Source organism: Mytilus edulis, chromosome 11, assembly GCF_963676685.1.
Source record: "Mytilus edulis chromosome 11, xbMytEdul2.2, whole genome shotgun sequence".
In the NCBI taxonomy this organism is placed as follows: domain Eukaryota; kingdom Metazoa; phylum Mollusca; class Bivalvia; order Mytilida; family Mytilidae; genus Mytilus; species Mytilus edulis.
In genome coordinates, this window is record NC_092354.1 from 3,818,238 (window position 1) to 3,880,392 (window position 62,155).

A 62,155-nucleotide genomic window follows, 5' to 3' on the forward strand; every position below is an offset into this window, starting at 1 on the left:
ACTTGGGTATTGGTGTTGAATACAGGAGCTGTATATTTTGGTGCTGTGTAATGATGTTTCACACTGTTTTTGTTGAATACAAGAGTTCTATATACATTCAGGTTGCGTAATGATGTTTCTTTATATTTTGAGACAAGGGTATTTGCAATAACTAAAAATTAACATTCAACCACTGAAAATAAACAGGAGTAACATTTGACTGATTCAAATTGTGTGTACTATATAATAAATAACTTTATATGTGTCAAACATTTTACTTCACTTACCTTTCTACATTCCAAACTAGCTCCGTTCTTTATACATAATTCTACCTCTTTTATATTCCCCTCATATGCAGCTGTAAGAAGTTTCTGTAAGCAAAACAAAGCTTTTACATTTTCTTCTAGAACATACAAATGTATTATAAATGTAATAATTGAATTTAACAAGCTACATTTTTACAGTTTCAACAGTTTATACCAAATACAGTGATTACCAAGAAGGAGTGAAATTGTTGTCTATAATTTCAGAGATTTTTTTTAGAAAAGTCTGTAGACAATTGTCATGATTGTATTATGCATCAGTTTTGAGATCAGCCTAAGTTTTTGTTGAGGTTTGTGTTGCTCGGTCTTTAGTTTTCTATGTAATGTTTTGAATATAAAAAGAAGATGTGGTATGATTGCCAATGAGACATAAAATAGACCAAATGACACAGAAAATAACAACTATAGATCACCGTACAGCCTTCAACAATGATCAAAGCCCATATGGCATAGTCAGCTATAAAAGGCCCTGAAATGACTAATGTAGACTGTTGAATTTTGATTGTTTTTCATTTTTTTCCATGGCGATGTCAGATTCTCTTCGACTTAAAGAGTTGTGAATGTCCTACAATATCTTACGTTTCTTTTTTTTTTTTTTGTCTCCTGGAATTTTGTATATTGAAATTTTGTTCACTGTAGTCATTTTGATTTCTCCTGTTCTCCCCCTGAGAATACTGCACGCCTGTATCTTTATGTACAGTTTATAGACAACATAGGTCACATAACATAGGTCACATGACACTGACTTTTAAGAAGAAAAACTTACCTTATCCCAACTTGCCATTGTATCCTGTAAAAGATAATGAAATCATTGTATATTTATTAAAATAAGGAGATATGATTACCAATTAGACAACTTTCCACTTAAGTTCAAATGAAGTGGATGTAAGCAATTATAGGCAACAGTACGGCCTTCAACAATAAGAACAAGAGGCTGTCAAGTTACAGCAAATCTGAACCACAAACAGGATCATGTAAAAAAATAAACATTAACACACATTGCAAAAATAAATTACCACATACATGTAACAACTGTGACATCTACCTTCATAACACACATGACTTTAAAAAAAAGTCAAAAAGAAATTTTGATGTTATCATTACTCAGGTCAGGAACACTACCTTATATGGAAATGCATGAATTAGCATACTTATGTTCTCGCACGTGTAATTGTTTATTTACGTGTGACGCAATTTATTGTTACCTGGTTTTTTGACAAATCCACTAAATGAGCAACAATGCATTATCGACTACTACGTGTTTACAATCAACCAAGAAAACGTGCTACTTACTTAAATACAACACATTTTGTCGTGCAATGCGGGATTAACAATTTCGCTTAGTTTTTCATTTTTTGTATCCACATTTATAGTTCGTGACATAAAGTATTCGTTCCATGCTCAGATTAATGAAGAGTTCTTTCTATGCGAAGAAAAAATGTTTATTTACCAGATATATAGCTATTCACGTGTTTGATGATGACATGCAGAAACCAGACAGCAACGAAACACAGTGAAAAACACAATTACACATCAGACAAACATACAAGTGTAAACATGGTAAAGTTAGCCGTCGATTACAGCCGATGCTAATATTCATGAGTGCAGCAACTTTCGTATAGATAGTAAAAGAGAAATGTGTGATCCATGAATTTTGTGTTCATACAAAAGACGAAGACTAAGAGTTTGTCAAGTATCTGATGGGGTCACTAAACTTTTTGAGTTTAAAAATATATATTGCACATACTTTTATGTTTAAAAAGTAATTTAAATCGAGGACAAAATGTGTTTATATATTTGTCTTTAAGAGACAATAGCGTATAATCAATTCATCAATCGTGGCCATTAATAGCCGACTACTGTGGATTCATTTATTTTCGTGGGTATCAATTTTCGTGGATAGAGAAAAAAAGACGTTTCGTGGTATACGTAAATTCGTGGATAGCTGATTACAAAAAAAATAGATACGTAATTCGTGGATTTCTTTTTGATTTAGGAGATCATATAACCTCCTTGGTTTGATCAATAATAAAACAAAACAAAAAAGAAGGAATTCATTGAAAAAGTTTTGAAATGTCAAAATCCTCACTTGGTCATTCTAGGTTAAAGTGTTCATTGATAACTTCGATTACAACAATCGACAGAGACAACTAATTATTTGTTTGTTGTACAATTAATAAATTTTAGTCTAAATTATATAAGGCATTCAAAACTTTATGATTGACAGCTCATTTCCCTAATCACGATATAATAAACAGTGATATAAGTATAAGGTGTGAACATAAATGTTCCTGTCATAAACAATATTACCTACGGCAATATCCCCGTACTTAATCCTATTGATTTTTAATTATTGGTAAACCAACCTATGACACGGTAATTAACAACTTGCAGTTATTTCCCATGAACAGTTTTAATCAATTTTAAAAAGTAAATTATCGCTGACATTCGATATATTTATTATAGATTTAATCAAAATACTTGTATCTTCTCTCAATAAAAAAACACGTGTTATGTTACAATGTTTACCGCTAGTCAACACTATACTAGAACTGCATAACATAACCGGAAATAAACATCCGACTTCATATACATTTCTCGGGATTATTCTTCGTTGAATTCTTAAATTCGTGGTTCGCTGTGACCCACGAAACCCACGAAAATTGGTATACCACAAATGAATCCACAGTATACGGTATGGGGTTTTCTCATTGTTGAAGGCATTACAGTTGCCTATCATTACTTACATCCACTTTATTTGTGCTTAAGTGAATAGTTGTCCCATTTGGCAATCATACCCCATCTCCTTATTTTTGTATATAAACATCCCTCAGAAGTTTTGGTTTCCATTATAAAGTATTTACATACATGACAGTGTTTACAAAAAAGTATTGATTTTTTACATATTTCAGTATTTGGCACTTTCAAACTGTTCCCTTTGCTCTGACGGTAGTGGAAAACAACTGTTGTTTCATATGGTTTTCGTCTTTGCTAAGATTTTTTTCAAATGGAGATATTAGATTTACTTTTTATTTTTAACGGACTCGTACTCGAACATTTGTCAATCTTAATAAAATCATTAATGATGTTATCCATGTTTATGTTCGACAACGTGGGAAATTTGATATGTTTTGTGAAAATTGCACCTTTACACCTAAACCTACTATATTTCTTTTATGCATTGGATATAAAAATTTCTATTTTTGTATATAAAATAAGGCCGTTTTTTTTATGTTATTTTACACAAATAATTTTTGGTCACTTTATAGCTTACTTTTCTGCAACGAACCTATGATTGCTTACTTTACTAGATTGTGTATTGAATGGAAAGATATCTCAATTGGCACTCATACATCATCGTCGTGTTTCTAACTTAATCATGTTAATAGGTAATATTGCACCCACTATGATCCAGAGGATTTATATAATCGGAGATATTGCACAGGACAGCAGCCGAACGATAAAAATACCTATGACGGACTCTGCTGTTGTCTGTTCTATAGTCGGGTTGTTGTCTCTTTGACACATTTCCAATTTCCATTCTCAATTTTATGCATCGAGTGATGAAACTATACATAATATGTTAAGCTATTTACCGTCCGAGCTTTAATAACACTTATTTTTAGCATACTGAATATTATGATGTTCAGATCCTGATAAAAAGTTTACACATCCAGACTCCAGTACATATAGAAGTGTTTCTGTGCCAGTTTTTGTGTTTTTCGAGGCAGAAATGTTTTTGGAATGACATTATAACGTGACGGTACCGAAATTGCACCTATTTTGACAGTTTAAGCATCCATGCTTAAATTCACATCGTCAAAAGTCTAATAACCGAGCTTTTGTTTAATTTCTTCAAATATTTTGAACAATTGGATATTAGTCCATGCTTACTCTTCATATTTTACGAAATGGATACTTACAATATATTGTATTTGCTAATTTTAAAAAGATGACGTTTTGATGACGTCGCATGGTGACGTTTTTGTACATTTTGCTTTTACAGTAAACAGTCCATCTGTTGATAAATACTGTGAACGTTTTGAGTATATCTAAATATGTTTACCTATGTTGAAAGACGTGCATAGTATCAAATCATAAAAATACAAATTGTTTAGTCTCTAGAAAATCTTGTAAGATATCCGTTGCTATTTTTTCTAAATAGGTGCAATTTGGGTACTCGGTGCAATTTGGGTACCCTTACGTTATATGTTTTAAAGAGATTACAAAATTTTCATTCTTGACAGTAATCACTTCATACGAAATTTCATAGTTTCGCGTCGTGAAATTATTGCACAGGTACAATGCATAACAATGGAAAAAAACCTGTTGAACTACTTTTACAAGGCGAGAAAGAAAGTCGAACAGTGAAGCTCGTAAGCAATACTTTTTTCAATCTGAGCATGCAAACTGAAGATTATGTGATTTTAAAGAAACGTAAAGTCCCTTACTTATTACAGTACAATTAAATACCCAAAGTGAAATATGTTGGTACGAGTTCTACAACCGTCAATATGGGATTACATGTGGGTCTTCGTCAAACTGTTATTGCAACTTCAGCATGTTATTGTTAAGTCTGTCTGCAAAGCCTTAATGCCACTTTATATTCATACCCCTTCTGCCACCATGCAGTCAATCAGAATCTGAAAAAAAGTTTTAAAATTTAAAACATGTTAACAGATTAAACAGAATAGAGAATGGAAACAAGGAATGTGTCAAAGAGACAACAACCCAACCAGAGAGCAGAGACAGCCAAAGACCAACAATGGGTCATCAACACAGCGAGAAAATTCCGCACCCAGAGGCACACTTGATCTGGCCCCTAAAGGCTAAACAATAATGATTACTATAGTTCAGCAAAGTAAAGGCAAATATGTTTGTTATTTGTAAAATAAATCATAAATATTTTAATTTTTAGTGGCCTCTAGGGAACTCTTGAAACTGTGCACAGAAACTAAATGCATAGCCATGATAACTAATTTTTGAATTAAATTAATACATTTTCCATTAACCATGGTAAATCAATGAGACGAGGCTTTTAAGGGATAAACTTAGCTGTTATAACAAGGCTTAGTTATCAAAGGCATGTAACTTACTATATGAGACACTTGAGAATTACCTGGAAGCTTGCGCACTCACTCAACCTCATTACATGCTCTGATCATTATTTCTTACAATACATTGTAATTAAGCATGTATATGTCTGAGCAAATGATTTGGAGTGATGAAGAGAAGCTGTAATAACACCATTTAGTTATTACAGACATACATGAACTTTTTTCTGTAATAACATAGGTGTACTATGCATGATTGGAAAACTATGAACTGTTATATCTTTCTATTGTTGATCATGAGTATACCTAAAGACAATAGTAATATCAATAGAACTTGTATACATTTTAACAAAACTAATGATGTATATTGTTCCTTTGAAACATGTAACATACATATGTTATCACAGTTCTTTGATTTTTTAGTCCACAATAACAAATGTATGTTATTTTTCTGTAATAACTCTATAGAGTTATATCCTTGACTGACTGAACCATGAAAATGAGGTCAACGTCGGGTGACAGCTGCCAGTTGGACATGTACATCTTATAATGATTCCATATACAAATAAATTGGGAATGTTTCCATGGGACACAGAAGTTGCCCCCGTTTGCATATCATATAAAGTTATAAAGGGACATAACTGAAGAACGGTAAAAATAACTATCAAAATTTGGTTTTAAGTCAGAGAACGGAAACTAAAAATTCTGCACCTTTACCATTTGTAAATGGGGCATAACTCTAGAACGGTTTAAGTGAAGCACCAAAATTCAAACTTGATCCGTCCTTTGTGGAAATAAGCATTGTGTTTAAGTTTCATAACATTTGGTTGAGGCAAACTAAAGTTAGAGAACTGATACCAACTTTGGGACGCACGGACATATGTAGGGACAGACGGATGCACAGACAAACAAGGGCATAAATATAGTAGACCTATTAATTACAGTATTTGAGATATGATAGATAGTTTAATCTCATAAAACCATGAAGTACATAGGTTACAGAGAAGTTAAAAACATGCATATAAACTCGACCCATACAAATTTAACCTTGCATGTTCACTGATCCATAAATAGAAAACTATCTGACGGGCGCTAGGACCCTGCAAGGTACGCACATACCAAATATAGTTATCCAACTACTCATAATAAGAGAGAAATTAAGAATACTAATAATCTTAATTTTTTTTTTCAAGTAGTCACATGAAAATGAGGTCAAGGACAATGGACATATGACAGACAGAAACTTCATAACATAAGGCATCTATATCCAAAGTACGAAGTATGAAGGATCCAGGTCTTCTATATACAAATGTAGATAAATAAAATTCACTTGTATAAGTATCCTACAAATTTACTTATATAAGTATATTTTTTTTTACTTCTTCAAGTAAATAAAAAGTACTTGTACAAGTAGTACCCCTGACTGTACGTTATACAGGGAATTATTTGTACAGATTCTCATCGAACTATTTTCAACAAATTCGGCGGGGTCATCATATGATTTGCTTTATACAATACAGACATGACAGAGTTTATTCTGTGTATTGGATATTGTCAAAATGGCCAAATCCAACCCGCCACTGTAAGGATTAGGTGGGCAACCCTGCCTTAACCAATGAATGGTAGACAAACCAAGAGAGAGTCCAGGAGAAGGTAAATCATTTGACAAAGACACACGCGGGACAAGAATGTCACACCATGTCTTAGATATATGATTTTTTATTAGTTGTTATAGGTTTTGAGCTAGCTGTCAATACCTGAGAATTCTCTCGAATCTGTACAATGTGTTTTTGTTGTTGTGAGGGATTTGTAAATACGCTGTCAAGTCCGGTATGTATATATATAAGTGTTAAAAGTTTGTGTGCTTTGTATTGATCTGATGAGTTAAGCCCTTTTCAACTTATTTCTAACCCTGCTGGCCACATTTGTAATTTGCCTGTCCCAAGTCAGTAGCTGGTAGTTTAGTGGTTGTCGTTGGTTCATGTCTGTCATATTTGTTTTTCGTAAATAGTTTTGTTGTAATCAGGTAATTCATCAGTCCTGCCTCTCCCCCAACCATTATAAAAGAGGCATGTTTTTCTAGATTTTAAAATAAGCTCGGGATATAAAATCGACGGCACCCCTACAAATATATTTAGTGTCATCTCTCAGACTATGTCTGATCGATTGTTATTGGAAGCGCTGTGTACTGTTGCTGTATTTCGTAGATTCACATTCCCTAACATGATATTCATAAAATCGCACGGGTTGGCATGGTTGGTGTCTTGGTAGAATCTGGAATTGCTCATCTTTTTGGAGCACATATTTCGTCCTGTTTGTCATCTTATTTTTAAGGACCTGGGTTTGTATTTGTCTCTTTATTTTTCTCATTTTGACTGACGCTACATTAGTCGCTAATTTCCGCGACAAAATTAATTGAAACAAGAAGTGATTGTAACAGGATGCTGTTACGAACGTCTCCCAAACAAAGTTCACATAATTTGCCATTCCCATGGTCACATATTCATTTGATTTGTTTTATTGTCCCTAAAAGAATATATATGGTTTAGGGGTTGGGATCCTTTGATCGTTTACAATTTATCAAACATGAGGGGGTGGGGGTGACCCCCACGGACTTCACCTATATTTCATTTAATTTGTTTAATTGTCCCTTACAAGAATATATATGGTTTAGGGGTGGGGATATTGACCGTTTACAATTTATCAAACATGAGGGGGTGGGGGTGACCCCCATGGACTTCCCAGGGGTTAAAAATGTTGTTACAGCTAACTAGCCTAGGACTTATTGGCAGCAGGATTTTACTAGCCCTGTTGGAAGAACTGCTAGTCCATCAAAACTGACCTGCTAGCCCTAGCTATATATAGTATGCCTTAAAAATCAAGAGTTTGCTGCATAATACAAAGTGGGTGTCCTTTGTTTTGAAGGAGACAGTATACACTGTATTTAATAATTTTTGTTGATCTGTAATTTATTCTTTTGGTGCTTAACCTAACTTACTCAGGAGCCTGTAATTCAGTGGTTGTCGTTTGTTTATGTGTTACATATTTGTTTTTCGTTCATTTTTTTACATAAATGAGGCCGTCAGTTTTCTCGTTTGAATTGTTTTACATTGTCTTATCGGGGCCTTTTATAGCTGACTGTGCGGTATGGGCTTTGCTCATTGTTGAAGGCCGTACGGTGACCTATAGTTGTTAATGTTTGTGTCATTTTGGTCGTTTGTGGATAGTTGTCTCATTGGCAATCATACCACATCTTCTTTTTTATATTAGTTGTTCCCACATTCAAAGCAGACTTTTTATTTGCGTGCTTGAGGCAACTAACGGCAATATTCACAGAGCATTGTCTGTTTTTTTCCTCAGCAACAGCCAACCTTGCCATGGGAATCATTGTGTCCCAGTTCTGCCACCTTTTCAGGAAGTGAATGTGTGATTTTTTGGCCTTAATTGTAAAGATCAAAGAGAAAAAACAATAGATCAAAGGAAAATGCCGCCAAATAAGCATGAACATGTGTGAGTCACGCGCTAAAGACTTGGCAGCCCTTCTGTCCTGGACACTATTAATTTTTTTCCGCGACTTTTCCCTGTCGTATTTAGCATTTTTGGGGGATGAATTATCAGCCTCGTTACTCCTTTCATCTACCGTTTTTCGTTTTGAAAACTGACGAAGTTCCTGGGGTTCCTGTACTAAAATATCAAAAAATATTTTGTTGCATGGTTTCGTGCTCAAGAGCTGTGCAACAAGACAGGTCAATACCAATCAATAGCAATGTACAATACCCCAAGCCATGGTATGAGAAATCGATATTTAAAGTACGAGAATTGCAATCAACACATGATACCAGGCCACCAGACATGCCAGAGTTATTTGTTCTATTTTTAAAATATGTACAACAGGACCTGTACAAACCAGTTCAAATTCTTGGAATCCCAGATGATTTAATTGAATCGAATTGGCTAACATAGAATAGTGATGAAGGGATTTTTCACTTTCTATTTTGGAAACGTCAAGAATTTTTTGTTACTAGTCCGTCGGGCATATCGGATTACACATTTTAATTGCCCGAGGCGTAAATGATCTAGTCCCGGGTGTCGGGCTAGTGGATTTTTTAACCCCTGCTTCCCCTATATTTCATTTGATGTGTTTTATTGTCCCATACAAGAATATATATGGTTTAGGGGTGGGGATCTTGACCGTTTACAAGTTAATATCACATTCTTAAATTGAAGGGGGTGGGGATGACCCCCAGGGACTTCCCTTTTATTTCATTTGATGTGTTTTACTGTCCAATACAAGAAAATATATGTTTTAGGGGTGGGGATCTCAACCGTTTACAAGATAATAGCACATTCTCAAATTGAAGGGGGTGGGGGTGACCCCCAGGGACTCACCCTTTATTTCATTCGATTTATTTTATTGTCCTGTGATCATTTCTGAAGACTATGTGTGTCTATCACTTACAGTTTTCAAGTTATAGTCATTTAAAAATAAAAAAAAATTAAATCCCATAGGGTTCTATAGTAAACCCTTCCCTTCTTTATGCCCCCCCCCCCCAAAATGCCCCTTAATAAACCCCAATGCACAAACGAAAGATTGATGGCTCCCCTAGACAAGTTAGTCTAACATTTTATGAAACCCTAAGTAAATCTGACAAGCCGTTTTGGAGAACCGCTGCTGCTACGGCATTGGCTGGTAATTAAAATTGCTTTCAGACTTTTAAAATTTTTCTCTATAAGCATTGATAAGACAACAGAATCCAACTAAAAAAAATTTTAAATTGAGCTTCAGGCTTGTGGACTCTAAAGTTAGTCGTGAAGGCTGCATTGGTTTCCTTAAGTCTGCATCAGTTCTAACTTTAAAATTTGTTAGTCGAAATGGACAGGAAGAGACTACAGAACAAAAATAAGATTTAATAGATGAAAACTCAGAATTTATCAGTAGGAAAAGGAGGGTTACATTAGTTTTTAGGTTTCTCTAACAAATTGCAGCACGAAGTGTCAGAATCAATTACATGTCACTGGGACTATTATACTAACGGGACTGGAAACTGATCGATCTGTTGAGATTTCAATGCCCCGATAGTCGGATTATAGATTTTTTGTTTTGATTGACAGCTTATCGTGTCACGTAGTAAATTAGCATTCGGTACATGTAAACAATAGAACTGTTAATATTGGTGGATTTGAAATAAAGAATAATAATTAAATCAATTAATTTATATGCGAAAAATAGATATTGTTTACGAAAAATTATCAATAGATCTATAGTCAATATTTAACTTATAACATTATAAGTGTTGAAAATAAACCAGATATAGTCAAAAAGCCGACACTTTACTTGACCGCTAAGAAAACAACGTGTCAAAGGTTAAAAGATCACAAATAATCATGATAAAAACAATAAGTGTGCAATAAAAACAATGTTGACAATTTCAGTTCCTAATTAATTCATATAACAAACGCTACCCGGGTCTCATGAAAACATAGCCACATTGTTTTGAACTTTTGTGAACTTCGTGTTTACACCAAAATTTCAATATGGCGGTGCACGGTCGGGCCTACTTTTGTAGATCTAATTGTGGAACCTAGTGTACATATTTTTTACGAAGTCATATGCTAATGCCACCTGAAGACCATTACTAAGCTAATTTAAACCTGATTATTATAAAATATTGCACACATGAAAAGGAGTAGGCAATTTTAGAGGAATAGTATAAATTATTTCAGAAAGAGATTTTTTTTCCACTTTTCACTCTAAAAAGTCAAATGAAAGTAAAAACTAAAAAATAAGCAAATCCAAACTAAAACCTATAAATACGACTTTACAACAAACCGAACTTGCATATCTTTTTTCAATCAAAAGTTATAAGACATTTACTGAATCATATACCTTTTTCCACATCGTCCCCACGCTATTTTCATCCTGAAAATTTCAATCTTTATAAGTTATTTTTACACTTAAAGGGGTTAAAAAATCCACTAGCCTGACGCCCGGGACTACAGCATTTAGGCCTCGGGCAACCAAAACTTGTAACCCAATATGCCCGACGGACTAGTAACAAAAAATTCTTGGAGTTTCCAAAATAGAAAGTGGAATATCCCCTCATCACTATTCTATCTTAGCCAATCAGATTCGACTACGTCATCCGGGATTCCCAGAATTTGAACTGATTTTGTACAAGTTTTAAAATAGAACAAATAACTCGAGTGGATCCCGTACTTTCAATATCGATTTGTCAGCACAGGGGGTTGTACATTGCTTATGCAACCAGAGAAATATAATGTAACCTGATTGTACCTCCTTCTGAATAATTTATTGCAATATAAATGTGAATCCCTTTTGACAGCAGAAACCTGACTTTTGTCAGATCTATAAATTTGTAACATGTGCACATGTTATGGACACTATTTTGTTTTTGTTTTCATACTGTGAAGAAGCCTCCAGAACCATGACCTAAACATTAACAGTCTTCAGAAAACTTAAACTTGATGCAATAATATTTCACCAATCATGATTATTTTCACCATGTTCACTGATAATCAAATGAATTCGATTTTTAAAGAAATAACATTTATAACAAATACAATTTCAGTTTAGAGACTGTGCTCAGTTTGTAATCTATTTATCAGTCAGGGGACTTACTTAGGCCAAAATATAGGTCTGTTTCCTGTTCCCCGACCGATCCTGACTCAAACCCCCCCCCGACCCTAGATCTTTTTATTCAATTCCGGAAAAAATTCATTTCCGGTCCGGAAAAGGTCTGTATTATACCATGTCCAAACAATCAAAATGGCTGCTCCCAGCACAAATGTGCTACAACTATAAGGTTTTAAAAATGTCAGTTCTGCAGGGATTATTCAATTAAAGCTTCTGTAAAGAGATTAAATCATTTTGGGTACAGAACTTTCACCAAACATGACATTTAACCGACTGCAAACCTGACAGGGAGTGCAAAAAAAACAAAAAATCCCGACCTACCGACCCTGATTTATTTGCCTTGGAAGCAGGAAACAGACATATATTTTTTTTTGGCCTTAAACAAGTGATTTTCTAAATCACTGATTCAAGTAACATTATTTCCATAAAGGTTGGAAGTTAGAGTTGTCTTTCTTTAATAATCACCTATTTAAGTAGTACAAATTAATCACTAGAAGAAGTGATTTAATTTTATTGTAGCTTTAAATATAGAATACTAATGATCCAGGGACTAATTATGTTTCTAAACTTATCAGAACCAACATCTGTGTTGTCTAGGATGACCAGGTCATTTCAGGTGATGACCTTGTACTGAATCTAGGATAATGACATAAAAATCTCTTGTTTAAGTATCAGACCTCAATTTCCTTCCCAAAAATCACTTCTTTTAGTACATGTATCATTCATTTAATAACCCGAACTAACTTCAACACCCCCGAACAGAGAAATTTTTATCACGAACAGTAGAATTTTATTACATAATCTGAAAGATGAAACATTGAACTTCCCAGGAAAAATACTCCCACTGCTGTCATGGCTGTGAAAAATCTTTTAAGAAAGTATCAGTTCATTATGTAAAGCCATTATTATAGCATTTTTTCAACAAAAATATAATTTTCAGCTAAATTATACCATCAAAGGCATAAACCTTGCTACTTAAAAGAAGCAAAAAGTTCACATTTTTTAATTTTACTTTAAAAGCTATTATTTAAACCTATGTATTTAAAATTTTGAAAAAAAATACAAAATCCCAATTTGTGACAAAACCTCAAATTTGCAACTTTTTTCAGCAAGTCCCCTGACTGTTTATAGCCCACAATCATTGACAATTAGCTTACCTATGATAAATGTAAATATGGATATTACTGCACTTCGTTTATAAAACAATTATAAAAGACACAAACTATAGATGGTGATATTTACATGTATCTATACTATTAAATGAGAAGACCTCATTTTGGGTGTCGCTTCTCTTCTTTCCACAATAAATTAATCATCATGCCTCTGTGTCCTATGGGTACAGTGCATAATCGCATTTGTCATCCATTCATATGATTATTCAGATTGAGTTATTTTGGGCGAAAAAACGAGAAAAAAGAAGTCCGGATATGTTTCCATCATTGGGCGAAATTTTAAGTCAGATTAGACTTCCGGTTTGCGTTTTTCTGTATATATACTTTATAGCCTGGGATCCGGCCCAATCTAGCTGCGCGTTGTCAGGGCCAGGTGGGGAACAAATACCATGTGATCGATTCAGTGCCAGTTGACTCTCAATCTAAAGAGAGGCTGAATAAATATTTGCATAAATTTTGATGTTTGATGTAAACCAGCACAATTGGATTCCAATTGACACCTTGGAAATTTCAGGATTGACCATTTCGGGATCCTGGATTTCTTTTTTCGAATTTCGGGATGACGAGATATTTTATCTTTAATCAAAATAACCTATGACTTGATACCTTTTCTGAAATTCTCAAGTCACTAAATGTTTTACAAAAAAAAGATGTGGTATGAATGACAGCTCTCCATGAGAGACCAAAATAACACCAAAATTAACATTTAAAAGTCACCTTACGGCCTTCAACAATAAGCAAAAGCCGATACTGCATAGTCTGATATAAAAGGCCCCGAAATGACAATGTAAAACAATTCAAATGAGAAAACTAACAGCCTTATTTATGTACAAAAAAATGAACGAAAAACAAATATCACCGAACTACTGAATTACAGGCTCCTGACTGGAATGTTCATAAGACATGTACATAATGAAATTTATAGAAAACAAACTAGAGGCTCTAAAGAGCCTGTGTCGCTCACCTTGGTCTATGTGAATATTAAACAAAGGAAGCAGATGGATTCATGACGAAATAATGTTTTGGTGATGGTGATGTGTTTGTACATCTTACTTTACTGAACATGCTTGCTGCTTACAATTATCACTATCTATAATGAACTTGGCCCAATAGTTTCTATTGAAAATGTTACCGGTAGTAAAAAGGAGTAAGTTCGGTAAGGGCCATATTTGGCCCCAATTATAAAGTTCATAGTAACAAGACAATAAATGCTTTAAGTTGCCTCAAAGACATGTGAGAAAGTTAAACAGAACTGTTTTTGTCAAAGTTTAATTCTAACACGTTGATTTTTACATCCCAAAAAGGTCAAAATAAAGGTTTTGGTGAAATTTGACAAAATCAGCTGGATTTCAATCACATTGAGGACCAGAAAACATAAAGCGCAGTCGTCGACAAACCTAATATTCAAATTAGACATGTGAAATGCCTTCACAAACATTATTTTAAAAGATCTTTGTTGTCGACGTATGCGCTCTATGTTTCCTGTCCAATAATCTAAGGAAAGCTACCCATTTTCATTGATTTTTTCATGAAAAATCAATATTAGTACAACTTGTGACGTCATAATGAAACACAGACACGTAAAATTTTCAACAAAATGGGGTATTTCCTATCTAGTCACTTAATTAGCTATAATTTATTGTGATATTGGTCAATAAATCCGAATTTGAAATTTACGCTTAAAAAGGGGGCCATTTTAGGACCTTACCGAACATACTCCTTTACAAATTTTATGAAAATAGTTAAAAATTGACTATAAAGGACAATTACTCCTTATTGGGTCAATTGACCATTTTGGTCATGTTGACTTATTTGTTAATCTTACTTTGCTGAACATTATTGCTGTTTACAGTTTATCTCTATCTATAATAATATTCAAGATAATAACCGAAAACAGCAAAATTTCCTTAAAATTACCAATTCAGGGGCAGCAACCCAACAACGGGTTGTCCGATTCATCTGAAAATTTCAGGGCAGATAGATCTTGACCTAGCTGATAAACAATTTTACCCCATGTCAGATTTGCTCTAAATGCTTTGGTTTTTGAGTTATAAGCCAAAAACTGCATTTTACCCCTATGTTCTATTTTTAGCCATGGCGGCCATCTTGGTTGGTTTGGCGGGTCACGCCACACATTTTTTAAACTAAATACCCCAATGATGATTGTGGCCAAGTTTGGTTTAATTTGGCCCAGTAGTTTCAGAGGAGAAGATTTTTGTAAAAGTTAACGACGACGGATGACGACGACGGACGACGACGGACAACGGACGCCAAGTGATGAGAAAAGCTCACTTGGCCCTTCGGGCCAGGTGAGCTAAAAATGGTCAAAAAACTGACTTTAAAGGGCAATAACTCCTAAAGGGGTCGACTGACAATTTTGGCCATGTAAACTTATTTGTAAATCTTACTTTGCTGAACATTATTGCTGTTTACAGTTTATCTCTACCTATAATAATATTCAAGATAATAATCAAAACCAGCAAAATTTCCATAAAATTACCAATTCAGGGGCAGCAACCCAACAACGGGTTCTCTGATTGATCTGAAAATTTCATGGCCGATAGATCTTGACCTGATAAACAATTTTACCCCATGTCAGATTTGCTCTAAATGCTTTGGTTTTTGAGTTATAAGCCAAAAACTGCATTTTACCCCTATGTTCTATTTTTAGCCATCGCGGCCATCTTGGTTGGTTTGGCGGGTCACCCCACACATTTTTTAAACTAGATACCCCAGAGATGATTGTGGCTAAGTTTGGTGTAATTTGGCCCAGTAGTTTCAGAGGAGAAGATTTTTGTAAAAGGTAACGACGACAGACGACGATGACGACGCCGGACGCCGGACGCCAAGTGATGAGAAAAGCTCACTTGGCCCTTCGGGCCAGGTGAGCTAAAAATGGTTAAAAAACTGACTTTAAAGGGCAATAACTCCTAAAGGGGTCGACTGACAATTTTGGCCATGTAAACTTATTTGTAAATCTTACTTTGCTGAACATTATTGCTGTTTACAGTTTATCTCTACCTATAATAATATTCAAGATAATAATCAAAACCAGCAAAATTTCCATAAAATTACAAATTCAGGGGCAGCAACCCAACAACGGGTTCTCTGATTGATCTGAAAATTTCATGGCCGATAGATCTTGACCTGATAAACAATTTTACCCCATGTCAGATTTGCTCTAAATGCTTTGGTTTTTGAGTTATAAGCCAAAAACTGCATTTTACCCCTATGTTCTATTTTTAGCCATGGCGGCCATCTTGGTTGGTTTGGCGGGTCACCCCACACATTTTTTAAACTAGATACCCAAGAGATGATTGTGGCTAAGTTTGGTGTAATTTGGCCCAGTAGTTTCAGAGGAGAAGATTTTTGTAAAAGGTAACGAAGACAGACGACGATGACGACGCCGGACGCCGGACGCCGGACGCCAGGTGATGAGAAAAGCTCACTTGGCCCTTCGGGCCAGGTGAGCTAAAAATGGGAATTTTGGAAATAAAGGAGGAGGGTTAAAAAAACATTTTCTGTCCCCAAGTACTTATGACTTTTGACACTTTCCCTGAAATTCTCAAGTCATTAAATCTTTAAAAAAATTCTTACTACAACACTTTACATCCTTTCAAATACGCTCTATATGCCCGCGATTTTGCTGGTGTGTTCTAGTTCAGATAAATATTTGAGGTCATCTGAATTATTTTAATAAATAACTAAGAAAACTAATATGAGCATTACATGTAACCAGCTGATAATTCTTTTACACAAACGTGATGATGTATCTGATAAAAATCACTCCAATCATTTTATATAACCATGTATAGCAGTGGTCAAGACTTGTACCATCTCAAGATTTGTTCAACTCATTATTACAGAATATTAAATAAATATTCAATTATCGATTAATTGAATATATCTGATAATGGGATAGTTTTTTGCTGACAAAAGTTTTGGGCATCCAATTTGCAAAAATCTACTGTACAATGGATAAAAATTGTTAAGTTTATAGAATTAATTTAATTGTAGCAAACTCTGAATTTGTAAGGCATACTCGGGCTAGCAGGTCAGTTTCGTTGGGCTAGTAGTTCTTCCATCAGGGCTAGTAAAATCCTGATACCAATTAGCCCTGGGCTAGTGAGCTACAATGTATAACAATATTTCTTGACCCCTGCACTTACAATGACTTTAGGCCGACTTTAGTGATTAATAACAACTGTCAAAGATCGAGATATCTTTCATGTCTTTTATCATTATAGTAATCATGTTTTTATAAAGGATTATCATTTCTAACAACTATAAAATAAAAAAACAAATTACGGAAATTATGAGATCAAGGCACGTTGTCACTGTCAAAACAATATGGCGTATCGATAAATAGCGCAGGTTAAGTCTTGTTCTAATGGCTGTGATGTAAATTATTACACTGATTGGTGTAACGGTTTCCAGTCCCGTGAGTATAATCAGGGATGATTCCACTCTATAGTTTAATAAGCCCTAAAATCGGCCAGCGGCCCAAAAAAAAACCACTTGTGAATGTAAATCCCAATTCATGAAAATAAAATAAAAATCGGTATTTCCGTAAAAGTTTAGGACTTTATTCGTTATAGGTTGAAAAATATAGGCAAAATATAGATGTTTATGAAGTGTCCTATATTTTGACTTTAGTGGACGATTTGATTATGTCAATTTGTGGTAAACAATTTTAGCAGCCGGATTCAATTGATTAAAATGTTATGGGATTATTTGATTTATTTATTTATGAAATTTACAATTTTCCAAATAATTTTAAAGTTCTCTGGTCAATTGCTTTGAATATCTTATCTATTAAGTATATAAACTTTTGTAATTGTCTTTCTGAATACGACAATGGACCAGTTCAATTTGAAATCCATTTTAATCAAGGTAAACTTATAAAGATGACCTGTTGAAAATATACCAAATGAATGATTTTTTTTCATTGGTTTATATGGCAAGCCATTTTGCTATTTAATTCAATTTCAAGATATCTTAAACACTTTATAAGATATCTTGTATAGTTTATAAGATATTATATGAAATATATTATAGATTATTTTACAAAATCCTCAATAACTCAAAAATAAAATTTTGAATCATCACCAAAAAGTATACAGATCTTTAGATTAATGTAACAAAGAAGTGTGTTAAGTTTTAAGCAATAGTTATCAAAAGTACCAGGATTATAATTTTATACGCCAGACGCGCGTTTCGTCTACATAAGACTCATCAGTGACGCTCAGATCAAAATAGTTAAAAAGCCAAATCAATACAAAGTTGAAGAGCATTGAGGATCCAAAATTCCAAAAAGTTGTGCCAAATACGGCTAAGGTAATCATAAATCGTTTTTTTGACATTTGTATAACATAATACGTCCCGTCAAAATTTTGACGGGCGTATAAAAAAGGAAGAGAAACCTTTTTTTTTTCATCAGGGGCCTCGTTTGCCAAGAAGTCCCAAGTAGTTCTTCTACAGTAAGCACTAGACAGTCAACACTGAGGGTTTGAGGGCAAACTCCGCCCGTCCTGGGGTTTTCGACTCCAATATTAATTGATAAGGACTGTCAGTTTTCCTATCAAATGTGTGTGGTTTTCTCTGGGCACTCCAGCTCCCTCTACCAATATTAACTGGGCGCTATGAAATAGCCGAAATGTGGCGCTTAAAGGTGAAGTTAAAACATCAACAATCAATCCATCATTTTTTCTTATTTTGAAACTATGATGATTGTACAAAGTGTTTTATTTATCAACTTTTATGTAACTTCAGGTCAGATGGCGGATTCTGTTTTTTTTGTTTTTTTGGGGGGAAAAAGGGGAGGGGTCAAATTGGCTGTTCATCCTTCAATTGGAGAACGTTTTTAGTCTCGCTACACTCGTTGATATTTTTTAATTTTATAGAATACATGTCACATCCCTTTCAGAATTCAGGAAACACCCCTAAAGGTAAGGATAGATTTGAACTGTGCAGTATATCTAAGGTAGTTAATGCACACCTTAGCTGTGTATTATTCAGATTATAGCACAGTAAGAACAAAGAGATTTTACCCATGTCATGTGTTAAGATATCTTATATAATTTTCTTTATAAGATATCTTATATAATTTTCTTTATAAGATATCCAATAAACTATATAAGATATCTTAGAAACTATATAAGATATCTTGTAAATTCATGAAATTATAAAAGATATTTATTAGATATCTCATATACTTTATGAGATCTCTAATAAACTTATGAGATATTTTATATAATATACATGTATAAGATATCACATATAATATATAAGACATCTTATGTAAATGAAATTATAGAAGATATCTTATATAAATATATATAAAATGAGATATCTTATATATTACATGAGATATCTTGACATTTGATTAATAGTAAAACGGCTTGCCATAGATTTATGTTAGCTGGTATATATATGTTTATGTACTATATGGACCATAATTTGCTATTGGGCTCCGTTTCCTATAACTATAGAAAAGTGATAAAATGTGAATTACTGTATGAAAAGTTGTAACTACATCTAAAGATGCCATTATTTTTATCAACATACAAGTGTATGCTACTCTTCCCTAGAAAAAAAATTAAAATATACGAATTTCAAAGATTCTACAACCGTATTTTTGTGTCGTTTCTCGCGTTATTTTTTGCTACTGAAGAGCATAACGCTGACTGATTTATAGATAATCGTCACCGGCAAATTCGTAACTTTTGCTTTCAAATAACAAAGAACATCGACCAATAAGAATAGTGAGAAGAAAATGCCGAGAACTATAAGTATTTATGTAGCAGATGTGATTTTTGTGTCCGATTTCGTAACGCAATTTTTAGATGATGTAATCTGCTTTGTTGTAATAGAATTCTTAAAAACAATATGCAAATATGAACTCTTGTGAGATGTTCAAACAGGTAAATCAGAGATGATTTACATCCTTGTTTTGATCTTCGTAATAATTAAGTAAGAAAATTACGTTATCGTTATGCGTTACATTTCACACGAAACAGAAGTCCAGTTATTTATGAAAATTGTTTTTGTCCTTAAGTTCTAATCATTTCCGGTCATACTTGAAACATGTGACTAACATGTGACTAACATGTGATAACGCCATTACGGCCGGATGTACGAAATACTAGGTCTAAACATTGTTTTTGTTTCCAACGGGATGTTAGCAAACATAATCTGTAGACTTGTTTCGTCTTGTTTAAAAGAGGAAAATACAATTGTCAAAAGGATTGCGCCGATGGTCTGTTATTTTTCCTATGTGCATAATGTTACATACGATCCTGTGTGAAAATAAATGCCCAATGACTTGACAAAATCGATTTCATATTTGACAGACGTTAGAACACACTTCGTTAAATCAGTGATATTTTTAGCCTTAAATTAGTGGAGAATACAGGCTTTTTCCCCTGGAGAAGAATCCCAATTTGGAAAAAAAATGGCTCAAAATTATTCCCAATAAGACAACTTTTTTCCCAAACAGTGCAGTCTCAGTAGAAATTGTGCATGAATACAAACTGAAAAACAATTATTTATACATTGTTCATGCCTAACATTACTATATTCGCAGATTTTATGGTCTATTTATGTATTATTACTGACAAAAATGGGTCTTATTTCAAAGCAGGGTTTGACTCTTGAAAGGGGGTCAGTAAATTGAAGTTTCAGTCAAATTCATGATTTACTCTTAATTTCCCAATTTGATAAAAATAACGCATATTTTCCCAATAAAAAAGGGTAGAGGTAGTTTTGAAAAAAGTCAACAATATCACTGCGTTTCCCGATAATGACGTGAAGAGTCCTTGGAAAAATCAATCGAAATTACGTCTCTTATCATTGTACCAATGCTCTTTGGATTGATTTAACTTCAGCAGTAAATATTACTGGATATTTTAGGTGAATAAATATAATTTAATAAAAAATACATGTTAATATACCGTTACACTTGGAATGTACAAAGTTGGAATCTTTTTCACAGTTTTTAATTAATATTTTTTATTCATGTTCTGCAAACACTTATCAGAAACGCAATAAACTTGTCAAAGGAGAAGTAAACTTTTACCATGCATGACTTGAAAGGAAGTACTTTATTGATTTTAGCCCACTAAAGTAGGTTAAAATGTGGAAACCATGTAGATGGTGTACAGGTCACAAGTATCACATTGTGCCTATTTTAAAGATTTTAATTCCAAGTTAAAAGTTTTTTTCTTTACTGGATTTAAAGAATGTTACATTGCCAATGATTTGGAATAAATTGTATATAACTGGAATATCAAAACCAAATATAAAACATTTTTTTGGCTTAAACATCATGAACATCAAGATACAACGATTATGGTATCCTGTATCAATGAAGAAAATATGGAAAATTCTGAATAAATTTTACTAATTGTTTTCAAAACAAGCACATATTTAGGAGTTTTATAATACTGTTACATTTAAGATGGATTTAAAGAAAAAGTATACTGTTCAGATTATTTTAAGCAGATTTTGCAATAAAATAAAACTAAAAAAATGCTTTCGGTTTCTTATGGTTTCCTGTCAGGTTTAAAAAAAACTTTAATATAACATTGAAAATAGATTTTAAATATTAACATGAAGCAAGTAACACTAGTAATGGTGTTTATTTATGCCTTTTGAATTATATTGTGCAAATTAAGGGGGTAGACCTAGGTTAAGGGAAATAACTCTTTAAATCAGTTATGTGTTTGTAAAGGTCCAGTTTCATCAACGTATTTCAAGCATTTACCTGAAACAGATTGAAAATAATCTATGTAACATAGAAGCTTAGAATATATTTTTGAAAAAGGTTGACACAAACGTACTGATGATTTTAAGAGTTATTTCCCTTAACCTAGGTCTACCTCCTTAAAGAAAATAAAGATTGGTTTCCTGTTTGGTTTCATGTCAGGTAAACGGTGAATCAAAATTTATTATTTTTTTCTCGAAAAACTCAATTGTTCCATTCATACATTGTCATACTATTCTAACACCAACACAACCCACAAAATAAAAGTTAAAATTTTAGAACTTATAAAAAAGGATACAAAAAGAAACCAAAGACCGAATATCAAATTATGGTCCATATGTAATATGCCTAGGTTACTTCGAAGTAAGGCACCAAAGAAAAAAAAATATAATAGCCTTTCATGATCAAGATGTCATAATTATTTGGACTAGTGCATCATGTGCAATGATATTCATGTAATACAACTTCCCTGGTCTCAATCCAATAACTTTCAAGTAATCTGGTGATCATATCTATGAGCTCAGAATCATATACATGTATATCATAATCAGTAGCCCATCCATAATTATTCAAAATGTTACAAATTCTTAAATCAGTGTAGAGGTTAAACTTAATATACATTTTCTGTTTTTATAGGAAAAAGATATGATTTCGTCTTAGATTTTATGCATAAAAAAATTCCCAATTGGGATAAAAATTCCCAATTTGATGTTCAAGGGACCCATTTGAAAACACCTGGAATCATCCCTGAATAATAGTCCCAGCATGTCATCACTAAGTGGTCACTATCATGATTATATGTCAAATGGTAGATTATACCTGAATTGAGTTATAAAATTGAGAATGGAAATGGGGAATGTGTCAAAGAGACAACAACCCGACCATAGAGCAGACAACAGCAGAAGGTCACAACAGGTCTTCAATGAAGCGAGAAATTCCCGCACCCGGAGGCGTCCTGCAGCTGGCCCCTAAACAAATATATATACTAGTTCAGTGATAATGAACGCCATACTAAACTCCAAATTGTACACAAGAAACTAAAAGTTAAAATAATACAAGACTAACAAAGGCCAGAGGCTCCTGACTTGGGACAGGCGCAAAAATGCGGCGGGATTAAACATGTTAGATGTTTGTGAGATCTCAACCCTCCCCCTATACCTCTAGCCAATGCAGAAAAGTAAACGCATACATTTAAAATTCAGTTCAAGAGAAGTCCGAGTCCAGGGATGATTCCACTATACAGTTTAGGGCCACTTAGCGGCCCTTAAATCGGCCAGCGGCCCCCAAAATGTTTGTGAATATAAATTCCCAATTCAGGAAAATAAAATAAAAGTCGGTATTTTCGGAAAAGTTTCCGACACCGATGTGGCAACTATAATTTTTCATAGTTTGTCGTCAAAATGTGGTAAAATCAGGATACGAATGCTGACTACGATCGCATTTTAATAACAACGATTTAATTATGTCAACATGAGTTAAACAATTTTAGCAGCCGGTTTCAATTGATTGCAATGTTATTGGAGTATTTGATCTCGTAAAAGTAGATCGCTCAGCAGGTTGATCAAAAATATGCTTTTTGTCAAAATGGGTGTCCGAAGCTGACCTCCGCAAAGAGCAAATTCAAATTTTTGTATAACATTGATGAATAAATTTTAATGGGCGCTGATCTCGTAAAAGCAGATCGCCCAGCAGAGCTGGTTATGTAATTTGATGAAAGCTTGTTTTGTAAAAGAAATTATTTTATATTTTGCTCTATTTCATCAAAAGACAAAAGTTTGAGCATTTTTGAAAATAATGTTGATAATAGACCATTCATGAAATGAGCCCCTCCCCCCCCCCCTAAGGTATAAGATGTCATCATTATGGAACTGTTTCAAAAGATATGAAAATTATCCAAATAATTTTAAAGTTCACTGGTACAATGACAATTGCTTTAAATATCTTATCAATTAAGTATATAAACTTTTGTAATTGATTTTCGGAATTCAACAATTGGCCAGCTCAATTTGAAATCCATTTGAATCAAGGTAAGTTAAATATAAAGAAGATCTGTTGAAAAAATACCCAAATGGATGACTTTTTCAGTAGTTAATATGGCAAGCCAGTTTTGCTATTTAATCTAACTTCAAGATATCTCATAAACTTTCTAAGATATGATCTTATAATAATAGTTCATTAGATGCTTATATATCGTGTGTAAGATATCCTACATGTCCTACATAGTTTTTAAGATATCTTATTAAGTTCATGAGATATCTTATATATAGTTTATAAGATATCTCATATAATTTTTCTTTGTACTTAAAGTCGCCACGTTGAGCAAGCGCTTATATGAATATTTTTGTTTCCTAACCAGTTCATTTTGGGTTCATCTTCGCGATCCGTGTTTCAACTATTTCGATTTCTTTGAGAAATTACAGACAATGATTTCGATTTAATTACTAAAGTGTTGGGAGTAATTTCAGGATAAAAACAATATATATACATTGTATATTTATCAGATATTTTATAAATGATATTAGATATCTTATAAATTATATAAGATAGCTTATACACTATAGCAATATATATATAAGATATCTTATAAACTATATACGATATCTTATAAACTATATAAGATATCTTATAAACTATATATAAGATATGTTATAAACTATATGATATATCTTATAAACTATATAAGATATCGTGACATTGTTCTTCAACATGTTTACTTGCAATCCATAATTTTTAACTGTTTTTTTTGTCAGGCACTTTTTAACAGGTAAAAGGTTTTAATAATATAAAAGGTGACCTTTAGTTGTTAATTTCTGTGTCATTTGGTCTCTTGCAGAGAGTTGTCTCATTGGCAATAGGACCTTATATATATCTTCTTCTTTTTATTGATTGCATTTGATTACACTTTTTTCAACTTAAAAACAACAGGATACAAATCCAATGAGTGTAAAAGCCTATCAGATGGTGCCTCATGAGTCTGATGAGACTGGCATTGATGAAAACTAGAACCTAAGTCCTGTGACATGACAAGTTTTTTCTTGACTCATATTTTTGAAAAGTATTTCAAAAGAAATGCATCCAATTCTGTTCTATTGTTTAAATTCGTTTTGTTCTACTTTAATGAATTTAAAATGTAAAAAGGGTATTTTTAATAAATAAAAAATGGACAAGTATCAATTTCATTCGGACAAGTAAGTTTTGGTATGTACTCATCCTACTGGACAAGTTGAAAAAAAGTTATTGTAGAGGCCTGTTTAAGATATCTTATAATCGATATTAGATATCTTCTATATTATATAAGATAGCCAGTGACAACTCTTCAACAGATTTATCCATCGGATCACCAGCAGTGATGGTGATACATGGCTGTGTACATTATGTATATACAACTCGTCTAAACATCAACCCAACAATGTTCAGTGATCGGGAAGGACGTGCGCCTTGCGCCTATAGCGCATATTCACCAGGAATGGCGCATAGAGTGACAAATGTAAGCGCCCATGTGGCGCACGATATTTTTCACATAGTTTCGAAACGTTTAGATATCGTCAAGTATATTTCCGATCGTGTTCCGTGCCGCCATGTGTGTGTACACAACTGTATAATGTTCCTCCAATCATAGGAGCACCTATATATTTTTAGGACGTCTCGAGTGTTTTCCTATGGTAATAGAACCATGCGGTTTAACGTCTCGGGTGTTTTCCTATGGTAATAATAGAACCATGCGGTTTAACTGATAACCCAAAAAACGTAATTAACCATGATCATTCATGATATAATTTTTTATAAACAACTTTACATTTGTGAAATATGGCTTTTCAGACGAGATTTAACTCTAACTATAATCTTTTAATTTAGTTTAGCTTGCTATTATTTCGATTGAAAACCCCTGAAGCCTTTTTATGAATATAGTGTTTGTCTCCATAAAAAGCGCTTAACTGTCCTTGTCATTTTTTGGTCTTTGGCTCGTTTTGACATTTTGTAAACATGACTTCAGCGAATTATTGTTTTGTTCTTTCAATTAATGGTACTCTATACTGTTATTCTTGTCATCGTGATGAAGTCATGGAAGTAATAATAATAATACAAGAAGTGCAGAGGACGTTCCTGAAATGTCCTCTAATACGGAACGTCTGGAATGAGTATGGTATCGACGAAGACCCAAATTTAAGGTTAAACAAACATGAACATGAACAAGCCAAGACAACAGTAACAGTTTAAACATTGTAAATAAAGGTTATCTTTAATATTGTCCATTTTGGAAAAAGTTATTGTATATTCATTGAAATTACAGAATCACAGGAACAATATCCATGATCTTATTTAAAATCTTAAAGGTAAGTACCAACACTTCTTTTCCAAAACATGAAAAAATCATGATACTTTTTATTTTTTTACAGTCAAATTACAGAAGTCAATTCAAATTGCCCACTCATTTGACAACATGGCCCATTATTTTTCAAAATGGCCCAATGAATTTATTTTTGAGGGGCCCTGGGCCCATAGTGAAAAAAACCTTCCAGATCACTGCAATGTTAGATCTGAAATTTGCTTGAAATCGCAAATATTTTGTTCTACCCTTGCCGTGATTCCAACCCATGCTTCTGAGATATCATGACACCAAATCGCCTGCACTGTAGCTGACCCGCTAGACCACACGATTATATATATATATATATATATAATTTATAAAGTATATAAGATATCGCATAAAGTATATAAGATATCTTATAAAGTATATAAGATATCGCATAAAGTATATAAGATATCTTATAAAGTTTTAAAACTTTATGAGATATCTTATTAGATATATAATATATATCATATTATAATATAAGATATATCATATAATATATAAGATAGCTTTTAAAAAAGACATTATATAAGATATCTCATATATTAAATGAGATATCATATATATTACATATGATATCTTATAAAATCTTATATATTATATAAAATATCTTATAAAAATCTTATATATTATATAAGATATATTATATAAGATATCTTATATATTATGAGATAATTTGAAATTTGAATAAGTAGCTTAACGGCTTGCCATATGTTTATGTTAGCTGACCAGTATATATGTTTTTGTAATAGGCCTCGTTTACCAAAGTTAAATAAAGATGATAGTGCATCACGTGCAATAATATTCATGTATTACAACATTTTCCGTTTTTGCAGCAAATGATATTGGCACTGGCTACGGTTACATGGAAATGTAACAATAATAAAAATATTATTGTTACATTGGAGACTAATTGTCGGAATGTATTGTTGGGTACGGAACCGATTAATTACGAATGTAACAATAATTGTTGAGATCTATTGAGGCTACGGTTACATGGCGTTATTGTTACATGAAAAACAGCAATGTACGATGGGGCTAGTAATATGTACAAATGATAATAAAAGTTAAAGATATTTATTTTATATACAATATATAGAATAATAACATACAATTTCTTGATTTTTTTTATTTACAATCATTATGACAGTTTCTACATATCCAGTCATGGAAGTGTTTTTTGGAGCATGTTCAAGTCCGACAAATTTTTGATGAAACAACTCCAAGCAATATTCGTATATTGGTTTAAAAAGGAAAAAAAATACCTTTGGATTTGGTGTGCTCCATCTGATTTTGAAACGAAATTACGTCCTCCATGGACGAGATCATGTGAGGATGGATACATCATCGTAACATGTATACAGAAGTTCATAGTATTTTAGTTCACAGTTAGCAAACTTTGCTTTTGATGTGTATATGAAGTTGTAGGTTTGTGTCTTGATATTGTTTCAGTTCCGTTTCAAATGCATCCCAAGCCCAATACAAAATTGGTAATAGGAATCTCTTTGTCCATTGTTCAAAGTATAAAGACAGTTATAAAAGTAGCTCTGCAGTTAAATACTAAGAAGGGCACAATTTTCTCAGCCCGAGGTTCTCAACAACAAACCATCATATTATACATATATTTTTCGCCTTTGGCACTACTTATCTGAAGTAGTACATGCATATCTTTAAGAACATAAAAACCATTAATACGTAAAACTATTTATAAACATCATTTGTTTAACAATGATATTTATTATTTATCATTATAACAAGTATTATTTTGTACATATGAAAGAATTAACCAACAAAACTGTAGAAGATTTAAGTTTATTAAATCTAGCGTACATTGCTGTTTTTCATGTAACAATAACGCAATGTAACCGTAGCCTCAATAATTATTGTTACATTCGTAATTAGTCAGTTCCTTGCCCAACTTTGCATTCCGGCAATTAGTCTCCAATGTAACAATAATATTTTTATTATTGTTACATTTCCATGTAACCGTAGCCAGTGCCAATGATATTATTTCGATTGTATGCATAAAAAATTCCCAATTGGGATAAAAATTCCCAATTTGATGTTCAAGGGGCCCATTTGAAAACACCTGGAATCATCCCTGGAGTCTGATGTCAGAAGATGTAACCAAAGAAAATAAACAAAATGACAATAATACATAAATAACATAAGCTTTTTATAAAAAAATACTTGTGACAAAAAAAGTGACAAACACCAGCGCCGCCTGGTGTCTAAAAACTATTCAACAGTTCATATGCAACGCACCAAGTTTTACTGTCTTTTAACTTTCATATTTGGTTTCATAAATACTTTAACCTTGAAGAAAATAAAAATACTCTGTTAAATGTTCAATTGAAAATTTCTTCTCAGTCATCATTTAGAAAGTTTCGTCCAAATGCAAAGAAGAAGAGATATCCCGGAAATGTGTCCGCCCTGTTGCTGTGTTCAAAATGTAAATCAGTGGCGGATCCAGAAGGGGGGGGGGTTCCGGGGGTGCGCACCCCCCCCCTTTATTTTTGCCGATCAATGCATTTGTATCGGGACATATGTTTTACACCCCCCCCCCCCCCCTTGCCCTGGGTTAGAACCCCCCCCTTTTCGAAAATTCCTGCATCCGCCCCTGTATATAATATTTTTAAAATGAGATAAAATGAGTAGAGCCTTTGTCATTTCTTCACGTGAGTCAAATTTAACAGAAATATTAAAAACTTACCCTTTAAAGTCATTGAAATGATTATGATTGATGATTTCTTGGTTAAAAAGAATTGTTTGTAGAACACGTTGTCAAAACAAAAAACAAACCAAAACGAGACACTGAATGACGGGATTGGGACAAGTCGGACCAGGAAAACTCGGACCAGTTTTAAAGAAACTGGATTGGATTGAAAGATATGACCAGTTTGAAACACTGATTGGCCCCATTTAAGGTCGATTCTAAACAATTTCAAAGACACATCGGAACAATGTGAAACACTGATTGGGCCCATTTAAGAACGCTTCTCAGTGGTTGATTCTAAGGAAAAAAAGGGGGCGTAGAGGACGTAATTGACGCGGCCTCCCGTTTGATCGCCAAATAAATAATAAATAATTTTTCACGGTGTATATAGATTTTTAGTATAAAAATGTCCAAACATATTTTTTTTATTTAATTGTCTTAAAAACTGGTCCGAGTTGTCTTAAAATGATTTTGATAAAATTTCCGAACGGTTGCTTTATTCATGAATGTCTATAAAAAATTAAGTCAAATGGAGCCATTGATTCACATAAATTTGCCAATGAATATTGACTGAATGCTACCATTTCCCCAACCGGAGGATCTTTTCCATTGTCACATCAGTGAGGGTCTGGAATTGGGGAGGGGTGTCAGGGGCGGATTTAGGCGGGGGCGTGGCGGGCGTGTGCACCCCCTAAAATTTGCAAAGCATGGGTTGTTTTCTAACTTATTTAAGTATCAGAAGACGCCATTCCATCTTTTTTTACATTGACAGTATATAAAACAGTCAGTTTAACAGAATCAACGTGATTATCAATCAACTGACCTACGATTTATTTAAGTTCTATAAATATTATATACCTACTGAAAAGGAAGGTGTCAAACGCGGAGCTGCGTTTGATGACAAATAAAATAGGTTTTTAGCAGTTCAAGTACAAACAATTGTTACATTGTATTTGCGGTTTTTATAATCAATTTCTTTGATAATCGAATTTCCGAAGCATTCCTAACGGCCTTACTCACTTTCACAATTTCATCATGGCACGGCCAAGAAAACAGTCCAGATGAGATTCTTTCTTAATGTTTAAATACTGTTTCAAGTGAAAGGTTAGCTTATTATTTGTATCTCTGTGTCTTTATATATTTCTTAATTGTAACCTGGAATTTTTTCCGAATTGTGTACCGCATTATTACATGCATGGGACCCTCAGAAAATAAACATAACTACGTAAATGCATCTCATTCTGATTTTATGTGGTTTGTGGCGAACACGGTATATATAAAGTCTGGCACGACCTCCGAAAATTAAAAAAGTAAAAACAGATATATTATGAAAGGACAATTCAAAATCACGGAGAAAAGTAGAAATTTTCGTTAGTAATACAGGTGAGCTGTTGTGATATGTCTCGTCTCACCTTGCTTCCGTCGGTCCACCCGTCAATCTGTCAACTCATCACATTTCCATCGTCTTAACCAAGTTTGTCGGGGCTGGTGTTATGGAGTGTTAAAGTAATTCCTAATTTCATTTCACATTATTGAAACCGTGTACAATCGGCTTTGACACATTGACGACGTGCAAACAAGGGTTATTTCTTTTTGTGATGTTTCTGTATTTCTTTTTGTCACAACTACCAGTACCATGTTTTTCAAGTATTAGTTCAGATATGTATTACCTGATATTGCTATATAGATCATTTTACAATAAGTGCTGGTGTCTTGATAGTAGATTGGTTTGCATAGGAACACATAATCAAAATAAAATGTTCGCATGCTCTTCAGATTCTGTTTTTAGAGCTGCAGCTTTATAACTGTAGCTTTATAAAATCATATATGCAATATGAATCTCTTAGTGCGTAAGTTAGGGGTATTAGGAGATTGTTGTAGATTTTTCTAATGTGTAGGAGACCTTGCCATGATCATAACGTGAAGTTCTTCGCGGAACAGGAACATATATGTATATATATTGTTCTAAATCTGTCCGTCCATCCGTTAGTCAGTCAATAGTGATTGTAGATTGTTGACAGGGTGGATTTAGGCGGTTTCTGCTAGAAACTTAATTTCTCGCTAATTTTACCTCACAATAGATCGGAATACCTACATTGCACCCCTTTAGAAGAATATTTCAATAATTTTACCTAAAAAAATGTATAAAACTTTGCACCCCCCCCCCCCCCTAATCTCAAATCCTGGATCCGCTCCTGGGTGTCGTATTTACAAACTGATTCACTTCAGTGACACATGCAACAGTGGCGGATCCAAGGGGGGGGGGGGGTCCGGGGGTTGGAACCCCCCTTTTTTTAGACGATCAATGTATTTAAATGGGGACATATAGTTGGACCCCCCCCTTAATCCTGAGTTGGGACCCCCCCCCTTCCATTTTAAAAATGGCTGGATCCGCCCGTGCATGCATGTAATTCAGTACAAAGAGTCACATTTTCCTTCGTCAACTTTGTGACACATGTAATTTCAGAAAGTCAATTGGCAATGTTTTTTTGTAGAATAGTACATTTGTTTTGTACAAGTTCAACTTGTATGCGAACACAGGCATGTGCACTTTTCTTGGTGGCTTTATTTCAAGAAAAAATAACTATCCTGTTTCCTTTGGAAATGCAGAAATTTTCACTTCCGCATACAAAAGTCTTAACACTTTCTGATACGTCAAATCCTCTGTTTGCTAAGAAATGATCTCCCGGTAAAGGTGTCGATAATTTTCAGTTATTTTCTTAATTATTACTTGATCGTCCACCCTCGCGTGCACCCAACCATTAGCAGTATATTTAATTGCGGAGGTTCACCGACTGATATTAATAAACAAAACATACATGTAATAACATCAGATACACATACAGCACAAACATACAGACAGCCAGCACATATATGTATTAATACATAGATAGCACATGCAGAATAAAAGCTAAGCAAGTTATTATATTAAAACAAATGTCAAATGTCACATAGTAGCACATAGTATTTATATCGGAATTAGCACATGCAAAATAAAACATTTCTGTCTCATTGTGTAGAAGCATCTGTCTATTATAATATAACATGTATAAAAGACGGTATGTTGACGGTAGATGTCTTGATTGTTCTATGTCGTTTGTTTGCTGTCTCAATCTTTATAGACATCTGTCTATTCAAAATATTTTATGTTGACTCTAGATGTCTTGGTTGTTCTGTGTGGTTTTTTTTTGTCTCATTCTGTAAAGGCATCTGTCTATTATAATATAAAAGACGGTATGATGACTGTATATGTCTTGATTCTCCTGTGTCGTTGGTTTGTTTTCTCATTCTGCATATGCATCTGTCTATTATAATATACAAGACTGTATGTTGACCGTAGATATCTTGATTCTTCTGTGTTGTAGGATTTCTGTCTCATTCTGTAAAGGCATCTGTCTATTATAATATACAAGACTGTATGTTGACCGTAGATATCTTGATTCTTCTGTGTTGTAGGTTTTCTGTCTCATTCTGTAAAGGCATCTGTCTATTATAATATAAAAGATGGTATGTTGACTGTAGATGTCCTGATTCTTCTGTATGTTGACGGTAGATGTCTTGATTGTTCTGTGTGGGTTTTTTTTTTGTCTCATTCTGTAAAGGCATCTGTCTATTATAATATAAAAGACGGTATGATGACTGTATATGTCTTGATTCTCCTGTGTCGTTGGTTTGTTTTCTCATTCTGCATATGCATCTGTCTATTATAATATACAAGACTGTATGTTGACCGTAGATATCTTGATTCTTCTGTGTTGTAGGTTTTCTGTCTCATTCTGTTTAGACATCTGTCTATTTTAATATAAAAGACGGTATGTTGACTGTAGATGTCCTGATTCCTCTGTGTCGTTGGTTTGCTTTCTCATTCTGTATAGGCATCTGTCTATTTTAATATAAAATACTGTATGTTGACGGTAGATATCTTGATTCTTCTGTGTTGTAGGTTTTCTGTCTCATTCTGTTTAGACATCTGTCTATTTTAATATAAAATACTGTATGTTGACGGTAGATATCTTGATTCTTCTGTGTCGTTGGTTTGCTTTCTCATTCTGTAAAGACATCTGTCTATTATAATATAAAAGACTGTATGTTGACGGTAGATGTCCTGATTCTCCTGTGTCGTTGGTTTGTTTTCTCATTCTGCATATGCATCTGTCTATTATAATATACAAGACTGTATGTTGACCGTAGATATCTTGATTCTTCTGTGTTGTAGGTTTTCTGTCTCATTCTGTTTAGACATCTGTCTATTATAATATAAAAGACGGTATGTTGACTGTAGATGTCCTGATTCTTCTGTGTCGTTGGTTTGCTTTCTCATTCTGTAAAGGCATCTGTCTATTTTAATATAAAATACTGTATGTTGACGGTAGATATCTTGATTCTTCTGTGTTGTAGGTTTTCTGTCTCATTCTGTTTAGACATCTGTCTATTTTAATATAAAATACTGTATGTTGACGGTAGATATCTTGATTCTTCTGTGTCGTTGGTTTGCTTTCTCATTCTGTAAAGACATCTGTCTATTATAATATAAAATACTGTATGTTGACGGTAGATATCTTGATTCTTCTGTGTTGTAGGTTTGCTGACTCATTCGAAGATAGACAAGTGTCAAATGTATATTTCAAATGAATATACTACTTGTAAACAAATTTAACATGGAATGTAATTAAAAACAACAATTTAGATTGTTACGTCTTAGTTTTATTTAAGATTGTAGACTACGTCATAATAAGGTACGTATGAAGAAGAAAAAATATGAATAAGGGAAAGCTGAATTATACGTTTAACATCATCTGTCGAGACCACTGTATCAGACTTATTAAGTAAGGACGAGAACAAAGTCGAGTTAAATTAAGTACAGTTAAGTACTGTCGAGCACAAAATATGGTCTTTTCAGACTCTGAGCAGTTGGCAGTGAAAGTTTTATTGCAAAAACATTCTATAGAATATTTAAAATATTGTCAATATAGCTGCTGTGTTTTCGTCAAGGCCTTTCCAGGATAAATTGGGGTTTGGGATTGAATGAACCTACATGCATTATTAATTATTTAGGAATAGCGATGGCGAGGTTTAGGGAATGCACGGTTTAAGGGGTAACAAGGGTTAGGGATAACACTAGTTAGGATAGCAATAGTTAGGGACAGCAATGTTTAGGGAGAGCAGCATTTACGGAAAGCAAAGTTAAGGGATAGCAAGGTTTATAACCCTCGAGCTAGCTCTATTCCTGGCTTTCTAATACATTAGGCCAACTGTTTGTGTCATACATATGCACATGTAAGTATCTTTCATAGATTTGAAATTCAACAGTTAAAAATGATGAAATTGCTTGTTTGTGTATCCATGGCAACATTCTGCATTTATTTGTCATTCATATTACTGAAAATTTACATTTACCTATCAAATGATCAAATAAAAATTGGATGTCTTTCTCGTCGTTTTTCTTAAAACAGAATCACAAAGTTCATTCGACAAATAGGTGGGAAAAAATCCAATAATTGTGGACCAATGTCTAGTATGGATATGAAAAAAAACTTTCATTCAGAAAACTGCCAATAATACATATATAACACAATATTGATGTTTATATACATTGTAAACCACGTTGAAGGTTTTAATGATCTGCAGCAATTCAAAAATAAATGTTATTGCAGAATAACTGTTGTATTTGAAAAATCCACGGAGCCAATATTCAAATCTATACACATGTGGAGTGATATCTTAATATACAATGTTTTTCCTGGCTTCCACTTTTCATAAATTTGTCTACGTTCTGCTAGCTGTACCAATTAAAATTACACCCTTGTTTTAATTATTCCAGTAAAAACTAATGTGTGAAGGTTAGCAGTTGACGTTGAAACGCAAAAAAAGTGATTAGAAAAATTGTTTGATCAAAGAGTAAACACTCAAGTCTTCTCATTTTTTGGTTAAAATTCAAACACATTTTCTCTTTTTTGTCTTTTAAATTAAAATCATAATATCACATTTACAGATGGAATATTTCACAATATTTAGTTATCAAAAGCATCTACATGTCATTTTGATGTTAATAGCCTACCAAGTCTTGATTTAGAAACTTGTAAATATATTATACATTTCTAACAGTAGTGGCAACTTAAGATGTAATTCATGCCAAAAAAATAACATCAAATCCTGCTTAAAATGTTTAAGTTTATCTGACTTATTCGCATGCAAAAATGTGAAGCGATAATACTTGGGATATCTTATAACCGCAATCATTATGTTAAAAGGGTGAAGTAGATACTACACATTCAAGGCTGAACTATGCTTTAGAGTCAAAATGTCTTTATATATTTGGAAGCTTAGAACCGTAAACAATAACATCAACATGTATTGACCTTATCGAAGGTTTTACCTACATAAATAAAATTGAGAACCTAACAGTCAATACATTTGCAGTAATCGTTATCTCAAAAGGTGCAATTATGTGCTTTCTGAGATGCCACAAGGTTAGGAAATGAAATTGTTTAATAAGACCAACAATATGATTGGTAGGCAGATTATTTAGTCTTATGACATAACAACAAGACGATGGTCAGGTAGATTATTTAGTTTGATGACAGGACAACAGGACGATGGTCAGGCAGATCATGTAGTTTTATGACAGAACAACAAGACGATGGTCAGGCTGATCATTTAGTTTTATGACAGATCAACTACACGATGGTCAGGCTTATCATTTAGTTTTATGACAGAACAATTACACGATGGGTAGGTAGATTAGTCGGTATTTTTACCGAACTAAAAGACCATGGTCAGGCAGATCATTGTTTTGTGGCAGAACAACCAGACGATGGGCAGGCAGATCATTGTTTAATTGCAGAACAACAAGACCATGGTCAGAATGATCATTTGGTTTCATTACAGAACTACAATACGATGGTCAGCCATATCATTTGGTTATATATCAGAACAATAAGACCGTTTTCAGGCATACACATTGATTTCGATATTGTACTTAAAATAAAAAGCTTTGGAAACATATTTGTTCACCGTGAGTACTTTAGAAAACTAGTTAACTATACATGTATGGTTTTGTCGTACGAATTCTATGTGTACATCAAATTGAGAATGGAAATAAGGAATGTGTCAAAAAGACAACAACCCGATCAAAGAGCAAAACACAACCGACGGCCACAAATGGGTCACCAACACAGCGAGAAAAATCCCGCACGCAAAGGCGTGCTAGAGCTGGCCCCTTCACAAAAATGTTTACTAGTTCAGTGATAATGGAGGCCATACTCCAAACTCCAAATAAAATTGAGAATGGAAATGGGGAATGTGTCAAAGAGACAACAACCCGACCAAATAAACAAACAACAGCAGAAGGTCACCAACAAGTCTTCAATGTAGCGAGAAATTCCCGCATCCGGAGGCGTCCTTCAGCTGGCCCCTAAACAAATATATACTAGTTCAGTGATAATGAACGCCATACTAATTTCCAAATTGTACACAAGAAACTAAAATTAAAATAACACAAGACTTACAAAGGCCAGAAGCTTCTGACTTGGGACAGGCGCAAAAATGCCCCCTTTAGCTCTAATCAATTTAGAAAAAAAACGCATAACAATACGCACATTAAAATTCAATTCAAGAGAAGTTAACTAGCAGTTAACTGACATGCCAGCTCCAGACTTCAATTAAAACGACTGAAAGATTATGATTTCATCATATGCACATCAGGCACAATCCTTCCCGTTAGGGGTTTAGTATCATACCATCATAACATATATGAGAAGAACATAACCCGTGTCATGCCAACAACTGTTTTTAGAATAAATGTGTTTAGTTCCGACGCAAAGACCTTATCGGTGACTCAATATTAACGTTAAAATATGCAATCTTTAATGACTTGACAACAGTATCGTAATTATATCCCTTCTTAATAAGTCTATTCAAAGGTTTTGTAAGTTTCTGAGGTGAATACTGACACCTTGTGCTTTATAAAGAATATTTCCATAAAAAATTGGATGTGAAATACCTGAACGTATAAGAAGTCTGCATGTTGAGCTATATTTACGAATGATGTCTTTATACCGATGATAAAATTTAGTAAATGTTTTGACTAGTCCAAAACAAATAAATGAACTAAAATTGAAAATCATACAGGACTAACAAAGGCCAGAGGCTCCTGACTTGGGACAGGCGCAAAAATGAAGCAGAGTTAATAGATATAGGAAGATGTGGTGTGAGTGCCAATGAGACAACTCTCCATCCAAATAACAATTTAAAAATTAAACCATTATAGGTTAAAGTACGGCCTTCAACACGGAGCCTTGGCTCACACCGAACAACGAGCTATAAAGGGCCCCAAAATTACTAGTGTAAAACCATTCAAACGGGAAAACCAACGGTCTAATATATATAAACAAAACGAGAAACGAGAAACACGTATATATTACATAAACAAACGACAACTACTGTACATCAGATTCCTGACTTAGGACAGGTGCAAACATTAAACATGTTTTGCGAGATCTCAATCATCCCCCTATACCTCTAGTCAATATACAAAAAGGGAACACAGCAACAGTAGGACAACTGGAAGCGCCTGAGTAAGGATTTCGCCGCTCAGTGATACGGTTCACTAGACGACGTTGTCAACACGTAATGGCGGCCATTATTTGACGTTGGATTTGGCATTCCATGCTGAAAAGTTGCATTAATGACATTCTTGGATGTTTAATCTTTATGCTAAACAACACAAAAGGTAAAGGTTTATTCCAGATATTTCAGTTAATTACTATCAAATAAGTCGGCTCCAAAGAAATGATTTAAACAGCAAAAATAAAATAAAATTATATCAAACATGAAAATTGAAATCCAATATATCATCATTTCCTTATAATGATACTGGTATTGAATCAACTATTTACTGGTGAATTACATTCGGATTTCGGACTAAGGTATCCGCACTTGTCTCCGGAAATATTATACCCACACAAGTTGTCAACATCCGTTTTCAAACTGGTCAAGGTGTTCTTCACGATCTCCATGGAAAATATTCACGCAATCACTTCTTACTCAGATAATAGAACATTGTAAACCTCTATCTGTAAATACGGACCAAAATGAATAAAATTCGGAAGCACGTTTGATCACGTTTCATGCCGATTGTAAGTTCTCTAAAAAGGGGGTGGGGGTAATTTCAAGGCCCCAAATTATAGTCCACTGAGGCTACACGAATTCTGCTGAACGTATCGGGTTCAACTCAAAAGTCCATGAACTAAATCATTGGAATGTATTTAAAGACACCTACTTTCACTGTTGGCTATTTTATACCTGGTATGATATTTCATTTGGAAAAACATTTTGTGTCCCTGATTTCATATACACCAAATGTTATATTCATAAAAATTAAATCTTTCATAAACAAAAATTACAAAGGGAAAGCGATCACAGTCACAGATTTCTCTTTCACATATACAAAAAAAATAAAAAATTAGATAGTCATTCTCTAAATTTATATCTCATATTTTAAAAGAAATTTACTCATTGAAATTAACCACTGAATCACCCACCCATTTGAGAGCTTACACATGCATTAACATGTAACCCTCATGACCAGGAATGGCAGGATATGTTACAAATTTAATATGCCTGTACAATTTCTTGATATCCATCAAGGTATATATTAATCCTATAGGCTATAGTCATATATATATATATATATATATATATACAAACTAATTAGAAATTATAATCCATTGACAATACATTGAAGTAATTACTTTAAAAAAATGTACCCCAATTTCATTAATATCATAATATTATCCAATTAATGGTGTTATGACAGTGGGGGTTCATGAATTTAAATTAAAACTAGGTTGTGAGTGCCCCCAAAATGTATAAAATTTCACCTTGCATTGTACAATATTATGGACATGTTAGACATGTTAGATATTCATGTACACTATTATAATTGAAATGTACATGTATGTTTTAAATTTGCCTGTAACTTTTATGTTTTGAGCAGAATTGCTAGAGGCATAACAATTTCTAATACATAATAAATATATAAAATTGAGAATGGAAATGGATAATATGTCAAAGAACCAGCAACCCAAACAAAGAGCAGACAACAGTCAACGGCCACCAATGAGTCTTCATTGGAGCAAGAAAATATGTTTTTTTTCTTGGTAATTTATTTGACAAATTTGTATTCATGTGTTGATTATAACAATGCAAAGTTTAATTTTGCTTTGAATAATTTAGTATATATTCATCTTATTTAGTAATTGTATGTACATTTGCTTTATATACAGGATGGAGAAAGATGTTCACTATGAATCAAAAATTCAAAACAGAGGACTTTTATATATATATATATCAACAAAACCACTTGCAGTAAATGCACATGTATGATTGATATACATACAGCTGAGGAAAACAGTAATCAAATAGAGAGTCAACAACGAGTAATGTCGAAAGCAAAATTATTTTGTTAATACAAAACAATATGACTAGAATATATTAAGGGTAAGTAATTCAAATGTGTCTGTTCAGGGTAACAACAGTGGGTTATTTACAATGCGCTATGATTTCAATCCCTCAAATATGAAACAAAAACATGATAGACATTATCATGATTATGTATTAACTATTTTGATAAGGAAATAGACTGAATATATCTTACATTTAACAGTCAGACAAGATAATTGCCAATGGAATAAATTGGGAATGGAAGTTAAAATTTATAGTTTATATTTATTTATGAAATGCACATTTATACACAGACTTTAAGACCAAATGGTATACTTTTAACATGTTTAATAGTTTAAAGATTTTATACTATTATCTATGCTGTATAATTTCAATATAGTTTCATTTGGATGTAAAACCAAATTTCAAGAATGAAGGGTACTGTAATTTAAAATTAATTTATAAAGATAAAAAAACAATAAAAGGGAATTAACTCTTACTTTATGTGCATCATATCCATGAGAATGAAGTGGTTTAATAAAATTGACTATTTTCTTCAGATAGGAGAATGACTTAAGCAGACCATATTTTGGTCAAAGATGCAAATAACAATAAAATATAATATATTATAATTATCATTCATCACTACTTTTCAATTGAATCAACAAACTTAATTTAATAACAATTTTTATTTTTTTATTTTCAGTACACAACACATACTGGAGGATGAAAATTTTGATACCTGGAATCAGCAAAATTTATATGAAATTTGTTATGAGAGATATGTTCATGTACAGAATGGTAACCGAGGTGGTTCAAGTGTTTATTAGCAGACATTTTTGTTGAACTTGTGCAGGATTTGAATAAATGAAACTTAACTCAGTCTTAAGCTGACTATGGGCTCAATGTGTAGTAAAAAGAGGATTTTGAAATATGCAAAGACTCATCAACATTCAAATGTGCATAAGTGCCAGTGAAATGTCACTATATTTAGTAAAAAAATCAGATTATTGTCTCAGTTGTGTTCATGAAAAAAAAATGTCGAAGGAATATCACTGTTGTATAATTTATAAGATTCCTCATTTTTGTCGAGCCTGTGATTTTGTTGCAGAAAGCTAGACAAAGGGACAGTGAGCCGGCTGATTAGGCGGCGATGTTAGATAATTACTTAAAAGCTCTATATTTTAGAAGGTTGAAAGACCTGGATGCTTCATTCTTGGTATATAGATGCCTCATGTTAAGAAGTTTCTGCAGTCACATGTCCTATGTCCTAGACCTCATTTTCATGGTTCAGTGACTTCTTGAAAAAAAGGTTAAGATGTTTTGTAATATTAAATTCTCTCTCATTATACATGTAAGTAATAGGATAACTATATTTGGTATGTCATATGCCCCTCAGGCAGTTTTCAATTGACCTCGACCTCATTTCATGGATCAGTGAACAAGGTTAAGTTTTGGTGGTCAAGTCCATATCTCAAATACTATAAGCAATAGGTCTAGGATATTTAGTGTATGGAAGAACTGTAAGGTGTACATGTCCAACTGGCAGGTGTCATCTGACCTGACTTCATTTTCTTGGTTCAGTGGTTATAGTTAAGAATTGTGTTTTGGTCTGTTTTTCTCTTATTCTGTATGCAACAGGTCTACTGTATATGGTGTATGGAATGATTGTAAGATGAACATGTCTAGCTGGCAGGTGTCATCTAACCTTGACCTCATTTTTATGGTTCAGTGGTCAAAGTTAAGGTTTTGAGTTTTGGTCTTTTTTCTAATACTATATGCAATTGGTCAACTATATTTGGTGTATGGAATTATTTTATGATCAGCCTTCAACATTTATTTTAGCAGAACCAATAACCTATAGAAAGCTACATATACAAAAGACCCCTAAATAACATTACACAAGATGACCTGAAAAGGAATATATTCTGTGTCTTTATGCAAAAGTGAAATATATTAAAAAATAAAATCATATGATGCAATGGATGCAAATTAATAAATAGTAAATCTATAAAAAAATCCTATAGATCCCCAATGTTATGGTTTATGCTGTTTAATAAAAAAGTTGGCAACAAACTTTTACATACTTCATTCAAATAATTTACAGAAAACAAAATAACAAAAAAAAATGAACAGGTACATTTGATTGGATATAAAGGTAAAGTACCTAGAACAGACAAGCAATTGTTTGAAAGACTCATTGTTGAAGGCTGTACGGTGACTTATAGTTGTTAATGTTTGTGTCATTTTGGTCTTTTGTGGATAGTTGTCTCATTGGCAATCATACCACATCTTCTTTTTTGTTTGTTTATATAAGCACTAATACAAACACACCAGGATTCTCTTCGAATTCCCCCCAAAAAAGCAAATGGCCACCCCCTCCCCCTATGCAAAATATATTACTATATATTTGTAGTACTAATATAGTAATTGTAAATAATCATTGATCTAAGAAACTGCAGATTTGAAATAATTAAAGTCAAGTAGATATTGAACCTTAACAGCAAACCAGAAATTGAGAACCATAAGCCCCTAAAAATCACGCATGCCTTTGATAAAATTAAAAGAGCACCCCACCCCAACCCCCTTTTTGACGAAAACAAAGGAAACACTGAAAACAAAACACATAACGATAATTGTATTAACGAACGAAAGGAAAATTATGAAAGAAATCGATATGACAAAACAGATAAGTTGTTCATTTTAAAAAATCAGCGACCGGTAACCTGGTAACAACATGCACGAAAATAATCTTGATCAACTACAAGTACGATGTCAATCTCATGATGATGATGTAGGCCTCAAACTGTTAGTTTACCAAGTAAGGCCTGTTTTGGCATAACGTTGATATGGATTCAACATATTGCATGACTTTCTTGACATTAAGATAAACAAAATTGATACAAAGAAGAAAAGATTCCGGCCAACTTTTTTAAAATGACATTTTACGTTGACATTTTCGGCGCCGGAAATTGACAACGTTGATCTATGTATTGCCACAACATCGGATCGGGTCGATTCCGGCATACTCTGTTAAAAAAACCAGTAGAGTTAAAAAATTTGTTGATGTCTTAAAATATATTCATTTTGTTTCAATGATATTTATTTGATAATTAATTTCGAGAGATGAATGGTTATCGTGTACTTTAGAATCAAGGTGAAAGGATGACCACGCCCCCATAGTGGGGACATACAAAATATGGATGACCGTTCTCCATTTCTACTCGATAGAAGTGCCTAATTTTTTCATAACATCTGCATTATGTACCAAAGATTATAAAATGAAAGTATAAAAAAAATCGAGGCGGAGATTTTTTAGAATCATCTAATAATTATAGCAGACCAATAGACGTAATAGAGGAATAGGCGAAAATGGCGTCTTTTTCAATTTCGGAAAAAATAGATAATTTTACAATTTATTGACACATATTGATATTTTTATAGGGGTTACATATATAAGGATTCAGCTATTCTTGATAGTTGAATGAATATTTACTTTTAAAACAGAATCTTTTCCAATTTCTAATTCTACCGGCCATGCAAGGGAAACCCTTCAAAAAAAATAGACCCCTACTTTAAAATGGGTACAATTTTTCGCCCTACTGTGGACACCCCTTTTCTTTACGGATTTCGAATTGAAAAACTAGCGAAATTACGATGTAAAAAATTGAAGGTAATTGAAGGAAAGGCTTTTTTTTGTACCCCTTTTTAATATCGCTATTGAATTCTACAGTTTAGAAAATCGAAATCCGAAATTCGCTGTTCAGATGTGAAAAAATAAGATTTTCTTTTATTTTTTTGTTCAAACATGTAAATAATAAGTAAACTCATATATTTTTCTCTTATAAATGATCTTACAATCAACAGCATTTACCGCCGGTACTTTGCTGTAAACGAATGAAATGTTTTTACAAAAGCGCGCCATTTTTCAGCTGACGTCGGCCGACGCGAAATAGTCCAATTTTCGGCGTAGGACTACTGAGCGCCGCCGAATCACATTTTGGCCAAAAAGGCACATCCGGTTGTCCTACTGGCAATACGTACAGTAAAGATCAGTTAAAAAGAAGTCCGACTCCGATGTAAGAATAGCTATCAAAAGAAACTAAGCAAAATTATAATAATACATAAATTAACAAAGGACTACTAGCAGTTACTGACATGACAGCTCCAGATCTCAATTAAACCGATTGAAAGATTATGTCTTCATCATATAAAACCAACCACAATCCCTCCGTTAGGGGTTGAGTATCATACCGTCATAAAATATACATGATATATGAGAAGACCATAACCCGTAGCATGCCAACAACTGGTCTTAGAATAAATGTGTTTATTTCCGATGCAATGATCTAGACCCTATGAGTGAATCAATATTAATACTAACGTATGCCATCTTTAATGACCTGACAACAGTATCGTAACTATATCCCTTCTTAATAAGTCTGTTTAAAGGTTTCGTTAGCTTGTTATACATTGATATATTTATATCTGTTACCACCAGATACATATGGTAGGTAGTGTGATCAAATTTAATTTATTTTACTATCAAAATCCGTGGATCTTACACAATACTATACTGATAAGCATCTTAAATTGTTGTCTATTAAATCTGATAAAATAAATCCTAATCAGTCTAAAAAATTACATCATTCATGAAAATCAGGTTAAATGTTAAACATGATATTAAACAAAAAAAAGCTATTAAATATGATTCATACGCAATATTTAGTCGGAGGTCATTACGTAGCTTTATTATACATCCTGTACGAATGTCCCTCTATGATAACATTTTAAAAGAAATATATAGCGTTAACTGCACTATGCGAAAATAGTATGCCTTGCTGTTGCAACAGACTATTGATTTTCACGTCAATCATTTTCAATTTCACGTGCACGCTGGAGCTTAGTTGCGTTGACAGACACGTGGGTTAGATTTATAAGCCTGACCATTAATTAACTATTACAATTGAACAATAAGGGGGAAACAGAGTTATCATTTAAATGTGTCTGACATTTTAAGAGACTTTAAAATACTATAGTTTCTGTTAGACCGTGTGTGTTCTTTGTTTACGTCTGCTTACTGCCGTTGAAGTTAAAATTGTTTGAATACTTTTGAAGTCATTTGTTACAGATAAATAGTTATGATCACATCAAGTTGTAAGTTATTGAGTACTATAGAAAATGTAAATGAGAAAGAAATGGAAGGGTTGTGGAGTAAACTCTGTTTAGACAAAATCCAAAACATCACCGGGCAATAAAAGCTATGACACGATGCCTTTCTGGTAATTTTTCCTCTTGAATTCAACATGAGTTCAGGCCTTCAACAATGAGCAAAATATAGGTACCTCATAGCAAGTTTAATAAAACCTCTAGAACCAGTTAAAGCAGAATTATACTTGTTCAACTAGTCAAGAATGATTTATATTCAGATAGAGTTCAAATCAACAATTTCATGTCAAAACACATACTTTTGAATCTATTTATTTGTAACTCTTTCTAACAGTCAAGTAGACTAAATCAACCTTCTTTAAGACAGCATTCATATATTCAAAGTTACATAAAGGGCTTCTTGTCATACTCATGATACAAGAAAGCATTTTTTTTACATAGAAATACACAATTAGCACTATTTGAAATAGTAAACAGTCAGTATAATAATGATATTAATGTTGTGTTTAACATTGACTATGGAATATAGTAGCCAGGGTGAGAGACAATAGTTCACTCCCCTTCGGGTCATGCATTATTATCTCTCATCCTGGCTACTATATTCGCATAGTCAATGTTAAACACAACAGTATTATATAAATACAGCTATTGTCACGTGAAATATAACCACATAGTTAAAAGGTTAATTCACCCTATTGTTTGTGTTATGGCTCCTCATCTACAAAATCTTAATTTGTTTTCAACAATACAAATTGAATTTACTTCTATTGAGTGCAAACATGACATTTAAGTTAGATATTAATTAATTTGTAAAAAAAAGTTTTACTTTGCCATCAACTTTATGACGTTGGTGTGTTTTGTAAGGTTAAAAACCTGTAAGGTAAATCATTTTACTTCTTGTTTGCTTCAATAGCATCACACATGCCACTTCAAAAGCTCACATTGAGCTATCAGTAATAGTTTTCCCATGAGGACTCGGTGTGTCAGTGTAAGATCACCCCAATGGCCGGAGAAGGTGATCTTACACTGACACACCAAGTCAGAATGGGATAACTATTTTATATCCCAACTGGATAAGATTAGATGAAAAACCATTTACAATTCATAAAATATAGTTTAGAACGTGACGTCACACAACCGTTTGAATATACTTTAGACATTACTATATATTAATATATATCTTTTATGACCCCCTAACCCGATTTTTAAATATAAAACCATGTCAACTCGCCCCACTTGCCCATCGGCCAACACTAAATCGCCACTTTCTAAAAAATCGCCCCACTCTTGTTTATCAACTCGTCACACTTATGTCAAAGGGTAAATCCCATTGAACAATCAGTCTGACAACTCGCCTTATTTATGAAAAGTGTTAACATTCCACTGAAAAAAGGTGTGCCAACTCCACATTTGATGAACATAACGTAATGCTTCCTTTAAATATGTTAGATAACTTAGAGTTCGTATTCAGTCGTCCTGGTGTAAGGGATTGTGTCGTAGGTTGATATTCTTTTATTCAAGCAATCCAAGCTTTAGTGTTACCCATTATTTTAAATGGAAACAACAAGTGGATGAAGACGAAGCATGTGATGTAAACGGACTAAACGAATATAAGTTATATATTTATCACACACAAACACACTATTTACAAATTATGTAAGCGTAGTTCCGGTTACACAAACATAAATGACTCTTTGTTATACTGTGGATTCATTATTATTCGTGGGATACCAATGATCTTGAATTTCGTTGTTACAGGAATACCACGAATTTAAAGGTTCAACGAATTATAATTTTTTGTAGGATTGTATGCAGACTATGGCAAAACCACGAAATAAAAAATCCACAGAAATACAGGTTCCTCATTTCAGGAAAATTGGTCCCCACAAAAATAAATGAATCATAAGTACTCAACATTAAGTATTTAAAAGGAGGATATTGGGTATCTTAACAGATATAAAACGATTTTATAATTATTTAGTTAGAACAGTTAACCTTGTCATACAGACAAGGATACATTTTTGCCTTATTATGTGCGTGTCAATTCATAAATATGACAGTACTTGTCCATTCGTTTTTTATGTGTTTTGTCATTTAATTTTGCCATGTGATTATTGGACTTTCCGATTGGATTTTCCTCTGAGTTCAGTATTTTTGTGATTTTAATTCTTACTTAACAAAATCAGGAGCTTCATTTTAACCCTTTTCCGGCGATCTGTTTTATGCATGAGACTCGGTATGCTCGATGAAATGTCTTAATGTTGGACAATTTGCCTAAATGTAGATGTGAAGAATACGTCGTGGTGGAGGACACCTAACGACTGTGGTAGAAGAGAGGCAAAAGATACTAGAGGGATATTAAAATTAGTAAATCGAAAATATACTGACTGTGACATGGCATAAAAAGAATATTGACAAACAGACAAACATTAGTTCACAAAATGCAACATAGAAAACTAATCTGATGTTCAGTAGTGTCGTTTGTTGATGTGTTTCAGAAGTGTTTCTTGTTTTCGTTTTTTAAATAGATTAGACCGTTGGATTTCCGTTTGATTGATTTTACAGATGTTATTTTAGGTCCCTTTATACCTTGCTTTTCGGTGTGAGCCAATGCTTCGGGTTGAAGACCGTACTTTGATTTTTAATGGTTTACTTTTACAAATTGTGACTTGGTTAAGAGAATTGTCCCATTGGCACTTATACCACATCTTCTTATATCTATATACAGACTATACAAAGCAACACAAACAAGTATTAAAGCATTGTACAGTCTTTACTAAAAGACAAGTTATGACCAAATAGAAAAGAAAGAATTAAATATATACTATTACATCCCAATTTTCCAAAAGATTACTTTTGGAAGATGTGCAGTATCCCCTCTGAATTCGAGTCCATTTACATTTTGTAGAGACCATACAAAGACAGATATTAACCCTGACGCTTACAGTTCGACACATTTAGAAAGGTATATTCGACGAGAGGAAGCAACTAACAGGTCCCTGTTAACGAATCTTATATTTTACGAAGCATATTTAATCTTACAAGTCTATTGACCTGTCAGTTATATTTCATCAATCATTACAAAAAAAAAAGTAAAATCACAAAAATACTGAACTCAGAAGAAAATCAATACGGAAATTTCATAATCACATGGCAAAATCAAATAACAAAACGCATCAAAAACGAATGGACAAGAACTGTCATATTCCTGTCTTGGTACAGGCATTTTCAAATGTAGAAAATGATGGATTAAACCTGGTTCTATAGCGCTAACCCTATCTTTTTAATAACAGTCTCATCAAATTCCGTTATATTTACATGATACAGCTGGTTTGCAGAATATAAATAAAAAAACAAAACATAACTATACCATGTTAAAAAACTATATTACTTATCCATTCTTTTAAATCAATATGGACTTTAACTATTGAAGGTACATTGACAATTATTTCCTTCTATTGTCCATAAAGTACAAGGTGACAGACAACTACCTTGAAGGTTTATAGAGTTTCAACATTGATCCCATATTAATGAAATACACGTATGACACACTACAATTAGTCTTTTGAAATCTTCGTTTATCAAGTTTTATTTGAGGTTTTAAAAGGAAACAGTTGACGAAACATTTTTTTCAATATGATAGTGTGTTTAGATATATAGAGAATAATACATGGCAAAATCCGTATCATATGTCGTATCATCCGGAGACCCCAATATCAGCTCAAGGGCCTTTAGGTCCGAGGGATGACATTGGTCGAGGGTGATACGGCATGTGACACGGGTTTTCCCATGTATTATACGCTTTATCATATATTTCAACAGAAGAGTATTATATTATATGAACTGTTTTCTGATCCATAGCACTGGGTTACCTTCAATTCTACTTTTTTCTTGTTTAAAAGGCCTTAAAAGAACTGCCTTATTACGAAGCACATGGGTTATCTTACTATTTGCGTGCTGTTGTTTTAGAAATATTTTGTTTATTATTTTTTTTTTTTTTTGTGTTTTGATTTTTTTTATAGTTCCATTTTGTGTTCCAAGAATATGAAAACTTGACGTTCGTGACGTCATATACCAAACAATGACGTCATTCAATGAATTGCGTCACGCCCGAACGACCGTTTTATTGGACCTATTTTGAGGATTTTTTTTTTAAGTAAAATAATAATGAAATTGTAAAAAAAAAAAAAAAAAAAAGTAGGGGTGTGATAAAGGGCATGCGATAAAGGGTAGGGGTGTGATAAAGGGTATGCGATAAAGGGAACGCATCAAAGTTGCAAGATATGGATTAAACAGCAGGCTATTTATCACATAATCAAAACTACTGTATTTACTACTAAACATATGATAAGTATAGATTATTATATGGCATTTTTCATATCAAACCCTTTATCGGCCCTAGGTCATGATATCGACCCAAGAGCCACAGGCTCGAGGGATGATATCATGAACAGGGCCGATAAAGGGTCTGATATGAAAAATGACATGTAATGATCTTTTTATCATATACTTCAGCAGAAGAAATACAGACAAGAACTATTGATAAAAGTTTGTCTTTCTACGAATTTTTAGATAATAGTTAATTTAACAGACAACAAAATATATTTTGTTAATTTAATTGTTTTTATTGATATTACAAGCATTTTATTTATCTTGTCACAACATATAGTAAATTTTGCTCCTCAACTATTGTGTGAAAGTGTTTAAAATCACTTGCGGTTTTCCGCACTGTTTTGTCGTTTGCGAACAAATTTCCGGAAATGCACGAAGTTGCATGTGATAAACGTCACGGAAATTAACGGAAAGGCATGTGATAACATTCCGGAAGCAGTCAATAAAGGTCCCTTTATCAGCCCGCTTAGGAAATTCGGAGGAATCTGTGTAATAAACCTAGCAAACCTTTAATAGCCTTTTGATATTTTTAAATGTTATTGAACTGTAAAATGTTAGTCATATTTCATACAAGTATATGATAAATATTTATAATGTACTTTATCAATAGAAAAGTCGGAATATTAAATATGTAAATGTTGAAAGAAATACAATATTATGAATTGCTTGACAAACTAAACAATCTCTGAGATTTTATTATCATTAAGTGCGAAAAACTATACAAACTTTAAACACAAACTTTAAATACATAAATTAAACATCGTCAATAACACATGGCTAAATACAAACTATGTGATAAAGAGAGACAAAAAACGAGCTCTCTTTGCCATATCTTAAATTAATAACTTTAAATGACATCTGAATATATATAATGTGAGATTCTAGTGTTATTAGTCATTGAACTATCTATCGCCCAAACAATGTGTTTGTTGTATAAACATTTAAAATTTCCACACATGGATAAAAGAGGGACGAAAGATACCAAAGGGACAGTCAAACTCATAAATCTAAAACAAACTGACAACGCCATGGCTAAAAATGAAAAAGACAAACAAAAAAACAATAGTACACATGACACAACATAGAAAACTAAAGAATAAACAACACGAACCCCACCAAAAACTAGGGGTGATCTCAGGTGCTCCGGAAGGGTAAGCAGATCCTGCTCCACATGTGGCACCCGTCGTGTAAACTTGTATGGCTCTTTGTTTATTGCACCTGGTGTATTTAACAGAATTATTTGGTGTCGAAAACAATGACAAAGACTTTAATATGTGTTCACTCGAAATATTTCCTGTACACTTATAACTTGTAAACTTCTTTTGTTGATTTATCTATGCCGTCTACCCCATTGGGGTATAACTGTGCATAATTCAATAAACTTATACAAAATTTCAATATCGTTACTTCTGCGAGAAGCAACACATTCACAGGCTACTTATTACGGCAGTCTATCGTTTCATTGCAGATTTTTTTTACTTTGTATATTTGCATGTTTCAAATCTCCAATGTTTTTTTGCGGATACTCCTCTTTTTTACGACTTAAAGTAAGTCAAAATACATTTGTTCACAAAATTCTACAAAATCCTGTCTTTTGATAATAATTTGTTTCGGCAAGGACGTCATTATTCTTAGATTTAATTTTACGTGACTATTAACTCTTCCTGATTCGCGCAAATATGACGTTAACCCTTGTATTTGTGAATTTTTTTTTCTAGTACACATGCTTTACGATTCGTTTAACTTTAAGCCGGGGGTCTTGGAGGTCACCGTATAGTCTGATATATAAGTCGATAGAAAGGAATTTGAAAAACAAAACAAAACTCAGATTTCCCGTCCGAAAAAAAAATCTAAATGATTCAAAAAAAAGGGCAATTGAATTTAAAGAAAACATTAACCTTTGCGCAATTGCAAAGCATTAATTCATTTGTAATTATTCTTTCCTTTTCATTTTGAGAGAATACCATATTACCTTAACATTCATATTCAGTAATACATTAACTGTTACATATTCAGTATGTTCAGTAATACACGTTTAAAGACAAACTATGTGACGAAGATATTCTTACTTCAAGCTCTCAATTACATTTTTTATATATGTGTGTAATACATTACTATATCAATCATTTACATTCCATTTAAAAGGTTATTGTACCCAATGTAACGTCTAGTTACTAAGCAATCAATGAAAAACACGCGATTTGTCTATTTAGGTAAAATTTTACTCTTAAATAAACAAACAGGATCTTTGTTATATTGTACCGTAAGTATTTAAAAGAAGAATAGTATGTGTAGTTACATGTGTAAACATAATTGTCATACTATTTATGAACATTTCATTCTGGTTGCATTTCCTAATTATATGCTAGCGATAACAAGTTTTAGCATTTTGAGGAGCTTACTTCGTAACATTTGCCGGCAATCATTTTGTAAATACTATTTGTCCAGTAATTGGATATATCAGTAATTATGCTTTCGTTATCGATCATATGATTAAGCCTTGCAAGGCATATATCAACCCTTTATTCAGTTTAACTGTTAAGATCGACATGTCATTAACTAAAAGTTGAGTGTACATTATTTATGAAAAAACAGCCGACAGAAGCAACAACATGTCTAGATTAATTAACATTCTTCAACAATAGATAGATGGCAACGTAATATTTCAAACTAATAAATATCCTAATTGTAAAAAGTTAGGAACCATTAAAAAAGAAAAGCAAATATGTCATATTTACCAAATTCAAAAACTTAGCTTTGGCTAGGTATGTAGTATGCTCTCTCTGTATTCACGTGTATTAACACTATACAGAGTCGTTATAACGATAGATCTGAACCATGAATTGTATTATTCGACACAATTGTAAATGTGAAAATAATATATAAAAATAACCCATTAACTGGTCCAGGGTGTTGGAGGAAATTTTATCTTATGCTTCTGGTCAGGTTTGGTAAACATAAAAGGGAGGGAAATTATAATGAAAAGCATGAAGCAAATGTAACATGTTTTTTAAATAATTGTGATCTTTGATTCATATGAAACACAAGATAAGGTGAAATAAAAGGTTAGAGGTAAGAAATGCAAACATCAAATAATAATAAGAGCTACTATATAATGTTTTGTAAACTGTAGTCTAACGTGAAATTGTCCTTTCTAGTCTAGGTTAAATAATTAAAGGTTGAGTGTTTGCGACAAAGTTTTATTCATTTTGATATATACAAAACGTATAACACAGAATATTTATCGTATATATAAGGATTGAATTATCTAGGTTAAATAATTAAAGCTTGAGTGCTTACGACAACGTTTTCCTCATTTTCATATCTACAAAATTTAGTACACAGAATATGTATCGTATAAATAAGGATTGAATGGCATGTAACAGGATACAACTGACTATCAGCAATATATTCAATGTCATATAAAAAAGAAGATGTAGTATGATTCTCCACAAGAGACCATATGACGCAGAAAATAACAACTGTGTGTCACCGTAGGGTCTTCAACAATGCAAAACCCATACCGCTATAAATGGGCCAAAAATGACAATAACTATTAACTAGTAAGTAGACTATTTTACTGTTTTGTACGAGAAAATTAAAACGTGTCTACTCAATAGTCATTTATATTTCTTGAATTATAACAACTACTTAATTTGTTATTGTGCAGTAGATAATGCAGATTTGTAAAAACATCAGAAGGTCGACAAAAAGTCTCGTAAGTGAACATTGTATCTGCAAGATTAAAAGGTCAAAAACAGGGCCCAAAAAGGGGGTAAACAAATGAAAAGAAATCACACTGATTTTATATGTTAGTAACTAAACTGCATTCCATATTTAATTAGAATAAATATCCAAATATCGAAGATTTTGTGATTATTATAAACACATTATTTTCTACTATTGTGTTTTTATGATTGTAAAAACTTTTATAACATATTTCAATAATGAATACAAAAACAAAATATGAAACCTTTTCATCAAAACCCGATTTTGAAATATTATATCCTAGCCTAACAATAGTGTCTTTACTAAACTATCGACCACGTACACAGTGTGTGCCTTTTGTGATTTTTGTTAAAGGTCCCCGCATGAATGAACATAAATGCCTCAGTTATATTGTACCTTAAGTATTTAAAAGAAGTATTGGGTTACGTGAACATTTCAGAAACTTTAAATGATTTCAATCGAGATATTTTCTGTACACTTAAAATATTATTTTTTATTTCTGCGAGTTGTAACGAATTCATAACGGCTGTCGATGGTCTTATTTTACCCTTAGATTTACCCTGCTCTGCGGCTTGTTTGAAATCTCGCGCGGTACACACTAAATGATCAATAGATTGACAGACCTTTTCCTCTCGAAATAAGGTATTGCTATCTATATTGTAATGCCACTTCAGCTATCCATGGTACTTGCAAAGTAGGCATACAATAGGGATATAATGGAAAACATCCACTTCTTTTGAACTTTGGAATCATTGCACATATCCTTATTTTCATATATATATATTCTTTTGTGTTAGATTTATTTGTAATTGTTTCTGTTGTTTTATTTATCTCATCATTCCGTTTCAACTTCGTACTTAATTTGAACTTTTTAACATTTTCACTGATGAGTCTTTTGTAGACGAAACGCGCGTCTGGTGCAAATATAGAATTAAAATCCTGGTTTATGTGTTAGTTGATTGACATTGCTTTGTTAATTACTAACATCAACATTTTAGACTATACCATACAGCCTAAAAAACCTTCTAGACATTTCTCTGCTTTTACATTAATTTGTTAAAACCATTGAGGGTCTGTGAATGCGTTACGTTCTTACGTATACGTATTCTAGACTTGAGGGGAAAAGAGTGTGGCGGTGTGGAATTGATTTTTCGACATATACTGAGGATGCAAAAATAAATCTTTTTTTTTCTACATAGAACCTTAAAAACTAAGACATTATAAAATGTTTTCTATAAAAAGAGAACAATCGACGATCAGCAAAAAATTCTGACTGACCGAATGATGTTATGAAACTTAATGGAGTGTTTAATAGGGAAGTTTTCATAAACCTGACCTTTTACTTTTAGAAAAAAAGTAAATTACATATCTAATTTAAGAATAGATGACTTTCAATTGTTAAATATTAAGAAGTTAATTGTTAAAGACAAACTATTGTCTGAAGACAGAAAAAACATGTTCTTACCTCAAACTGTCTTTAATATCCGTGAAATATCAATATGCGAGTTATTCACTATCAAACCGTTCACTTATTTCCCATTTTAAAATTTAAACTTCATACTACATAACGTCGCGTGTAGTTACTGAGTAAAGATAAAACACACGCTATTTGTCTTTTTATTTAACAGATATTCGCTTGAACAAACATACAATGTCCTTGGTTATATTTTACCTTAGATATTTAAAAAAGAAAATATAATATGGTTACAGGTGTAGACAGTCTTTGTACGTATTCATCCGAATTGTGCGCACTGTCAAATTATAAAATAATTAAACTACTGAATTCATAGGAAAATTCAACACGGAAAGTTTTTTTTTTTATCAAATTACAAAATCAAAACCTTTAACACATGAAACGACTGTCAATCAACTGTTATATTCCTTATTTGGAGAAGACGTTTCCTTGTTTAAAAATTGGTTTATCAAACCTTGAATATGGTTTTATAGCGCTAGACCTCTCATATATATATATATATATATATATATATATATATTAAAAATTAAATACACAAAAAGAGTATTAAAAGCAGCATTGTCTAGCGCTTTCATCCATCTTGGGACTTTTCAAGACTATGAACGTCGTTATGAACGTCGTTTTGGGGAACACATTAGTATTATGACGTAACGTCATTGTTCGTAAAATATTAGTAGTATGACGCAACGTTATTGTTCATGTAACTACTAAGCATTAAGCTTGGCGTCAAACACTTTTATAAATTTTCTTTCTAGTTCTTTACGGTATTCTTCTGTTGGTTCTGTACATTTGAAGAACGGGAAAAATTTGAATTTTCCTCCCGCACAAATATCTAAATGTTCGTTCAACGGAATTTGTCTGTACTCGGGTTGCCGTATTTGCTGTTTATGGATCCTGACCCGTTCACACACACTATTTCCTGTTTGACCGATGTAGTTTTCTTTACAGTTGACACATGTTATACAATAGATTACATTTTCTGATTTGCAAGTCATATTTGCGTTTACTGTAAATTTCTTACCGTTTTTGAAATATTTCGTACTGCCTATTTCTAAGTAAATATAATTGTCTCTGGAACATACTCCACAGCGTGAATCGCCACAAATTTGTACGGATGATATCTTCTTAACTATATCAAATCGCGCTTTTGTAAGTTGGCGTTTCAAATTTTTCGGTTGTCTTCTACTATAAATGATCGATTCTTCTGTTACCAAATTTTTCATTGTTTCACTTTGATGTAAAATCGGAAAATTCGATTTTATAAACTTGAAGGCATTTGGTAATGACGGATCATGAGTAGTCACAAACGGGAGGATATCATCATCGGTTGTATGTTCCTTCGGTGTCCTTAGTACTTACTTTTATTTAAACCATGTCAGCTATCGAGTTTTATCCACAGGCGCTTGAATAAATGATACAGTTATTTTTTTAAATTTTGTTTTAAAAGGAAGAGGAAGGGACCTCATGTTAACCGCTCACAGAAACACAACATTTACCACACGGTCCCACAAGCGGAAGGGACCTCATGTAAACCGCTAACAGAAACACAACATTTACATTATGGTGACACAAGCGGAAGGGACATCATGTAAACCACTCACATAAACACAACATTTACCACACGGTAACACAAGCGGAAGGGACCTCATTTGAATCGCTCACAGAAACACAACGTTTACCACACAGTACCACAAGCGGACGGGACCTCATGTAAACTGCTCACAGAAACACAACATTTACCACACGGACCCACAAGCGGGAGGGACCTCATGTAAAACACTCACAGAAACACAACATTTACTACATGGTAACACAAGTTAAAGGGACCTCATGTGAAATGCTCACAGAAACGCAACATTTACCACACGGTACCACAAGCGGGAGGTACCTCATGTAAAACACTCACAGAAACACAACATTTACTACATGGTAACACAAGCTTAAGGGACCTCATGTGAAATGCTCACAGAAACGCAACATTTACCACACGGTACCACAAGCGGAAGAGACCTCATGTTAACCGCTCACAGAAACACAACATTTACCACACGGTACCACAAGCGGAAGCGACCTCATGTAAACCGCTAACAGAAACACAACATTTACCTTACGGTACCACAAGCGGAAGGGACATCATGTAAACCACTCACAGAAACACAACATTTACCAAACGGTAACACAAGCGGAAGGGACCTCATGTTAACCGCTCACAGAAACACAACATTTACCACACGGTACCCCAAGCGGAAGGGACCTCATGTTAACCGCTAACAGAAACACAACATTTACCACACGGTCCCACAAGCGGAAGGGACCTCATGTAAACCGCTAACAGAAACACAACATTTACCTTATGGTGACACAAGCGGAAGGGACATTATGTAAACCACTCACATAAACACAACATTTACCACACGGTCCCACAAGCGGAAGGGACCTCATGTAAACCGCTCACAGAAACACAACATTTACCACACGGTCCCACAAGCGGAAGGGACCTCATGTAAACCGCTAACAGAAACACAACATTTACCTTATGGTGACACAAGCGGAAGGGACATCATGTAAACCACTCACATAAACACAACATTTACCACACGGTAACACAAGCGGAAGGGACATCATGTAAACCGCTCACAGAAACACAACGTTGACCACACAGTACCACAAGCGGGAGGGACCTCATGTAAACCACTCACAGAAACACAACATTCACACACGGTACCACAAGCGGACGGGACCTCATGTAAACTGCTCACAGAAACACAACATTTACCACACGGTACCACAAGCGGAAGGGACCTCATGTAAAACACTCACAGAAACACAACATTTACCACACGGTAACACAAGCGGAAGGGACCTCATGTAAACCGCTAACAGAAACACAACATTTACCACACGGTCCCACAAGCGGAAGTGATCACATGTTAACCGCTCACAGAAACACAACATTTACCACAAGGACCAACAAGCGGAAGGGACCTCATGTGAACCGATCACAGAAACACAACATTTACCACACGGTACCACAAGCGGAAGGGACCTCCTTTGAATCGCTCACAGAAAAACAACATTTACCACACGGTACCACAAGAGGAAGGGACCTCATGTGAACCGATCACAGAAACACAACGTTTACTACACGGTACCACAAGCGGACGGAACCTCATGTAAACCACTCACAGAAACACAACGTTGACCACACAGTACCACAAGCGGGAGGGACCTCATGTAAACCGCTCACAGAAACACAACATTTACCACACGGACCCACAAGCGGACGGGACCTCATGTGAACCGATCACAGAAACACAACATTTACCACACGGACCCACAAGCGGAAGGGACCTCATGTGAACCGCTCACAGAAACACAACATTTACTACATGGTAACACAAGTTAAAGGGACCTCATGTAAACCGATCACAGAAACACAAAATTTACTACATGGTAACACAAGTTAAAGGGACTTCATGTAAACCACTCACAGAAACACAACGTTGACCACACAGTACCACAAGCGGGAAGGACCTCATGTAAACCGCTCACAGAAACACAACATTTACCACACGGACCCACAAGCGGAAGGGACCTCATGTAAACCGATCACAGAAACACAACATTTACCACACGCACCCACAAGCGGAAGGGACCTCATGTAAACCGCTCACAGAAACACAACGTTGACCACACAGTACCACAAGCGGACGGGACCTCATGTAAACCGCTAACAGAAACACAGCATTGACCACACGGTACCACGAGCGGGAGGGACCTCATGTAAAACACTCACAGAAACACAACATTTACTACATGGTAACACAAGCTTAAGGGACCTCATGTGAAATGCTCACAGAATCGCAACATATACCACACGGTACCACAAGCGGAAGGGACCTCATGTAAACCGCTAACAGAAACACAACATTTACCACACGGTCCCACAAGCGGAAGGGATCTCATGTAAACCGCTCACAGAAACACATTTACCACACGGACCCACAAGCGGAAGGGACCTCATGTGAACCGATCACAGAAACACAACATTTACCACACGGTACCACAAGCGGAAGGGACCTCATTTGAATCGCTCACAGAAACACAACATTTACCACACGGTACCACAAGAGGAAGGGACCTCATGTAAACCGCTAACAGAAACACAACGTTTACTACACGGTACCACAAGCGGACGGGACCTCATGTAAACCGCTCACAGAAACACAACGTTGACCACACAGTACCACAAGCGGACGGGACCTCATGTAAACCGCTAACAGAAACACAACATTTACCACACGGTCCCACAAGCGGAAGGGATCTCATGTAAACCGCTCACAGAAACACAACATTTACCACACGGACCCACAAGCGGAAGGGACCTCATGTGAACCGATCACAGAAACACAACATTTACCACACGGTACCACAAGCGGAAGGGACCTCATTTGAATCGCTCACAGAAACGCAACATATACCACACGGTACCACAAGCGGAAGGGACCTCATGTAAACCGCTAACAGAAACACAACATTTACCACACGGTCCCACAAGCGGAAGGGATCTCATGTAAACCGCTCACAGAAACACATTTACCACACGGACCCACAAGCGGAAGGGACCTCATGTGAACCGATCACAGAAACACAACATTTACCACACGGTACCACAAGCGGAAAGGACCTCATTTGAATCGCTCACAGAAACACAACATTTACCACACGGTACCACAAGAGGAAGGGACCTCATGTAAACCGCTAACAGAAACACAACGTTTACTACACGGTACCACAAGCGGACGGGACCTCATGTAAACCGCTCACAGAAACACAACGTTGACCACACAGTACCACAAGCGGACGGGACCTCATGTAAACCGCTCACAGAAACACAACGTTGACCACACAGTACCACAAGCGGACGGGACCTCATGTAAACCGCTAACAGAAACACAGCATTGACCACACGGTACCACGAGCGGGAGGGACCTCATGTAAAACACTCACAGAAACACAACATTTACTACATGGTAACACAAGCTTAAGGGACTTCATGTGAAATGCTCACAGAAACGCAACATATACCACACGGTACCACAAGCGGAAGGGACCTCATGTAAACCGCTAACAGAAACACAACATTTACCACACGGTCCCACAAGCGGAAGGGATCTCATGTAAACCGCTCACAGAAACACATTTACCACACGGACCCACAAGCGGAAGGGACCTCATGTGAACCGATCACAGAAACACAACATTTACCACACGGTACCACAAGCGGAAGGGACCTCATTTGAATCGCTCACAGAAACACAACATTTACCACACGGTACCACAAGAGGAAGGGACCTCATGTAAACCGCTAACAGAAACACAACGTTTACTACACGGTACCACAAGCGGACGGGACCTCATGTAAACCGCTAACAGAAACACAACATTTACCACACGGTACCACAAGCGGACGGGACCTCATGTAAACCGCTCACAGAAACACAACATTTACTACACGGTACCACAAGCGGAAAGGACCTCATGTAAACCGCTCACAGAAACACAACATTTACCACACGGTAAGACAAGTGGAAGGGACCTCATGTAAACCGCTCACAGAAACACAACATTCACACACGGTAACCCAATGGAAGGGACCTCATGTAAACCGCTCAAAGAAACACAACATTTACCACACGGTACCACAAGCGGACGGGACCTGATATGAATCGCTCACAGAAACACAACACTTACCACACGGTACCAAACAGTACCACAAGCGGAAGGGACCTAAAGTGAATCGCTCACATAAACACACCATTTACCACACGGTACCCCAAGCGGAAGGGACCTGAAGTGAATCGCTCACATAAACACAGCATTTACCACACGGTACCACAAGCGGAAGGGACCTGAAGTGAATCGCTCACATAAACACAGCATTTACCACACGGTACCCCAAGCGGAAGGGACCTCATGTAAACCGCTCACAGAAACACAACATTTACCACACGGTACCCCAAGCGGAAGGGACCTCATGTTAACCGCTCACAGAAACACAACATTTACCACACGGTACCCCAAGCGGAATGGACCTCATGTTAACCGCTCACAGAAACACAACATTTACCACACGGTCCCACAAGCGGAAGGGACCTCATGTAAACCGCTCACAGAAACACAACATTTACCACACGGTACCCCAAGCGGAAGGGACCTGAAGTGAATCGCTCACATAAACACACCATTTACCACACGGTACCCCAAGCGGAAGGGACCTGAAGTGAATCGCTCACATAAACACACCATTTACCACACGGTACCCCAAGCGGAAGGGACCTGAAGTGAATCGCTCACATAAACACAGCATTTACCACACGGTACCCCAAGCGGAAGGGACCTGAAGCGAATCGCTCACATAAACACAGCATTTACCACACGGTACCACAAGCGGAAGGGACCTCATGTGAAACGCTTACAGAAGGTAACATGTATTTGAATAATAAAGGCAATAGTAGTATACCGCTGTTCAAAAGTCACAAATCCATGGACAAAAAAACTAAATCGGGGTAACAAACTAAAACCGTGGGAAACGCATTAAATATAAGAGGAGAACAACGACATAACACTAAAATGTAACACACATAGACATAAATCAACGAAAATAACAAATATAACATATATATAACATCCAAACGCAATACATGAATTTTGGATAAACCGTGACACGTCTTATCGCAATATGAATGTACACTCAAAATTAAGAGAAAACAAACGACACAACGTTACAATGTAATACATACAGAAACAAACTATAATATAATAATGGCCATATTCCTGACTTAGTACAGGGCAAACTCATTCATATACTACTAAAGAAAGAATCCAATTTCATTAAACCTCAAATCCTCAGAAACCATACAAAGATGAAATCATTTGTGATATGACGTGCACATGTTGTGTTATAACTGCACAAGTATGTCTATGAACACATTGTGTTTCACAGAAAACGCAAATTTTGTTTTTAAGTATCCGAATTTGTAGATTTTTATATTATTTCTTTACAAACAACGGTATATTGCTGGGTCTAATAAGGGATCCAAGAAACCTCTTAACATTCATTGTATCAGCGATCAAAGCGAGGCTACAAAGTTATTGTGAAGCTGCCTATTCTAGGTGGCGTGAATCAGATGTGGATACTAAAAAAATTCAAAAATCTTTTAGAGTATATACAATCTAATTCTTTTTCATCTTGCAGTATTATTAAAACATTTGACTTTTCTACACTTAACATAAGTATTCCGCATCCAAACTAAAAAAGAATTTGAAAGAGTTGGTATTGCTTTATTTCATAAAAAAGACTGGCCAACGCAGATACAAGTATCTTGTCTAAGGGAGGGATACATCCTACTTTGTAAAGGATCACTCTGATTCAAACAAAACATTTTCTAGAATTAATATTATCAAGATGCTTGATTTCTTGATTGACAACCTATTTGATCCGTTCGGAGGACATGTTTTTCAACAGACTGTCGGCATTCCAATGGGAACCAATTGTATCCCTCTTCTTGCCGACTTTTATCTTGATTATCACGAGACTGACTTCGCTTAGGAACTTCTTAGGAAGAAAGATAAGAAGTTAGCAATACCCTTTAACTCCACTTTTCGCTATTTAGATGATGTTCTTTCACCAAATAATTCAAACTTTGGTCACTCTGTTGAACGCATCTATCCAATCGAACTAGAGATAAATGATACAACAGATACAGTTAAGTCGGCCTCATATCTTCACTTACATCTAGAAAAGAAAAAAGGGACAACAGATACTAAAGGGACAGCCAAACTCATAAATCTTAAACAAACTGACAACGCCATGGCTAAAAATGAAAAGGACAAACAGAAAATAAACAATAGTACACATGACACACCATAAA

At 34.2% G+C, this 62,155-nt stretch overlaps 2 long non-coding RNA genes across 2 annotated transcripts; one reads left to right on the top strand and one right to left on the bottom strand.

Moving 5' to 3' along the window:
- Nucleotides 1–262: 262 nt before the first annotated feature.
- LOC139493914 (uncharacterized) lies at nucleotides 263–4,945 on the bottom strand. The gene is made up of 3 exons (XR_011657098.1): nucleotides 4,776–4,945; nucleotides 1,069–1,092; nucleotides 263–350 (listed from the first exon to the last, which is right to left on the bottom strand). It is a non-coding gene; the product is annotated as an uncharacterized lncRNA (long non-coding RNA).
- Nucleotides 4,946–37,570: 32,625 nt separating this feature from the next.
- On the top strand, nucleotides 37,571–40,472 carry LOC139494732 (uncharacterized). The gene is made up of 3 exons (XR_011657128.1): nucleotides 37,571–37,745; nucleotides 39,301–39,514; nucleotides 40,164–40,472. It is a non-coding gene; the product is annotated as an uncharacterized lncRNA (long non-coding RNA).
- Nucleotides 40,473–62,155: the final 21,683 nt, after the last annotated feature.